Source organism: Gymnogyps californianus, chromosome 10 (assembly GCF_018139145.2).
Source record: "Gymnogyps californianus isolate 813 chromosome 10, ASM1813914v2, whole genome shotgun sequence".
NCBI lineage: Eukaryota > Metazoa > Chordata > Aves > Accipitriformes > Cathartidae > Gymnogyps > Gymnogyps californianus.
In genome coordinates, this window is record NC_059480.1 from 17,701,049 (window position 1) to 17,753,984 (window position 52,936).

The 52,936-nt window shown below is 53.2% G+C and overlaps 4 protein-coding genes across 5 annotated transcripts; 2 read left to right on the forward strand and 2 right to left on the reverse strand.

Moving 5' to 3' along the window:
• Positions 1-8,837: 8,837 nt before the first annotated feature.
• On the reverse strand, positions 8,838-14,210 carry PDCD1 (programmed cell death 1). Its single transcript, XM_050902603.1, has 5 exons — positions 14,102-14,210; positions 11,745-12,077; positions 10,581-10,736; positions 9,890-9,924; positions 8,838-9,053 (listed from the first exon to the last, which is right to left on the reverse strand). Exons 1-5 carry the CDS (start codon positions 14,208-14,210, stop codon positions 8,838-8,840), a joined length of 849 nt encoding a protein of 282 aa, XP_050758560.1.
• A 5,032-nt stretch (positions 14,211-19,242) lies between these two features.
• Positions 19,243-24,615, forward strand: DYNLT2B (dynein light chain Tctex-type 2B). Its single transcript, XM_050902717.1, has 5 exons — positions 19,243-19,310; positions 19,866-19,999; positions 21,626-21,695; positions 23,481-23,544; positions 24,167-24,615. The coding sequence occupies exons 1-5, from the start codon at positions 19,243-19,245 to the stop codon at positions 24,212-24,214; spliced, it is 384 nt and encodes a 127-aa protein (XP_050758674.1). The 3' UTR covers positions 24,215-24,615.
• A 5,367-nt stretch (positions 24,616-29,982) lies between these two features.
• Positions 29,983-47,268, forward strand: PCYT1A (phosphate cytidylyltransferase 1A, choline). 2 transcript variants are annotated; one of them, XR_007767042.1, is made up of 10 exons: positions 29,983-30,052; positions 33,649-33,789; positions 36,621-36,720; positions 38,952-39,068; positions 41,070-41,221; positions 42,039-42,117; positions 42,879-43,021; positions 43,886-44,074; positions 44,661-44,971; positions 45,887-47,268. XR_007767042.1 is itself a non-coding variant. In XM_050902757.1 (9 exons), exons 2-9 carry the CDS (start codon positions 33,673-33,675, stop codon positions 44,865-44,867), a joined length of 1,104 nt encoding a protein of 367 aa, XP_050758714.1. In that variant the 5' UTR covers positions 29,983-30,052; positions 33,649-33,672; the 3' UTR covers positions 44,868-47,268. The 2 variants fall into 2 exon arrangements, 1 of the variants encoding a protein (XP_050758714.1); XM_050902757.1 differs by having other exon boundaries at positions 44,661-47,268.
• A 2,340-nt stretch (positions 47,269-49,608) lies between these two features.
• SLC51A (solute carrier family 51 subunit alpha) lies at positions 49,609-51,994 on the reverse strand. Its single transcript, XM_050902659.1, has 9 exons — positions 51,960-51,994; positions 51,664-51,758; positions 51,115-51,269; positions 50,925-50,998; positions 50,688-50,846; positions 50,443-50,554; positions 50,177-50,323; positions 49,870-49,975; positions 49,609-49,745 (listed from the first exon to the last, which is right to left on the reverse strand). The coding sequence occupies exons 1-9, from the start codon at positions 51,992-51,994 to the stop codon at positions 49,609-49,611; spliced, it is 1,020 nt and encodes a 339-aa protein (XP_050758616.1).
• Between the last annotated feature and the right edge of the window lie 942 nt (positions 51,995-52,936).

Genomic DNA, 52,936 nt, shown 5'->3' on the forward strand with positions numbered 1-52,936 from the left:
AAACATTCAAGGTTAGGTTGGACGGGGCTCTGAGCAACCTGACCTAGTTGAAGATGTCCCTGCTCATTGCAGGGGGTTGGACTAGATGACCTTTAAAGGTCCCTTCCAACCCAAACTATTCTATGATACTATGATTCTATAAAACCATCTCGTCTAGCATGAAGCTCTCAGATGAGACCATCCTGTGCACAGATAGGGCACAAAACTCCTCAGAATGCCTGGCCTTGGAGAAAATGTGCCAAGTGACTGCTGAGGATGAAGCCACCATGAAAAGTTATGGCAGCTCCTTGTGTTGAGTGCCCAGAGCAGCACTCAGGCTCCCAGAAGCAGGGAGGGTTTAATGCAAAGACTGTAGGATATTAAAGCCTGCAGTAGGACAGACCTCTGTTTTAAAAAAGGGCAGAAGGATCTAGGAATCAAGCTTAAAATACTTCACATATTGGCTTCAAACGAAATATGTCCCCATGGCAGCTCTTCTGGCTTGACACCCCAAAAGCCCGGGTGCCCCAAACAGCAGTGACAGTGGCTGGCCCTGCCCTGGAGCTGGCTGGGGGAGTGGGATTGCTGAGGATGTAGGTGACAGCACCTGTGTCCTCACAAGAGTGGCATGGTGGCTGCCAGCAGGTGACATTGGTTGTGAGGTCTTGAGAGGCACCAGCACATCAGACTCATCCTCCAGATCCCAAAAGGGAGGCAGGCAACATAGATAAGTCCCAGTAACCACAGGTTGACAGGGAGCCTCTGATCTTTGCTGCTGGAAGGGAAAAGCCAGCAAGTCATTTGTACCAAGAGCCCTCCAACACCTTCACAACGTGCACTGCCCTGCCTGCGAGAGCAGAGGGAGGTGACGAGGTCCTGGGGCAGAGCCCATCTTCAGCTTCGAGGTTCTTCCCTGCTTTGAGGTCCTTCCACTCTTAATTATGCCTTGATGCTATGATCTGGAGCAGGACTAGAAGGAAGGAAAGGAGGCTTCCTGGAAGCAGAGGAGCCAAGCCAAGGTCTTCAGGATTCTTATGGAGAGCTAGCAAAGCCCTAACCTGTGGATGGGACCTGAGTCACCCCCTTCCCAAAAGCCCTGCCATGGGGACATGGGATCCTGCTTGGGCTGGGGCAGCGACCTACAAGCAGGATGGTGAAGGAGTGGTCGTCCCACCAGTGTTTCCGATGCTTGCAGGTGGGGACCGGGGGACAGGTCCCCTGGTGCGTGGGGAGGAAGAGAAAGAGCAGCAGATCTCCCTGGCCCCGCTCTCACTCCTTTCCCAGAGCACGGGCCCCCCATTTCTATAGGCTTACTATAGAAGACCCCTTTCTACAGCCCACCACAGAGGTGTCTCCAGGGCTGCAAATCTCCCAGTCCGGAAAGCGTGAGCTCAGCGGGAGCAGGGCTGGCCTCGCAGCTGGCACCATGCAGTGCCTGGCAGCACTGTGAGCCAGCGTGGCATGGGGAGCCACCAGCAGCAGGGTGACTGGGATGGGGCCACCCACCCTGCAGCATCACCCGTCCCCTCGGACCCCTCTATGTTAGGGGCTGAGATTTACCCTGGGGAGGTTGAATGCAGGAAAAACCTAAAGGTTTTGACATCTCTTCTTTACTTCTAGGGCAGCCGCGCCTGTATTAAACACCTCAAGCTATTTTGAGGAGGAGGACCCCCCCGGGGAGGCAGCCCTCTCTCCTGGCACTCTCATATTCACCCAAACAAACCCGATCGCTTCATCTGGGGGATCTGTGGTTTCAGCCCAGCTCTTCCTCCCCGAGGCTGCTGCCACAGGGCGGAGGGATGCTCCCCACAGGGCAGGCATCGCTCCGCACGCCGCCTACCCCAGGGGGCAAAACATTGCCCCTCAGGCACACTGCTCAACGGGGGTCTGGTGGCACTCCTGGGGTGGGGACGGGCCCCTGCCTCCAAAACCCGGCTGTGATGGAAACCAGCCCCTCGATACGTCATGGCAACACAACTCAAATCACGACTCACGATGTGCCGAGCCCTCGCAGTCATCTCTGAGAAGGAGCTGGTCCCTCTATTAAAGCCTTTGACTTGCTTTTACTAAAGGGACTTTCCCAGAACCACCCACAGAGCCGAAACTGCTTTGACGTCCTGTTCCACTTCACACACACCTCCCGGCGCTGCCCGAGCACCTTGTTGCTTACCGGCACCTGCCTGGAAACAAAAGCTGCTCCTGCCGGTCTCCCCGCAGCCCGGCCTCGGCAGGGATCAGGGATGAACCCTGTCCTGTGCCAGAGATGAGCCCTGTCCTGGCCCCAGCACGACCCTGCTGGGCTGGCCAGCCCCTGCCGGGCACAGCCCCTGCCAGTCCTCCCCATCCCAGCACGCTGGTCATGGCTCCTCCGCGGGATGCGTGAAGGAGGCAAACAAAAGGTGCAGCCCGGGCAGTAATTTCCCTGCTGCTTTCGCACAGCCTGAAATTATTTTTGACTTCAGTTCTCACCCCCGGCTGAGCCACCCAGGCGAGAGGAGGAAGGTTTCCCAAAGTTCTTTCTCCTCCTCTCCGTCTCTCGCTGTGTGTCAGCCTCCCTGTCCCCCACCCTTCCAGCCCGGGGACAAAGTACCCACACTGCCCACGAGGACCCTGCTTGGCCCACGTGCGTCCCGTCCCTGCTGGGAGATCCATCCCTTCCCTTTGGGGTCACCCCATACCCAGGTGGCTCCATCCTGCCAGCAGTCCCCAGGAGGGGCCTAAAGGGACATTCAACCCCGGTCCCCAGGCAGTACCGCAGAGCGGGACATCCCCTCAGCAGTGGGGATGCTTTGTCTGTGGGCACGGCAAGGCTTGCAAGACAGATGGAGTGCCATTTGAGCAACAGGGCATAACCCTAAACACTTCTCTCTCTTTCACTGCTTGCTTCATAGTGGGGCTTTTTTTCCCACTCTGAAGACTTCCCTCATCTTTTCCTGCACTAAACATGCCCAATTCTTTTCTATCAGTCATTCTTTCAGGGCATTTTTGCTCTTTTTTCCAGGTGCTCAGGGTGAATTTGATTTCTAACCCTCCTCCCAGACAGCCCCTACACCCTTCCTCAATAGCATATTGCCTTCGAGCCATCCTTCCCTGGAAAACCCCTGTTTGATGTGTCTGCCATCGCGAGCTATTGATAACTGCTCATGGGATATAGCTTCTTGAGTAGCCATCCACCCACAGTGCCAGAATTTCCCATTTCCCTAATTTGCTTATGAGAATGTCACATAAGGCAGCACAAAGATAGCATCGCTCCCGCTCTCCCTGCAGTACCTAGCCCGTCACCCTAATGAAGAGAAAATGAGGTTGATTTGACACAACGTGTTCCTGCTAAATCTGTATTCTCAGCCCCAGCACTGCCCTCTCAGTGTTTACCACTTGGTGGCCTTACTAATTTGTTCCAGCAGTTTTCTGGGTACCGAGGCAGGCTGACTCATCTAGAGTTTCCTGGATCCTCTTTTTTCCCCTTCCTTGAAGCAGATGGTGAATTGGTCATCCGTATCCTCCTGGAACACGGCTCCAAGCCAGCTCTCTGTGCCGCTGTCCCCCTCTGACCTTGCTGCTGTTGATGGTGAATGGTTGTCACCCTATCACAGTGAAACCCACCACCTCTAGGGACAAGCAATGGCTGTAGGGTCCCTTCCAGGCTGGTCTGTCTTCATAGTCAAGCCGTTGGAGTAGAGGGGTCCACCTGTCCCAGGGTGGGTTTGAGGCAAGGGGGATCAGGTCCTCTGGAAATGGGGATATGCCCAAGCTGGACTGTAGAGAGGGGACATTGCCCCATCACCCTGGACTTCTGGGATGGAGAGGGATACTGAGCAATGGGGACAGATTTAAGGGAGGAGGTGGATGTGAAGGTGTGGGCAGGTACCATCCCACATGGGTTTGGGCTCCCTCTTCATCTGGTGGACCTTGTGATGGTCCCTCCAGGCGTAAGGAGAAAGCTCAGCCCCCTCCGACAAGGCTCTGCCCTGGTGCCATGGGCAGTGGCTTTGGTCTTGGGGGCAGTGGAGTGGGCAGGCCCAGGGCTCCTGCCTGGCCCTCCAAGCCCCTGCACGCCAGGATCTGGCCTGCCAGCATCCTCCTTGAGCAGCACATCCCGCCAAAGGGAGGAAGAGAGAGAAGGAGAAACCCTGGAGCCGACTCAAAGCAAAACTAGAGAAAGCAAAATGAGGGCAGTGGGAGGAAACGTAGATGTTCTGCAAGCCTACAGCAGGCTCAGCAACAAGCAGGGCGAGGCTCTTGGTGGGATGGGATGGAGGAGATGCTGTGGGCCTGGACCCCTCAGGACACACCAGGGCTGTGCAAGCTGACTGCAGTTAGGGGTCCAGGCAATCTGCTCAGCAGCCCATCCCTCCCACCACCAACCACGGCACCCACCAGCTCACCCCAGCCTGTCTCTTCCAGGACCGACAGCCGCTTTCACAGCAAGTCAAGGCTATGGCAGTGCCCCCACACCATAGTGCCCGACAGACCAGTCCCACCTACAGATCACCCCATTAACCCAGGGGCCAAATAACCCACACCCCCCACTGCAGCACCTCCAGCCCAACCTCTCCCAAACCGAAACGCAGCTCTGAGACTTCCCAGTGACCAGGACAGTGCTCGCTTGTAAGTGATCTCACTGCCACACGACCTGACCGCCCCTTCTCGCCCTGGCATCTGCAATGTCTGATTTTGCAGGAATGGTGTTTTGCTGCTCCATGGCACAGCTCTCCTCAAAGACGCTGCTGCAAGCAGCAGGAGAGGACTTCCTCTCCATCTTCATCTGCCTGCCCAGTTTTCTCAAGGCCCGGTTTTTGGGCTCAGGTTTCTTTAAGGGATGCTTGCTCACATGTTGTTCCCAATCACCTTTAATCAAGGCTGGCGTATATAAGGAGCCAGCCTGGCTCTCAAGCATCTGTATAGGTGTTTTTTCTTGCTTAGGTGTAGCTCAGGCTTGCTGATGTCACACATCCAGCTTCCTGCAGATGTTGACAGGGATCAGTCCCAGCTCTCTGAGGTCTTCCAGCAGGGTCTGGCCATTCCCTATCAGCAAGACCCCAGCGTGGGACTGGGGATGAGCTCTGCACTCCAGAGGTCCCAGCTGATGTGCGGTCCCAGGGAGCCAACAAAGCATTTTGGCATCAGCAGTGGTGGCAGCCACTCCTCAGGGGAGTGCCGAGTGTCCGTGGTTGGAAGTTGTTGCTCTGCCAGACCAGAGTGTGAAGGAAACGCAGCAGCTTTGGTGCCTGCAGCCGCCCCCTCAGCTGCACCCGGGTCCTGGCATGGGAGGAGCTGCAGCACACGGATGGGGTTGCTGGGGCTTGGGGGCTGTGTGTCTGCAGGAGTAGGTATGTATTTGGCACATAGTAGCTGTGCAAATCTGGGGGTGTGCACACAAATTTGCATGGGGAGTTGTGTCCACATTTGTATGTTCATGAGCATTTGCATGTGCTTGCACATGAGTGTGCGTGGCCAGGCTGGGGATGCTTGCTCTGGGGTGATACAGGGAAAAAAAGATTGGCACACACACACCACCCCCCCCAGTTTGGCTGCTGTGCACCTGTGAGCGCAAAGTACGGGGGAAGGGGCTGTCAGGAGCATCCTCCATCACTCACATCACGATGCCAGTAGGAATGAGGTGGGCAGACCCAAACCTACATCCTGTCCCCTCTGGCCTTTCAGGAGTCGTTCCCAGTGATGGCACATCCTCAGAGCACAGAAGAGTCAGGTCCAGGTGCTATTTAATTTTATAGGGCCTTGTTCTTCTCCTGCTTGCACTGCTGTAAGCCTCAGTTTTCCTAAAATGGGATGCTGAGGACCAGCCTGGGGCCCTGCTCTTATTCTGTTGGTGGCCAGTGGCTCTGAGGCACAGGGGTTAGCCCCGGCAGCTGCGATGCTGCAGGGAGCGAGGTCAAAAACTAAAGCCAGGTGGCAGGGTCTGCCTAACCGCCCCACAGCAAACCTCCTCTCCGCAGCCTAAACCAAAGACCACTGAAACTCTGCCACCCACGCCTCTCCAGAGCTAGCAAAGCAGCTGCGGCAGAAACGATGTACCCCAAAACCATACCAAGCCCATTGCAGCCCAGCCTCTTCTTGGTGCAGGCAGGGAAAGCCAAAGGACTTGAGGGTGTCAGCTCAGCCCCCTTAGAAAACCTGACACAAACCTTAGCATCATAGGTGGAAATGAGTTTGCTTGGATCCCTGCTTAATTTGGAATGGAGAAAAGGGGCATAAACCTGCCAGTTGGCGCAAATAGCGGGCAGCCAGCTGGTACGGGTGCAGTGGTGGGCAAAAGCAGCAGGGCTGCGATACAGAGTGAGGGGCAGGGAAAGGAGGGATGTGGGATGGTGGAACTGGGAAAGCCAGAACTGGGGACTTCTCAGGACAGGAGGTAAAACAGCTTCCTCCAGATCCCGCGCAGTGTCTCCAGGAAGACTGAACTACTATCACCGCGCTGGAGGGAGAGTCAAAACCATGGGTGGCTGCTTTCCTGGCTTGCACAGAAAGACAAGAGCAGCTCCTGCACACGAATGTGCTCGGCTCCCCATCCCCAAGCAGGATGCTGGGGCGTGGGGGCTGACACCCATCTCAGGGCACTTCTTGGCTTGGTGATGCTCAGCTGGGGGCTTGAAACCTGCATCCTGCTCAGAGCTCATCCCAGCCCTGTTCCTGCTCTGGCCGGCACAGCCAGTGTCGTGCCCAGCCAGGGGAGCGTAGCTCAGGTCTCTGCCAGTGCTGGGCACCCTGTCCTCCAAACAGAGATGGCAGATGGTGCCTGGCAGCCTGGAGCATCCCCACCACTCACCCCACGCATCCCCAGGCCCCAGCCTTGCTCCCTGCAAGGGGCAGGATTGCAGCCAGGCTGCTTGGGGGCCAGAGGGGCACAGGCACTGCTGCGGGCTGGGTGCTCTCCCATCCCAAATGGCAGCGGGAGATGCTTTTGCTACGCCTCTGACCACACTGGATGGCTTGAGAGCCTCTGGCCGGCTGCAGACCACCATCCACTGAGAGGGGAATGGACCCAGCCCCGACCGCTCCTGGAGGAGCCATGGCTGCAGCCGAGGGGTGCAGGAAGGGCTGAAGACCCGGCACCTCCGCTGCCCGAGAGGCAGGACGGAAAATATGAAGCAGGGCCCACCCTCTCGCCCGTGTTGCGTCTGACAGGAAAGCCAAAAGCAAAACTGCTGACTGAGCTCCCGCTTCTCGCCTGCTGCGGCTGCCTCCTGCCTTGGCTTTCCGGGCAAGGCGGGTCTGGCTGGCCACAGCAGGTCTCTGCCAGAGCCGCCGGGGCAAGGAGCGGGGCTGCTGCTTGCAAAAAGCCCTGACGGGCTGAGCTGTGCATTGGCGTGTGTGAATGTTGTGGGAGTTACGGCACTGCCCATGGTGGCTACTGGGAGCCTTCAGCGGCACTGGGGACTGAGGGGGGCCACCACATGCACTGTCATGCCCTGAGGAAGGGTGAAAGCCATCCCAGATGGATGTTCATCCCGTCTGGTCCCCTCTGGAGGTTTCTCAGGGACTTTCCAGCCCCTGCAGGGGACAAACTGTGGTGCCTGGCATGCCTCACCCCTTCCCCCAGCGCCTGGGCTGGCTCCCACAAGGCTGTGCTGGTTTTACTCTGGGTAAGGGAAAAAGAAACCTGCTCACAGTGCCACCAAAATGTGAGATGCAAGTGACTTTTCTCTGTTTCTGCTGGGTTTCATGGTCTCCCGGCAGGTCTCTGCTGCCTCCAAAGCCACTCCTTACCGAGACTTCTCCCCTCTCAAGCAGTTGTCACTTCTTTCCATTCTGGTTTCCGGCAGGCAGCACGGCCCCGGCATTGCTTTCAAGAGGGAAAATGGAAGTTTTGAGCCAGAAAGCTGCACCAAGCACCATGCTGTGAGCTTTGTCCTGGCTGACAGCAGCCAGGCCCCTAGCACGGCAGGGATGCCCATGCCCAATGGGCTGGGCGAGCGCCCCGAGGCAAGCCTGGTAAGAGGGGGCTTGGTTTGCAGCTGCACCTGGGTGACCAGCTCAGACAGGGGCGAGAGGAAAAAGAGCGGCGGCTTCTCTAAATTATTAAGAGCAGCTTCGTGGAAGAGCAGCTTGCGTATTGCACGGAGAGGCCCAGGAACCACAACAGACACCGCCGCCTCCCGGCTCTCGCCTGCGCGCTGCCAAGAGCCGTTATTTGCCTGCCCACGCGGTTGCCATCACGAGTCAACAAACTCCCCGGACGTGAAACCCTTTATTCAGCCCCCCAGGGCGAGATCCGTCTCCCACCTGTGGAGGGAGGGACACTGGGGTAGATTTCCCCTCTTGCAGAGGAGGAAAGTGCCTGGAGACAGGAGGAAAACCAGCCACCCGCTTCCCAGGGGTTTCCTTAAATAGCAGTACACAAGGCAGTCTCTGCCCCGGGCAAGGAGAAGCCCTCAGCCCCAGGCTCCCATGAGCAGCATCTCCCAGGATCCACTCCAGCTCTGGCCTCCAGCGTTTCCTCCCACAGTTGTGCTTTGCTAGTTGGGTCAGACCTGGGTGAGGGAATCAGCTTGGCCACTCCAGAGAGCCCCGGGTGCAGGTAGAAAACCGAGGCATGATGTAAATCACCTTTGGGACAGACCTGTTGGCATTGCTGCTCTGTCCCAGCCCATCCTCCCTGCCCTGAGCGAAGAGGCAGCACGTGGAGCCCAGCAGGGACCTTCCTTGTCCCGTGGTACCCATCCCACGGCCATGATCCCACCATGGCCACAACTGTCCAATATCAACTCCAGCAGCGGTGCCTCTGTCACTCCGGTCCTGGCACGCTGGATTTTTCCCAACTGCAAACTGCAGTGGGAGTGAGGGGCCAGGGCAGCCTGTCCCTGCCTGCACCCCCCGGCAAGGAGGGACCCTGGCCATCAGCAGGGCTGCGACTGCAGCTGCCGAGTCCTCTCGTCCTGGTGTTTCTTCCCCCGCTCCGGTGTGACGGGTTTCTCCTCTGGGAAGATGATGGTGGCGTATTCGGTCTGGTCGACTGGCCGGGTCTCGGGGGGCACTTGGGTGTGCTGGTAACACTGAAACTCCAGCACGCCGTAGTCCACAGTGGACACAGACACCACGGGGGGCTTCTCTTCCTTCTGCAAGGAAGCCCCGTCAGGGCAATTCATCATCTGGAGGTACCCACCATCCCCAGCACAAGCCTCCTTTTTACAGCAAGTGCCAAAACCAGCTCTGAAGCATCCCAGGAGGGCAAGAGCGATACAAAGCAGTAAGACACCCAGACTTGGGATAGCATTTGCCCAGAGAAACCAGACCGTGAGCCTTGGGGTCACCACCGAAGCCATGTGGGCCTCAGCCGCCTGCGTCTGCAGGCAAGTTGGGCTCCCTGCCTGCCCAGCCATGGAAGGCAGGGTTGTGCTAAGAGCCCTTTTCCCACCTCTCCACTGGGCTCCGAGCTGGCACAGGGTGCACAAGGAGAGCCCAGGGCTGAGTTTTCTCAGCCTGGAGAGGGGAGAGCAAAGGGGGACATACTCGCTGCCTTCAGCTACCTAATGGGGTTGGAGAGAAGACGGAGCCAGACTCCTCCCGGTGGTGGTCAGCAAAAGGAAGAGAGGAAACAGGCCCCAGTTGCAGCAAAAGAAATTTTACCTTAATATATTGAGGGGGGAACATTTCCTCCCATTTTCTGCAGCAACACAATCCACTGTCAAAGATAACCCTGCTTTGAGCAAGGGTTGGACTAGAGAGGTCCCATCCTCTCTCAGGAAGTTTTTTTGATTTTGTGATGGGGCTGTGCTGCAGGTGCAGAAAAGCAGTTGTAGCTGTGCAGAAAAGATCAAGCAGCATCAGAGGAGACAGAAGTGAGAAGCCTGTGAAGGGCTGATAAAGGGAGGCCCTGCACCCTCCGCACCCCAGAAATGCCACGATGCTCCCCTGCAGCATGGCAGGGTGTCAGAGACGGAAAACTCACCGCTGGCGTGTTTTCACTTGGTGGTTTCTGCACATCTGCAAAGTAACACGTTTGGTTAGGTGATGCTTGTGTGCCAAGACAGCGTGAGCATCTGGGGCTGGGGCTGACCCAGCCCCTACATCCTAGGAGAGCGCTGGACACCACAACCATCGCACCACGCTTCCTCCTTCTCCGCTCAGGGTCTAACACTCTGAGCATTACAAGGACAAGTGAGATACCAGCCCACAGTCTAGGGTTTAATTGGGATTAGTGGGGTGCAATTCCTCAGGGTTCCCCTCTGGGAGAGTTGCCCTGGCTGCCCATGGCCTGGCTGAGGCAATGCCCAGTGCTGTGGCAGGGAGACGATGGGGTGCCCCAAAGGTGCCCGGGCAAGGTGTATGGGAGGGACTCATGTGCAGCATTAAGGCACCACACTAACAAGCAGTGCAGAGCCACAGCATGTGGTCTGGCAGCTCTACGAAGGACGAGCAGGGCCCAAAGCATCCTTCTCCCCTAGGCATGGAGATACCTGTCCTATGGGGATGTGCCACAGCTGAGTTTAGCACGTTGAACCAGCCCGTGTACCCCAGGGAGCTGCAGGCATCTGGCTGCCCCCCGGTCCCAACTGGGTTTGCTGGATGAGCATCACCCATCAGGTCCCCTGGCAGACCCCAGCCCCTCGGTGCAGCATGGCCCCCGCAGGGGATCGTACCTCCTCTCCTGTACGTGACGGTGAGGTAGCCAAAGATCAGCAACACAACCGCCCCAGCCAGCAGCAGGATGCCGAGGAGCACGGCCTTGATGTGGTCTGGGGGGTTGCCTTCCTCCATCGCGGGCTCGTCGGTGGCATTCACCTTCTCAGGGGCTGCTGCAATAGCCATCCAAACAAGGGGGAACAAAACAGCAGGTCAGGAATGTAAAATGGCCTCTATAGTCCTTGTGAAAGGCAACAGGAGAAGATGGGGCCTTTCCCCAGAAAGGGCTCAGTCCCAGGCAGGCTGCCACAGCCTCACCATCCCTCCAGGGGCCCTGAATTTGGGCTGACATGGGAGATGTTTTGGCCATGTCCCATTCCTTCCCATTGCAGGTGGTGAGGATGACCCCACACCACTGAGAGCTGCGGTGCAGGGGGCCAGGGCACCCGCAGGCAGTCCTGCAGCATGACCCCACACCCAGCAGAGCCCCATGGAGGACACGGCTTCCCCAAGCCTCCCCGCCGCTTCCACATCCTGGGGCCAGCACAGCATCAGCTCATGTTGAGAAGAGACGTTGTGAAAGACCATGACTTTTGCAGTGTTTTTTCTTCCTATAAAAGGCCACCTTCAGCCCCACAAAGCCTCCATGCTGCCAAGCAAGGGCATGCCAGATCTTGCTGTGAGATCGCAGTCTCCCACGGCATAGGGCTACAAGACCCTCCCAGGGCATGGGTTTGCAACAACAGTATCTACACCAACACTGGCTGTTCGAGGGGTCTGAGCCTTGGTCGTCACCCCAAACACAATCCGTGTCCCCAAAGGAGCTGTTCAGCAGTGAAGGCAGCTCCCTAAGCTGGTCTCCTGCCTCCATCCGTGGGTAAGGACTCGCTCCTCCCCACAGCATCACTGGGGACACAGCCCCAGCAGGACGGAGACCTCCTGCCTCAGGACCAGATCCAGCCGCAGTGTGGATGGGGGAGGACAGCCTGTGTCCCTGGGCCTCAACTCTGCATGCAAAGGAGAAGGGAAAGGGCAGAGCTGTGCTCTCCTGACCCACACCAGGTCCTCCCCCAGCAGGTTACTGCCTGCCTTATGCCGTGGGGCTGCAGTGTGCTTGGGAGCCATAGCACCATGGTACAACACCAACAACCTGTCCCCATCAGCTCAGCCCCCAGGCTGACCTGTGACCACCAGGTGGGACCGGTTGCTCTCCATCACTTTATCGGGTTCAAAGAAGGTGATCAGCCCACAGTAGTAGGAGCCCGAGTCGTTCTGGTGAAGGTTCAGGATCTCAATCTTGAAGGCAGGAGTGTGATTGGTGAGCAGGTACTTCTCCGTCTTCATCTGGGGGTTGTTCCGGCTGACCTCAGCGATTTTTTGGGCTTGGCTGTGGTTGGTCTCTTTGTACAAATTGAGGCTATACTCCGAGCCAGAGTCATTCTCCATGGAGATATTGCAGAAGAAGGTGGCTGAGTCGCCTGCAGGGAGAGTTAACACTGCTGGGAAGAAGGTCACTGTTTGGGAGAGAGGAAACAAGAAACAGACATGGTTACAGCGGCCACAGGTCTCAGAAACAGCCGTAACCCCCATGCAGGAATCAAGGATGCAAGGCCAGTCCCACAGCATCACCCCGGATCACGGGGAGGTACATCAGCCCATGTCTCTCCCCTCCTGAGTGTGTGCCTGCCAGCCGGACGGGCATGCTCACGGGTAGTAACTTTACCATGAAGTGATTTCAGCAGAGCAAATTGTGCTCTGGGCTACCTAAAATTAACCCAGAACACCTGCACCGGCGAAAACAGGCTTTGGGGGTTGTATTCTTTTTAAATCTATCCTGTATTTTAATGTCTGAGTCATCCTTCCTCCAGCTGATGTTGCCTCTGAAAGTGAGCAGAGGGACCAAGTCCTGGGCCAGGGCAGCACCTCGCAGTGCAGCCCATCACATGCCCGGCTGCCTGCTGGGGTGCTCTGGCTCTGCCCGCTGCTCCATGCTGGGAGCACAGAGCGGGCAGGGGCTGCCCAGGGCACGGTATTTGCCATCCCCAGCCTGAGACCGCCTGACAGGGCAGAGTGACCTGGAGCTTACGATGCCATCTCTTTCCAGCTGTCTGTCCCTTCCTCGCGTGTACGTGGGCAGCCAGGCACCAACCCTGGGGGCTCCTGGCCAGGCCTGCCAGGCTGCTCCCAGCACAGAGGGCAGTCGGCCATGGCCGCAGGCCCCCTCGCCCTTAGCACCAGCCCTGCTGCTTTGCCACATTTCCCTGCCTGTGATCCCAGTGGGTTTATCCCCCCTGGGCAGCGGGGATGCTGCGAACACGGGCGAGGCTCACAACATCCCAGCTCAGCCAGCCCCGTGCAGCAGGACGAGGCAGCTGCTGCATTAACTTTTGTTTGGAGAAATAAAAAGGAGGAAGAAGCATTTTTTACACAGGTTATCTGACCAAGCAATTCAAATCGCCAATGCTTTGAAAAGTCCCTGCTGTTAAGAAATGTATCATCTTCCCTTTTCAGAAATCACCGCCGACAGCAGCCCCAGGGCTTGCAGGCAGAGTTAGAAAGTCCCTCCCGTCCCTCCAGCACTGGCCTGAGGCCATAGGACCATGACCTCAGCATCACGAGCCACAAAAGGAACCAGGATGATTCCTTGAATAGATACAGGATTAGATGGAAAACTGGGCTGAGAAATGAGGGACAAGACTGAACAGGAGGAGGGAGGGAGGGAAGTGCCCCGGCTCCCGCGGCAGTGCTCGCTGTAGCAGTGCCCGCACCAAGAGATGTAATTTTTGCAGTGTTCTGGGTTTCTTGTGTTTAACAGGAAATATTTGGCAGGCTCGGGGCTTTGTTTCCTACACAGTGCCACTGCGAGCAATGAATGAAGCGCTCAGAGGACTACTGAAAGCAGAGGCTGGGTTTACATGTTTCCCTGCATCTTCCCAGCACCAGAGGTAACATCTGCTCCAAGGGACGCCCAGCCCTGCGCCCACCCTCGGGGCAGAAAACATCTGAAGCCACCAAAGAAAGAGCTGGGCTGGGAGGAAGGGGGGACACAGCTTCATCAGGGCTCTCGCTTGCTCTGCTTGGACTCACCCCTTCCCCTCCACCTCCCCTTCTCCCCCAAATTTCACCCTGAGCAAAACCGCACACAGGACCCTGGCTCCCTCAGGGTCAAGTCCAAACCAGGAGGTGCAGCCCAAAGCCGTGAGAGCCAAAGCAGAAAACCCCAGACCCCACACGGCACTGGCAAACCCAGAGGCTCAACACCAAACCCTGACCGCTGCAGTGTGCCCACAACGCAGCTCCACCAGCACCAGCCACCGCAGGCTGGGGACCTGTCCCCTTCTCCATCCTTTAACCCCGTTTCTGCCCCAAGCATCCCTATTTCCCTTGCTTCAGCCACGCATACCCAGAAGCTTTGGGTTTTCTGCCTTCTTGATGCCAGAGCTATTTTTAACTACAAAGCTCCCAGCCCTTAGACATTTTCCACTGGCTACGAACGACATGGGCCGTGCCACCAAGCATGCCGCGCTCCGGTACCTACCCCGGCGGCAGCCGGCCAGCATGGGGCTGCAGCAGAGCAGGATGGCACAGAGGCTGGTCAGGGCCACCTCCACGCTGCCCCACGTCGTCTTCGAGGCACCCGGAGCCATGGCGAGCCAGTCGGTCCCCTGCCTGGGCAGGTATGCCGTGCCGTGCCGTGCCGTGCCGTATCGTGCCGCCCCCGGCTCTCTCTGTGCTTCCTTCCCCACAGCAGCGGCTTGTTCTCCGGTGTGCACGGCAGAGGCTGGGGTGGAAATGAAACGTGCCCATCTCTGCCCCAGAGGGAAACCCGGGCTGCCTCCCACCCCCAGCTTCCTCCCCACAGAGGCAGGGATCAGCTGAGCCGGGCCTGGCCCCTTCCCCTCCCCGCGCGCTCCCAGCACACTCCCACGCAGGCACCCAGCTGCCGAGCAGCGGGGACGGGCGCCTCTGAGCCCGCACCCTTTTTGGGGAAAGCTCCCAGGGATGGAGCAGGCAGGGACCACAGGGGACATGTCCTCAGCTCCAAGCCTGGCCCATAAGTAAAAGGGCTGTCTTGGGTTCCCAGGCACCCAGGGGTGCTCCCCCCAGGTGCCCATGGCAGTGGAGTGTTGGGGGACATGTGGCACTGGGCAGCCAGGCAGGGTCTGAGCAGCCGTGGGGCACCTATTGGCAGGCTGCTCCCACCGGGAAGGGGTGGGAGAGGAGGGAGAAGGAGAAGGAGAAGGAGAAGGAGAAGGAGGAGATGGAGGAGAAGGAGATGGAGGAGAAGGAGATGGAGGAGAAGGAGGAGATGGAGAAGGAGAAGTTTTGCCTCCTTAGGTGTGTTTCTCCACAGACAGATTTGCAGAGAGCAGGGGCAGGTGCCCGGGGCCGAGGTGCTGTTATTGGGGTGACCTTTGCAGCAGGCTTCTTTAATTTTTCCACCAGCGATGTTCCCCACTCGTCTCGCTGACTAATATTCACATAGGAAATAACCAGCAGTGAAAGCATGCCGTGGCTGTCTCCTCTGCTTCTCTCGAACACAGCCTCGGCGCCCCACAATTTTGGAAAGCGTCAGGGGAAAATTAATAATCAGGGTGAAGGATACGATTCTCATGATGATTTCATTATTTTCCGGGCTTTCAGAAACAAGCTGCAGGACTGAGTCTTGCTCACCTCTTGCTTTCAAACATGGCCAAGGCAGGCGAGTGGGCTAGGCGAGCCACCCCTAATTCGGGATGGCCAAGGAGGGGGTTCTGAGCTGGGGCAGGCAGGGCTCACCCTGAGTTGGTGGCTCAATTCAGCCTGTCCTGGGTCCTCTTTTCCAGTCTCCTCCTGGCATTGCAGCATCACTCCTTTCTCATGAGCTGCTGGCCCTGCTTGGGCCGCAGAGCAAGCCTGGGGGGCTGTCCCCTCCTTGTCACCTTTCCATGCCGCCGGACCACCTGGCAGGGTGGCAAGGGGAGCGCTGTCCACCATGTGCAATGGTGCTGGTGGGCTCCGAGGCAGACATCGCCTCTTCCTTCACAATTTCCTGCATTCTCATTTAAAAAAAACCCTAACTAAACTAAACTAAACTGAATTCCAGAAAATACGGAAGCTCACAGCAAGGAGGCTTTTCCACCTCAAGGCTTTGTGTCCCCAAATGGTGACACCAGGCATCCGGGCCAGGTGTGGGGAGGCTTGTTTGGCACTTGCAACATGTTTTGGTTTCTAGAGGCGGAAGATGTAATGGGTATCACCGCTGAGATCGCGACTCACCGAGCCAGGGATCGGCAGGAAAATCTGGCTCATCCTCCCCGCCCTGCACGGCAGCAGAGGGCTCTGATTAAAATCGTAGCACGAATTGCTCAAACTTTCCAACGCACGCTCGAAATGGGGTGTAAGTTGGTACCCAGGGCGGGGAGGCTGCCGCATCCACTAGAAACCAGCGGTGGCTAGATGCAGACCGTACAGCAATGTTTTCAGATGCTCACGTTCCTTCGGAAACCTGTGCCCCAGCACTCCCCCCCTGCTCCCCAGCAGGCTGGGGACTAGCACCGACACTGGAGCCTTTCCAGGCTGCTTGGGGTGCAGGATGAGGCCATGTGCAGCCAGGAAGCGCCGGAGAGCTCGCAGAGCCACAGAGCACACAGCAGAAACCGCAGAGGAGGGCGAGCCGGGAGCTCTCCGGCAGCACACTGATGGAAAGCTTGCTTCACCGCAAGAGAGAGAACAGGAGTTTTTTCCCCCTTTTTGCTGAAAAAAAATTAAAAGGGATGAAAAGAATAAAAGAAAAGATCAATCTCGCTGCTAGGAAGCCACTGCAGGGGAAAGCGAGGCAAGCAGCGGTGCCGTGCCCCAGCCCAGCATGTGCCCCGGGTGCCAGCACCGTGGAGGAGCCTGGCCCTGGCCCCGCAGCAGCCTCCGGGCTTCGGGCAGGCTTTGCACCCTGCCTGCACCCTGCCTGCACCCTGCCAGACCAACACAGCTCCCGCTGGCTTCTCCAGCACCAAGGAAAACAGACTGGCTCCAGCCATGCTGCAGCTCCCACTCATGCTGGTAAATCCACTCCAGCCCAAACAGGGTGGATGGCACATCTTGGGGTTAGCTGAGGGGGGCCTGAAAAAGGTCCTTTGATGCTTAAAAAAATAAATTATCTTTCTCTGAGCTGGAATATGGCAAATTGCATGGGGCAGTCCTATTTGGCCACCGAAAGAGCAAAAGAAGGGCTAAAAAGGAATAAGAAAGAGGAATAAGTGAGAAAACAAATTCATTCTTCAAAACTAAGAGACAGGAACTTCAGCAAGCACATGTCACACCACTTCATTGAAGCACAAATGTCCTTTTTTTCCCCAACAAGAAGCTGGCCCACCGTGTTGGTGAGGGTCCCACCAACGCGGCTGGAACCTGGACGAGGCCCCGGTCTTCTGCAGCCGTCACTGTCAGGGCACACAGCTATCACCCTGAGCAGTCACCTCAAAGGATCGAGGGTCAGTCCCAAAATGGCTTAAAAGCATCTGGGGTATTTAAGGAGCACTGAAAATTTGGAAGACGTACAAGAAAGCAATGACCAAACACCTTGGATGTAGCCAGCTGAAGCCCAGAGCTGAATGTCCTCGAAGCCCAGGGAAACCAAAGCTTCCCAAATGAGATGGGGAACACAAGTTACCACGAAAAGATGCTGAGGAAGAGAAACCCACAGGTTCCCAAAGACCCCTCCCCCATTGGTTTAACTGAATTCACATCTGTGGGTTTGACCCAGGCAGGAGGCGAAGCAGCTGGGGCAAGAAGAGGAAATGGTTAATAGTGTTTGCAAATAAATACGGAGAGCGCCTGAGGTCTTTCACATACTTCTCAGAAATTAGGAAGGCCCCTGCAAACGATTTGCATGAGCAACGCCTGACCCTGCTGGGAAAGGCAGCGGCCCCGGGGCGGGGGGGGGGGGGGGGGGGGGCGGGGGGCAGTGAGTAAGCAGCGAGTAAGCAGAGGGATGGAGTGGAGGCACAAAACTGTTCCTTTAGCAAGCAGAAATCTGCAGGGCCTGGGCAGGGCAATGGTAACTGCGACGCGAAGGTGCCACATGGGTATGGCATATGGCATGAGGCCACTGCCACCTCCGGCGTGGCAGCAGGGTGCTGCTCCTGCCGGCGGGCAGAGCTGATGCCCAGCCCGGAGGTACTGAGAGCTCCGATGGATCATCTCTAGTGAGCGGTGCTGCTAAAGCCCATGGAAATCAGGAGCTGCTGCTGCTGCTCAAGGTCTCAGCAACCCGCCCGCACTCAGCGGGTTGGGGCAGGACCTGGCGCCAGTCGGGATGAGTCCGTGCATCCCGGGCAAAACCCCGGCAGAGGTACCTCCTGCCTCCTGGTGCAACCTCACACCCTCCTGCACCCGAGGGGCACCTCCAGGCAGCACCCTGCCCGCAGAGCCCCCATCCCAGGTGCCCCCCAGCCCTGCCGCATGTGATGGCCCCCTCCACCCCCTCATCCCCAGCAGCTGCACGCTCCGCCCCAGCACCGGCTGCGCCTTCGCGCTGTTTCCATTTGAAGCGCCCGGGGACCTTTCTCGGCGATGTCACCCGCTGCATGTAAGAAGCGTGATCGCGGAGATTGCTGCATCAAGATAAACAGCAGAGGAAGCAGGATGTCAGCTTCTCAGGAGGGGGCTATGTCATACGCAAGCCATCGTTCGTCAGCCTTCCTTGGGACAGACGGCAGCTGCGGACAGAGAAAAGAGCACAAGGGTGTGATGGGGGGGAGGGTAGCGGGGAGCAACAATTGTAGGCCTTTCTGGAAGATTTAAGAAGTTTCTGGAGGAAAGGAGCAAAGCTGGGATCTCCATGCTGATGGTCAGGATGTGTGGCCCAGAGGCAGGAAGGGAGCACAGGGTCTGGCAGCAACACACGGGCAGGAATTGGGGGAACGAGCTTCATAATGGCAACGGTTCCAGGCTGCGCTCTCCTCCGCCTGCACCCGCTGCCCCTGCCGCAGCCGGGCGCTCCCAGCAAGGCTCCTGGGGCCAGAGCCGGCGCCGGGGGCTGGGACACCAACACAGCCGCCCTCCAGCTGAGGCCACGGGCTTGCAAAGACGTCTCTGGGCACGGGGACCCCTCTGCCCTGCTAGCACCTGAAGTACGCAGGCACCACGTCTGCAGCCGCTCCAGCCCATCGAGCCCTGGGGGAGGGAGTGGGCAGGGGCTCGGGCTACGGCTGCCAGCCCATTTTGGGTGGGAGGAAGGCCCTGGGGAAGCACCCAGCCATGTGAGGCCATCTTCCCCGCTGCGGAGCCGCTCGCTCTCCCCGTCAGACCTCCTGCCACACTCACCTCCCCAGGCAGCAGGCTCGCCAAACCCTTTATTTACAATTACAATTATTATTGCAATTATTTACCATTTATTTACCAATTATTTTATTGCATGAATTTTTTAATTGTAAAAAACGTCAAAATAAAAAATTTTTGACAAATGTCAAAAACACACCCCCAATCCCGGGCCCGCACCGGCGCTAGGGGTCCGCACCCCCCCGGGCCCCCACCCCGCCTCATGGCCACGTGCAAGCCTCCCGCGCGAGACGCGGGGCGGGGCAGGGCGCGGCATCGTGACGTACCGCGGCGCCCCGTGACGCGGAGGAGGCGGGAGGCGGAAGTGGCGGGGGTTGCCGCGGTAACCAACGCCGGGGCGGCCTGCGGGGGGCTGAGGCCATGGGCGAGCTGGGCCCGGACGATGGGGCCGGGAACACGTACAGCCTGCGGCCCGGCCTCCAGCGCCGGTAAGCTGGGGGCGGGGGGGCTGGGGCAGTGGAGTGGGGTCCGGGGAGGGAGAGGGCATGCTGAGGGTGGAGATGCCCTGGGGGCGGCGGTGCCCTGGGGGCTTTGGTTCGGGGGAGGTGGCCCCGGGGATGTGGGAGCTGCGGTGGGACTGTCGGGGAGGGGGTCCCTGGGCATGGGGGGCTGGCATGGCTGGGTGGTGGTTTTGGGAATGGGGGAGCCCCGGGTGTTTGGGGACTAGGGGGGCACTGGGCTCCCAGATCAACTTTGACACCAGACAGAGGGGGATGTGGGTGAGGAGGGGAGCACAGGTGGGGGATGCCGCTGGAGGGCAACCTCCGATGGGGCTGGTTTCACACCTGTGTTTATGGGTGCTTGGCTTTTGGCAGGGCTGGTTAAGTATCTCCATCTTAGCTGGGCTTTTTTCCCCCGTGGTTTTTCATTTGTCATTTTTCTTTAATATGTGAAAGCTAAATTTTCCTAGGTGGGGTTATGTATGTTTCTACACGTTGTGCGAACTTTCTGGGCCTTCTGTTGCTGTTTTTTTGCCCTGATAGATTTAAGTCGTCCACAGTAAAAGAATGCATCCATGCGATACTGAAGGAGAAGCTGGCCAACGTACGGTACATCCCAGAAGAAATGCCTCAGCTTACAAAGTCTTTATCAGAGACAATAAAAGACAGACTGAAAGGTAAGGAGGTTTGCTGGGGAAGTAATTTCTTTTCTTACTGTGTCCTCTCCCTTTGACAAAATCCCTCTTTCCTCCTTTATACTTGAAATCTATTTCTTCCCCGTTGAGTGACTCAAGTCTACCGTTATGAAACGTTCTGGCCTATATACATACATACCTCGCCTGCAGAACTAGAAACCTAATTCAAGCAGACAAGTTTTGTTTTCGTATAGACTGGCTGGTGTGGGATGTCAGCCTTGGAGGGGCTGCAGGGGGAAAGAAGGTGCATTAAAGAGAAGAAAGAAGTGATGCTTCATTGCTTCTTGCTTCAATAAACAGAACCATTCCTGCTTTTTGTCTGCTGCAAGTTAGATCAGAGTTGGGTCAGAGTGGAATAGCAGGGAGATCAGAACAAGGCCCAGTGGGAGCAGCAAAGCGGGAGAAAGTTAGGAGCACAGTCAGCCGAGGAGGGATGTGACTACAGCCTTACAGCACTGGAAAAAGGTCGTGGTGGTGCTGCGCAGGATGCCCTCCAACACTTTTGAGTTCAAGAACTAAACTTCAGGCTCCAGCAAGCGTTTTCTGTGTTCAGTGCTGGAACAAGTACATAGATGTGTGTTGGCACGCTCACTTTTTTTTTTTTTGCCTTCTTTCTGGGGACAGGCTGCTGCTCCATCTGCTGGGCTGGCCTGACACGGTGACACAGACATACCGTCACCCTCGGCAGGAACCATGGATTTATGCTTCTCCCAGAGTTATGCATCTGCTTTAAAGCCAGCAGCAGCTGTAGTCCCAGCACGTGTTGATGCCGAGCTAATATGCACAGGGCTTGGCTTCAGTAATCTGTAAACACACTCGCAGTAGCCTGAAGCGAGACTGGCCCGGTGTGGCGGTTGTATCAGCTGGCATCTCTGGTAAGCATTGACATGGTGGATGTTACCAGACCCAGCGTGTTGTGTTCAATCCTCCAGTGGAAACAGTGCGCCAGAGTCTTCCTGGGACACTGCTTTGTGGAAGACAGGCATTAGGATCTGTATTTTATTTGAAACATGCTTGTTCTGATTTGGCTTCTGGAACATTGCCATGGCCTAATTGGATCTGGCCTGTGCCCCAAATGTATTTCTTTACTATTGTAAAACAACTGCATATCTTTGCAGACACATAACGTAGACCCGCATATGCTTTTATGTGGCCTTTTATCCCAGCCCAGAAGCAAAGGAAACACCTATGTGGCAGAAGAATCTCTACAATACCTTTGCATCACAACAGTTTTAAAATAAGCCAATTTTTTTCAAATTGGATTTTGTCCACCAGCAGCCTTATTTACATTCTTTCATGCGTTCAGTTCTTGAAAGTTGTCAAAGTAGAATGCTGACATATAGTGTGGCTGTTTAGGGGTGTCTTCTACCTTAGATGCATCTTCTGACGGATACCAAATACCCTGTTCACCCTTTAACTCCAGTAAGACCATGGTACTCTGTACCTAGGAAAATGAAGCCGCAAGGCAGTCTGTCCACTTTGCCAGTTGCACAGACTTGTACAGACACTTGCTTTGTAACCAGAAATCTTCAGCTTTCTGGGTCCTGTTTTGGGCTCATATTTTAAGCAAGTTGTTGCTCTCACTATTTTTTTTTTCTCTCTTTCCAGAGGAGGGATTTGACAGGTACAAAATGGTGGTGCAAGTGGTGATTGGAGAGCAGAGAGGAGAAGGAGTGAAGTAAGTTTTGCATCTTCTAATTCTATTTCTATAATTTTTGTTGGATTTGGGTGGGTTTTTTTCCCTCTGGAAGCTGCTTCCAACTTTCCTAGGTACAAAGATCTTTCTGTAGATGATAAAGTGTAAGGCACTTTCTTTTCTCTTTAAGTGGCAAGTGAGGGCTTGGATTGTGGCTGATTGAATTACCCGGTGATAATTGGCTGTATGGCGATTCTTAGCAAGCTGAAATGCTGAAAAGCGCTTGTGAGGAGTGTTGCAGAAAGTCATTTTACATTGTATTCATGATGAACTAGAGCACACACCCAGTCCATTCTCAAGGCCCTGCTGGAGCACAAGCAATGGTAACTCACTTCTGTCTAAAGCCAGATTGCCATAAGTACTTCATTTGCATTTAATCCCCCCAGGTAGGCATTTTTCAGAAGTTTAAATTTCTATAATCCCCATGCAATACTGTCATGGGAATCAAGCTTAGACTGTGGGTGCTGAGCACTTGCAATCTAGCTCCAGATGCCTGCAATCAGACAAAAGAATTCCTCTTGGCTGCAGTAGTGGGCTGTAGCTTTCCATTACCAGTGAGTAGGGAGAAGACAAAAGAGAACAGCCCACAAGGTTTATGTGCTTTATCTGCTGGGCTTATCTTTATTATTGTGCCTAGTACTCCAGCAAAGGATAAGTGCAGCAGAGCTATAATCAGATCTGCTGCCTCAATGTTCTGGAGGTCAGGCAGGAATATCTGTACCTGCTGCTCAGGCTTTTGTCGGGAATGTCTGTCTGCAGGCAGACGGCTCCAGAAGCAGCGTACCAGGGTGAACGGTTCATTGAGGTGTTCTGATTTGAAACATGAAGCCCAGCAACACAGACTGACAGAGCAGTTGGGGAAATTATCTGGTTTGCAATAGACAGGAGGCAAGACTGAAGCATGATCACTAACATCCCTAATGCAAAATACTGGGTAACCAGGGTATTCCCGAGACAGAGTGGAATATTGGACTGAAAAAAAAGCAGAATGACCCTGAGGGCTAAGGTAATGGAAAAAAAGGACAAAATTCAACAGTCTTAGGACAGTAAGTCATACGTGTGGGGACTAGGAACAATATGCTGTGCCACAAACAGGGGTCCCGTCAGCTGCGACTGACTGGGGCAGGCAGGGAGCTGGGCATTTGCTGCAGAGAAAGGGGAGTGTCAATGACGTTAGACAAGGCAGCAGCGAGGTCTCGTCTGTAATATCCTGTTATGGTCTGGTTGCTTGTCTTCAGGGTAAGGCTTGGACTGAAGCACGTGTAGAAAAAGGCCAGCAGGATGGTCAGGGAACAGAGAGTATAGATATGAAAGGACTAGAAGAGCTTAGCTCGTGGCCTAGTAACACAACGTCCACCAAGGAATACGATAGCTCCCTATAAATAAATTGGGAGTACATACCACGAGTGTGCAGGAGATGAATGACAAGAACAAATAAGCTAATTTAGCCACCAATATGCATAGGCCAGAAGTCAAATGTTCTTAAGCACCATAGCAATGAGGTTTGAAGCCCTGCTGCACAGTGGAGCTGGCAGGGTTGGTAGCTGATGAGTTTGAAGATGGAGCTTGATTAACATGCAGAGAGGGTTACAGCATGTGGTGGAATTCAGCAGTGGGGATCTAGGCTCAGGATTCAGGAGAACGCTCCCTGTTTCCTTTATCTTTAAAGGAAGCTCAGTTTGCTTTTCGAGGAAAGTATCTGTGATCACTTAGGTCCTTACACGTGAACTCTGTGGGTAATGGCTCTGCTCCGTCTCCTTTGTCTAGTATGGCTGCGCGATGTTTCTGGGATGCTGACACTGACAGCTATGCTCACGATGTGTTCATGAATGTAAGTATCGGCTGTTTTACCATGGGGAAAGTGTAAAGCTACTTGCTTTGTATGAGAGTGACCTTAAATGTGGAGCAGAAAAAAAACAACCACTAGAAGGAAGGAACCAAGACTCTATTGAAACAATATGATTTATGTCCTTATTCACAAAACGTACTTAGATATAATACCCAACATAGTAAAACTTATTTCCTGAGTAGGTCATACAGTACTGTACAAAAGTCGTTACAGTCACACCATTTTACAGGTGGGGAGAGGAAACACAAGAGATAAAGTCTTTTCTTACATGCTTTGCTGAACTGCTGCCATGGAGCATGGCTGGCATCCAGGACTGAGCAAAAGTTAAGGTTTTATTTCATTTTTTTTTTTTTTTTAAACTGACACCTAGACACCTGCAGGTGTGTGGATGGAGTAAATTGAGGCATTTCTGGCATTCAGACACACTGAGCTTGGTTGCACCACAAGTGAGGTGAAAAAGAAACTAACTAAAAGACAGAAAATTGCAATATATTGCAATATAAAGTTATGCTCTGGTCTAAATGTTCCCTTAGGTTAGCCTTTTCAGTTAGGCTAGCAAAGAGCTTGCCTTTACTAACACGGAGCATTTCTCTCTTTTCCCCAGGACAGCCTGTTTTGTGTGGTAGCTGCGTTTGGCTGCTTCTACTATTGAAGATGGTAAACACTGCACAGAAGGACAGAGGTGGGGGAGAACGCTTCAGGGTATTTTCTGTTAATGTGCACAAAAGCATCGTGTTCTTCCTTTAGTACCTACAAAATAACAGCTCTAGAAAGCATGTCCTACACTTGTTCTATACACTACAACATTCCTTTTTCCTTGTGGATATCGATATAGCTTTAAGCACAATATTATTATGTCCTTTATTTAAATCGCCCCTTGTTTTTATATAGTGTGTTGGTTTTGTCCTAAAAGTATATTGCCAATAGCCGTTGTTTCTAAGGCAAACTCAACTTTTGTCTTGAAAGGGTTCTGTTGCTTTTATTTTTGTTGATTTTCTGAAATGAATGAAATATTTATAAGAAATGTAACATAATAAATCTATGTATTTAGTATCCTGTGGGTTGACCTTTGCCATTTCCACTGTTTGTCCTTTTCCTCCACTCTACAAGATGCACTAGCCTGGATGGCTTGTCTGCACTGCTCAGATGAGCATTTTCTGAGCATTCTTTGTAAATTAACCCATAAAGCTGACCTCTTATTCTGGTTATCCGGATTTGTTCCTCTGACCTCTGTAACAACTGGGCTGTGAATCCCAGCTGTGTCACACGAGATGATATTAATTGATAGGAAGACAAGGTATTTAGGACATTAGGTCAGGCCAGCAGCCTGCACACCCCAGGACTGCCGAAACTCCTCCCTGCTGTAACTCCTCATTGGTTTGGTGAACTTTGGCACCCGTGGACGCTGTGAGTGATCATTGCTCTTTGCCCGCTCCAGCAGATACTGCAGTGCTTTCTCAGTCTTTGCCTCTCTGTAATTGTTTTGGGATATGAGGGTGCATGTTCGGAGCCCAGATTTGTTAGGACTCCAGCCTCGGAAAGGAGCAGTAGAAAAGGCTGCTGTAGATCACAAAAGGAGTGCTAAAGCCTCTCATCTCCTGAGATGTTAGAGGAGCAGGTTGGTTCCCAAGAGACTGGGTGCCACCAGAGTGCATCCCAGGTGCCCATCAGAAGATGGGATGAGTTGCTCTGTGGTGATGCCTGTTCTCTCTGTGCTGACCGAGGAGCAAGCACAGCTGAACAATTCCAATGGCATGAATGGCTTTTAGAGTGCTGAAGTTGGGTGAGGTGAATCCTGAATCCTGCCTTCACCGACTGCTACAGCAGAACGCACTCTGTCCATGCAGCTCTTGGAAAGCGGGGAAGTAACAAATTACGATGCATCTTCTAGAATCACTCTTTTGGCTACAATCCTGGAGGCAGCACACTCCTGTTTCTCTATTATGTTTGTTTGAAAGTGGCTTCCTCTGATGGGAAATAGAGGGTGACTTCTCCAATTGCTTAGTCGCTATCTGTGGCTGTCACTCGTTAAGGGAGCTGCAGAGACGATGCAATGGTGCCGTTCAGTTTGTGCGTGAGCCTGGGAGTGCAAGTTTTGGGGAGCAGTGAATCCCTCCACATGAAGACACTTGCCAGGAGATCATACATGCCCTTGGACTCTTGTTTTGACATTTTTATCAAGTTGTGGTGATTAAATCATGATTTTTCACCTTGCGCTCGCTCTGGTTTTGGAGGTTTTTAACAGCTGCTTCACAAAGGTGTTGTACAAAGCAGGTTTGAGTCTGTGATCGTTCAGCTCCAGCCACCCTTGACTGTGGCCTGGGGTGGGTAAGGGGTGCTGTGTTTTCCCCGGAGAAAGACCAAGCAGCTGCTGAAGCGATACCGGCCGGTATTCCTGCACCGCCAGCACGGGCAGGACGAGAGCGGCCGGGCAGAGTGTGAAGGGCTGCCGTGAAGCCACCGTGGCCCGGGCCAGCCGGCTCTGCTCTAGGGCTGCTCCGCTCCCTCCTTCCATAACCCCCAGAATTTACATTCGACAGGTGAAGGGCCGCGGGGCAGGGTTGGGGGCGGCGGCAGCAAACCCCCGCTGGGCCATTCCCCCACCGCTGCCCCCCCCGGTCCGAGCGCGGAGCTCCGCGGCACCCGCGACCCTACGAGACTAGTCCCGGGGGGGGCGGACACGTTGCGAGCCGGAACGGAGGTTCCGGGCGCGGTTTCCCGGGGCGCGGCCGGTCCCTTCCTGCCGCCCCGGCCCGACACGCAGCGGCTCCGCCCGCCGCCCCGTTGGCGTTGGCGGGAGCGGGGCGGGGCTGGCGCCGGGAGCGGCTCCGGCAGCGGCGGCGGGGCCGGGCTGGGCTGGGCTGCGGAGCGGCGTGCGGCTGGCGGAGCGCTGGTAGGGGGGCGTCAGTCGGGAGTCTGGGGGTACCGGGATGGCCGTGGGGTCTGTCGCTGTGGGGACGTGGGGGGCCCGGGGATGGCCGTGGGGTCTGTCGGGTGTGGGGACGTGGGGGGCCCTGGGATGGCCGTGGGGTCTGTCGCTGTGGGGACGTGGGGGGCCCGGGGAGGCTGTGGGGTCTGTCGCTGTGGGGACGTGGGTGGCCCTGGGATGGCCGTGGGGTCTGCCACTGGGGTTGCAGGGGACAGGGACCAGAGGGGTGTCCCTCTGTGGGGGGTGTCGCTGTGGGGTCTGTCGCTGTGGGGCCAGAGGGGTGCCCGTCACGAGGCTGGAGGCAGGTGGGTGGGTTTTGGTTGGAGGCACATGAGGGGCACCTCACGCTACCCCTGCGAGGTGAGGCAGGGGTCCCTCCCTGGGACCTCTGTCCCAGCAGGGTGGCCATGGCACAGGCACGGGGGCAGCCCCGCCTGGGTGCGGCAGGCTCCCTATGGGGCAGGGGGGCTCTGGGAGGTTCTGCTTGGTAGGGACATAGGGTGCTTGGCTTCAGGCAAGGAGGCAGTGTCTGCTGGGGAGGGGACATGGTGCGCTGCTTCCCCTTTGTGGGGGCTTGGGGAGAGGCTCGGGCTCGAGCACAATGCTCGGGGGATGGCAGGACCGGCTGCGGTGGGGGCAGACTGAGAGGAGACAGCAGCAGATGCTTTGGGAAACTTTTGGAGTACACCCCCAGGGCTTGGAGCGTGGGGGCTTTGGGGGACATCCCCCCATCTAGGGGACACAGCCAAGGCCTGGGGAGAGAGGAGAAGAACGAGGAGGTGGCCCTGACTGCAGAGAAGGAAGGTGTGACCTAGCTGCCGCACAGGCACACATCCTCTCTAACCCGCTTTTTGTGTCCACCAAAGTCCTGGCTGCGCTGATTAATGGTTGTGTAATTAAAGTCTGCAGGAATTCTGAGGGCTGCGACACTTCTCGGTAGCCCTTGTTCGCTGTGGAGGGAGGTGCAGGATGCTGCAGGTGGCCCTCCCTCCTCTGTCCCCACCCTGTGCCGTTGCAGCACCAGGTCCCCCAGCCTGCGGCTGGCAAAGACCGGCAGGGTCAGAAGCAGGTACTGGTGAGGGTTCCATCCGCAGGACTCCAGGGCCTGAGGACAGCCACCGTATTTGCTTCTGAAATTCAGATGGCAAATATCCGTGCTTTATTTCCTGAAGAAATTTCCTGTATATACAGAATTACTAAAATTCGTGACTTGAAAGTTTCTTGGTCCAAGATCTGGATTGTAATTGTCTTGAAATTACTGTAAGATGAGCCACAAACAATAATTGTTGAAGCAAGGATTTGGTATTGATGTATAAACCTACTAAAGGAGGTTGCCTCCTGAAGTCTCAAAAGGCTCTGTTGTTAAGTCCTAAAAATGAAACACGATGCAACACAACACAGAAGTCAGGACAGAATGACCGCCTATCCTTGTACTTTGTTGTCCCTGGGCAGGCTCCAAATCTTCTCTGATATTCTGCATAAACCCTACTCTTGCTGCTTTGCTAACCGCAGCAGAGACTTTGTCGCATGCCGGGACGCTCAGTGCCTCGGGGTTATGGTGTACCCAGAAGGGCCGTGAATTCATGGAGAAGGTCTTGCCAGCAGTTTCTCTTTTTTTTTGTGTGTATTTCGTAGCAGCGCTGCCTAGGTGATCACGCTGCACTGTTTTCAGTTGTAGTGGTGTTAGAGAGAATTATCTTGAGCCATTTGGGACTTTGTTGGGGAAAAGCAGCATCTTTTCGTCGATTGCAGGACACGGGTACCAGATCTTCAGCATGCTTGAGCTCTCCTTGAGGAAATGTTATCAGCCTGCCTGTAGCAGTAGGGGATGCAAGGCTTGGAGGTTTGTTTTAGCCAGTATAGCAAAAGTCTGGGTCTGGATGCTGTTGGACCAATGTGTGGCACTGGCTGAACTGGAATCCCTTTTATACGTTCATGTGGCTATTAATATGCTGCAGGATAGCTGCTTTTGCTCAACCAGAGTAGCTGAAGCAGCCTATGTTTTTAGTGTAGACAGGACTCTGCCTGCCAGATCCTGCAGTAACCTTTATAATGGACTTGAGGGCTTAGACTGTCTAGATAGAGCGGATGCTGGCTGTGGGGAGAGCAGCCATGCTGGGGAGCATCGCAGTCTTCTCTGGAGGCAAGCAGGCTGGGTCGCAGCCATTAGCATTCAGTTTTTAAGCAGATGCTCTCAGTCTGGAGATTGGGGCAGAGCTGGGCCTGGCAAGCCTGGACTGGGAATGAAGTTGCTTTGGAGATCGGGCAAGATTTTTAAGCACGGATTGAAGAGAGATCCTGATCTCTCCCAGTAATTATGTACAGATTAACTCTCATCTTGTAAACAGGCTTTCATCAGTTTCTCAAGGAGTCTGTGATGAGTCTTCTGTCATTAACCTCTTCTGAGTCTTTCTGTCTACACATCTCTACAGGGATACACACCAGTAAGGTCAATCGTAAACTGGGGGTTGAAGGTGGGGGAGAACAGGGGGAAAAGGATGCTCTTCTCCCTGTGACCAGGGAATGCAGGGTCGTTTGGGTACTTTACAGCCTGGCAGGAGAATTATCTGAAGTGGCAGGACTTCTTCCTTTTCCCTGAGGCTCTCACTTACATGCAGTCCATGTGTCAAGGCAATTCTCTGCAGACAGCTGGCAGAGTGCAAAGTTTAGTAGTATTTGCCTGCAGATGAGTCAGCAGAAGAGAAATAGCTTGCTCCTGTAAAGTGGAATGATCTTGTAGGCAAAGCAGCACATGACAGTCACATCTGACTGTGCCAATGCCTTCCAAGTTCAGAGGGACGACAGGGGAGCCTGGGAGCTGTGGGTGTCCGAGGGGCCTCGCTGGTCCAGTGTGGCAGTCTTGTGCTGACTCGAATCCCTGGTGGGAAATGCAGCAGCTTTGGGCTGGAGCAGTTACTGAGTTGTTGCAGTAAGCTCTTGTTTTGCACAGGCTTCGAGTTTAAGTAGCAGGATTTATTTTGCCTCAGCGGATAAATCTGCAAGTGAGAAGCAGTGGAAGAGGCAGAAGAAATCCTACTACTGCATGTGGATTTGCAGATAATATTCTTCAAGAAATTCCTCAAAATACAAAGAATGCAGATGTGCCAGGTCCTCATACTATCAGTGTGCTTAGGGTGCAGAAATATCTGATCTGCTTCTCCGGTGTAGTGTGAGGCAGGCAGTTCTCTGACACCACCAAGGCTAAACAAAAGATCAGTACTGTCCATGAAGATGCAGACAGTGAGATAAGGCTTTGGCTAAGCAAGAAGATTTGCCGCGCCTATTCTGACCTTCTCTATCTGCCAGAGGTGTTAACTTTGGTGTTGTGGTGAAATTCCAGCTCAGATGATGGTGTAGTTAACTCACAGTAAGGCAGAAGTTTTAAATTCCTTCCCTGCCTATGTATGGTTTTTTGTCTTTGTGGTAATCAATGCTTGTCCTTTTTCCCTCCCAGAAGTGGCTGCGTTTCAGGGGGATTCAGTGATTCCCTGACGGGGAGAGCAACTCTTCTCCCATCCGGCAATTGGCTGCTCCTCACAGAGCCTGTACAACTCTCTCGAGGTGAGCTAGCTGGTAGGCAATGCAAGGAACTTCTTTGATACAGGATATCCACCAAAGAAATAAGTTTCAGAAGCAAAGCCCCAAGCGTTTTGTAAAGTGTCGCCGAGACTGTGATCTGCCCATGGCTTTCCCGAATGGGGCACTTCTTAACTTTGCTGCTAGCAAGCAGTTTCTCATGTTCAGCATGGACTCGGTAATGCAGGAGGGTGACACCTTAAACAATATAGAACGATGTTAATATTTTACAGCAGGGCTCTTTCTTCTGGTTATGCCTGGTTCTTATCTTGGAGTTTCTCAGAATGAGCTTTGAGAGTTATCCTCTCTTTCCCCTTCCCCGTCTGCTGCAAATGTAATTAATTTTAGAACAGTCAGTGTTTTATGCGTTTGGGGAAGCAAAGCTGTGTGCTCACGTGTTAAGCTCAGTTACAGATGCTGGGTCTGATTGTTAGTAAGTAATTGTTTGGGATGCTATTTTAGTAATTTGGGTCAAAATGAAACATTCTAAGATTAGTAGCTTTATCGCAGTAAAGAATGGTTTGTTTTTAAAAACAATGTGTTCCCAGTTTTTAATGAAGACGAGTTTGGTGCTGGGAGGATTTCCCAGAAACACAGGATAGAGGTTTTAAAGCTCTGAAGAGTGGTAAAATTATTGTTTAATTTCTGTATTAATTTGAGTAATTAGCAGAGCTGCGTCACTCATGAGGTGTCCAGCCCAGCTCTCCGGACACTGCAGAGGCTCCTTCAGCAGCATCTAGCCTGTAACATCAGAGCAGATAGAGCATATTTATGCCATCCTCAAAGCTGGTTTCTCCCTTGGTACGTCAGGTAGAGCCGCTCCTGCTGGGCAGCTGGTGCTGTCTGACGGCTGCTGCTTACCTAATGCAAAGCAAATCCATTCACTTAAGCTATTGCTTGCCATCATTTGACTACCTACACCCTGAGAAGTGGAAAAGTGAGTTAGGGAGGAGGAAAGCAGATGGTTGGGTGTGGGAGGGGTTGGAAGAAGCTATTGGAGATTTCCCCTGGACTCGGACAGTGCTGCTGTACATCAGTGTAAAGCACAGTGTTGCCCTGTGCTGTAAGCTGCAGTTCTTTGGCTGGCCCTGAGCTCTGCACTCAGCAGCAACATGCAGAGAGTGTACTTGTGTGCAGAGAAGTCTGCTTGCTCTGATGGGCCAAGCTAACATGGGAAGAGCTTCACATGTTTGTGCGTGGAGGCTGCTATGTCCGTACTTCAGCACCAAAGCTTCTGCCAGTGCTTTTTAATGTTTTGCTGGGCAGTGGTTCAGAATGACTGCGTTCAGCACACTAACAAACCTTTTAATTCTCTCTGAAGGGAAGGAAAGCGAGTGGTCAGAGACCAACAGGTGACTTGAAGCACAGTGAAATTATTTTGACAAAATAACAAGAAAATCTGCTGCTGTTTCCCCCCACTGTTTCCATGAACGCTGGGGTTACTTGAACCAGAGACAGAGGTCTGCTGCTTTTTGTGAACTGGATGGTTTCTGCTAGGACCATGGTGGTGAAGTAAATAACTCATACAGAGTGTGCTTGCAAGATGGCACCTTGCAAAACCTAAGAATGACTTGTGTCATACCCTGTGTTTTCACAGAGGCACTCTGGAAGCTGCTGCATTTATAGCACAGATCTTGCCTGAAAGTTAAATGTTTGCTTAAGTGTTTGAAGACTTGGAGCTCAGGGTTGCAAACTCTTTTTGCCTGAGATTGCTTTTGCACACTCCCGTATGTTTGTCTGTTGTTAGGAAATGGTAAATTAATTACTGGAATGGGGGAAACTTGGCAAACTTGACTCGCAGGCATTATGAAGTGAGCGCTGGATGGCTCATGCGGTTCTGAAATGTCCTTGTGGCTGCTCTTCACTGTCACTTTTGTCTTCTCCCCAATATTTTTTTGCCTCCGCACTCACCCAAGATTCTCTTTTCCTGTTCTTAGTGCATTGTGTTAGGTCTAGCAGAGCAGTCTGGGATACTTATATGCATGCAGCCCAAAACCAGTTCAGCTGTGTTTGGCCCTAACACTGTTCATAAGGTATCATCTTGTTGATGCTAGGTGGGGAGAGCGGTATGTTCGCGTGTTATTAAACTGCGTTTGACTCCTTACTTTGGAACTTTCCTTAACCTGGCGTCATTTGTGCTTGAATAAGTCCAATCACTAAATCTGCTTCTTAACAGCTCTCTTTCACAAAGCCCACCCTTCTTGGTTGCTGAACAGCAGAGCTTTGCCCAGTGGCCATTACTGAGGACAGTCCCAGCTCGTCCCAAGCAGGAACACTCAGCAGAGACCCTCTGCCGAGGAGAGGGGTGGTGTTCAGAGGGACATCTGCCCTTTCTCATACCTCGCACTTGCTCCACCTAACGTGTTCCAGCACACCCACTGCACGTGGGTGGGGAGATGTTTTAAATTCCACATGGCTCTTAGGGTATGGAGGCACGCACGTAAGCATCATTCCTGGGCGGAGGGGTCATGCCTCTCTCAGGAATGGCAGGTCAGGAGTGCCATTTGCTGCACTGGAGAGCTGCACACTTCAAGTGAGCAAGAGAGATAATGCTGCTCTTTAGTTATAAACTTTGCAAATCTAGCACCCGTTTCTGCAGCAGCTGAAAAGGGAATGTTTGCTGCCATGCCTTTCTATAAATCCCTGGCTTTGCTTCAGCTGTGTGAAGTGCTGGGCTTCCTAATGCTCCAGGGCCCTTTTGGGAAGGTACAATGACTTCAGCTCAAAAGCACAGGTAGCTTACTTCCAGATAGCTGTCACAATTTCTGCCACAAACTGGTTGTCTGTCTGTCTATTCATCACAGAAGCAGTTCAGCTGAACCACCACTAATTACAACCTGGTACATAAAGTGCCAGAAGTAAGTGTGCCCTAATGTGGTGTCAGCAGCTGCTTCACCATCGGCTGAGTCACCACTGCGGTGGGGACAGGGGATGAGAGGGGAGCGTGGTGGCAGCCATCCCAAGGTGAGCTGTCCCCACTGGGGAGCTGCAGCTTGGTCTTACACAAACAACAAAGAAAACAGCAAGCCAGCTAGTTATTTAAGTTATGACCATGGGTTGCACCCCTTCCCTCACCCTTATCCTGCTTAAACCTGCTCCTTCCTCTCCTCAGGATTGTACAGGATGCAGCACACTCACCAGCTGTCTTGGGCGGGGGGAACCAACACAGAAGGGTAGAAGAGTGTTTGCATTCATCAGAATGAGAGCTGGGGGAGGGCTGAATGTGGACTGGGCATGCCTTAATCCTTAGGTTGCTTTTCAGATGCTAAAATAGCATAATTAGCCTTGTAGTAATGATTTATAACTTGCATTGCAACTCTTGTGCGAGTTCCTCTCCAGCCAGCTGACTGCTGCATGCTTCTCTCTGCGGAACAGCTCTGAGTTGCATTAAATGATTTAGTATTCCCACCAGGCACTGTTTGTCAAGCCTTGGCAGCTGATGCCAAATACAACTGGCTAAGCCCCTTGTTAGGTGGCTGTGTCTTTGCGCTGACCTTCTGTACACTGTGCCTGCTGTTGACTGATTCTGCTTTGGAAGAGCTGAGAAATATCTCTTCCCCCCCCCCTTCATTTTGTTCCAGTTCTTACTGGACGTGCTTGGCAAGATGGAGCCGCCAACCTCCTCCAGGCTGAATTCCCGAAAGAGAAGAAAAGATGGATCTGGCCCCAATGGGGCAACAGAGCTGGATGGAATCCCTCCAAAAATGTCCCGACGCTCACTCGTAAGTAAGCAGAGAGAGAAGATTTAGGTGCCTGTGAGATTAGGACATTGAGCCGTAACAGCAGAAAGATAAATGTGATGGTTTTTCTGGGGACACAGAAAACAAGGCGGGGGGGGGGGGGGGGGGGGGGAGAAGCAAATGACAGTAGCTATTCTTCTTGCAAAGCCAGTTTAAAATCTTCCTTTGTTCATACTAATAACATACAACGTGGGCTTAAATTAGGTCTGAGGCAAGTGTCACTAAGCTGCTTTTGTGGTGTGTCCGGCTTGTTTGTAGTCACTTAAGCTGAACCCGAACAGGCATGCATATAGATATCCATGGAGAAGTAAGCATTCATTTCTCACAGGTGGGTTTTCTTAAGTGACCCAGTGGGAGGGAGAAATACTCCAAGCAAGCACGTAGCAACTCATGCACCTCGCAGAAAGCAGCCCTGTTCAAGTCAGGGCAACTGCAGGAGGGTCTGAAGTCTGTAAGCACCTGCAGAAGCAATCTATTGAATCTGCACTCTGAAACACTGGGAAGAGGACTGTTCATTTGGTTCTGTTGGTCTGGCAGGAGACTGCATTTATGTTGCTGGTACTTTGGGACTGTTCAGGGGGAAAAAAAAAAAAAACGACAACCGAAAGGATTTCTCCTTCTAGATCAACCTTGGGACGGCTTTAACAAGCTAAAGCCAGTGGGGTCTCTTCTACAGGGGGTCTGTGCTAGTTAATGCTAGTGTAAAGGGCTGACTTTAACTTGCCCGTACCGCAATATTGTGATGGTGGGCTTTTTACAGCTCTTCTCTGTCCTCTTCCTGGAGCTGTCCTGCCTATCATATGTGCTGTAGTTGCTCTTTCCTTATCTCTGTCAAAAGCCAGCTACCATTCCTGCCACGTCATATTGGGGTCATAGTCCTTAGCAAAATATGGTGATGTGTTGCAGCTTTCCTCTTTGATAATGTTTTGCTCTTCAGGAGTACTTCAGTCCTGTCCCAGGGTATTTGACAGATGGTAACGAAGTAAGAGCAGCACCAGCAGTGCGAATTGGGGAGGCAAGCGTTGGGAATGGAGGCTTGAGCTGTTGCATGACTTATCCTACAGACCCTTTATATCCTTGACTGTTGTCAAAACCCACCCTGTCCCTCTTAAAGACCTCGCGTATTTCAGTAAGGAAAGAAGTGTGCAGGTTATTCCATAGGAATCACTTGCTCTTCAAGTTGGTGTCTGTCCTGTGTTAGAAATAAAGCATCTGTCGATGTACACAAGACAACTAATATCTAGCCACTTTCTAAACTTCTTGGCTGTTTTTTAGCCACAGGGCTAACGCTGACCTCTTCATGAAAGATTTCTTTTTTCTTCCTTTTGTGAAAGGTTTATTTATTATAGCAAGAGTAATAGTGTTGCCTAACTATGACATTACCTTGAAGCCTTTACCACTCCCAACTAAACAGCTGGCTGGCAGAGTGTTCCCCTGAAGCAGTGGGGCTCAGCAGCAGATGGTGGTAACAAGCCTGCTGACACATAAGCCTGTTGTATTGTGCACAGGTTGAGTCCTGACCCTCGTAGGCACTGCAGAGGAAGGGCAAGACTCTGGCAGGAGCTTTTGAGGACATTTCTCTGTGATCCTCTGATAATTTTGATAGCGTTTTTTTATGCTTTTATTCCTAGCTTCATATCAGGTATGTGCCAACCAAACTGCAAAGAATCTGGTTTTATTCACAAGTCCCAGCTATAATGGCAGTGATGAAAGGAGAGACCTGCAGGCCTTACCTAACAGTAAGGATCCTGGTAGAGGAGGTGGTGTGTGAAACGCGGGTACTAGAGGCTCAGTAAGTCAAAGGAGATTTTCAGCGGTATCAGTTTGCTTGAATGTAGTGGTCAGTGGTTGCTTTTCTGTGCGCTTCCCTTTGAGCACTCTAATAAGGAATGACATTAGCAATAATAGCAGCGGTCTTTCTGGTTGCAGTGGTGCTGGGCACCGTGGCAGGATGCTGCAACGGGACAGGAAGCCAGAGAGGAAACTGCTGATCAGCTTTTTGCAGCTTGACGGTATTATTGTAATGATCTGCAAGCTTGTTTCCTAGTCTTCTGGCTCAGGAAAGAGACATGCATCGCTGCCCCACACCTTCTGGCTAGAAGGAAATTGACTGTTTGTTCTGTTATGGGAAGGGCAGATGTTTTGTTTCCATTCAGAGGAGACCAGAAACAATACCTGGACTTCAGCTGCTGATTAAACGTACTGCTGTGGTCAAGCTAGCAGATTAAAGGGGTTTTCCTGCAGCAGTTGGAGATATTCTGCCACAGATCGAGGTTAGTCTGTCACTATGTATGGCTCAGAAATGGATGACAATACACACATTCCCTGGGAGTTAGTGCTGCTGTTGGTATTGCTCTTCTGCTCGTTCATATACTCAAATCGAGTTGCTGTTACAATTTGTACATCACAGCAAAAGCACTCAGGCACAGCAAAGTGATGGTCTTGCCCAGGTGGGCGTAGCTGGAGCTGCGACAGTGAGGTTTGATGAAGCTTGGCTTGTGCTGCTGTGAACTGCTGTTTGTCAAAAGTCTGGTTTTCCCAGCTGCAGATCTGAGCCTCCGGTTTTCTTGGGTCCGGTATGGCCACCATCTTCTTAACTCTACTTTTCTTTCTCTCTTCCTCTCTAAACTCAGGCTAATCACCCTGCAGGGCTGTTTTGAGGTTTAACACTAATTAGTCTTTTAGTACATGTGTTTGAATCATGCAGAGACACAGTGAGTCACTCGGTGACTAGGACAATGCAGTGGCAGTGCTGCCGTTACGTACTGCACTCACCTTTGCATTCTCACAGCTAACCTTCTCTGGCTGTTTAGGGACTGAGGGAACCAGCTCCGTTTTCAGATGAAGTGGAAATCGATTACAGCAAGCCATACATCAGAGTAACATATGAAGAAGCGATGAGAGGGACCCCTTGTAAGTAAAAAAACAGACTGGAGGGGGATTGTAGAAATGTTGGGTTTTGGGGGGGGGGGTGTGATTGTGATATCTCTGAGACCGAACCAACCTTGTGTGTCAGACCAGGTTTGCGGCCAATGACTTACTTAATGCTTTGGTGATTGGATAACTGTTCCCATGTGAAATTGGGCCTGCCAGTACAACTGAAATTGGAGCTTGTGTGTGTGAGGAGCCGTAACTTCACCAGTAAGACTATGTGAAGCAAATAGATATTTGTGTTTTAGCTCTTCCTGTGCCACTGACAGCTATAGAGTAGTATCAGAGCTGAACGTTTTTCTGTACTACTTTGTCTGAGGCAGCTTAGAGTTAAGCACTTTAAAAGTCATCTTTTCTGAAACTTGAAATGGGCAAGTAAAACCAACATATAGCTTTGTCCAGAATGTCCCATTCTAGCCTGGATTTGAATTAAAGTCAGCGTCATTAAACACAGTAGGCCAGCCCCACAACAAGAATGTGTCCTTTTATTCTCTAAACCAGGCTGGGAGAAACACTGTTCTCTTTGCAAGTCCAAAGGGGAGGCAGAGGCAGGACTGTCTCCTGAAGGATGGCTGCCCTCTCTTGCCAAACAGAATGTGCAGACAGTGCTGTCTTACATGACCTCTCTGTTATGGCTACAGAGACAATAAAAATGCTGTGCTTCTACCTACCTGACTGCTGCCGAGAGATGAGCCAGCTCAGATTGAGACCTGGCAGTGGTTTCCTGCAGGAGGTTCTGGAAATCCAATGCATTTCACAGTCTGCATTAATTTCCCAGCTGAAAGTCTCCAGAGCCTGCATAAAGGTCTCTGTTTTCAACAGTGATGGCTCTCCTGCCTTCTAAGACTAAAATACACTGCATGCTTCCTTGTTGCTGTTTATGCCTGTGCTCAGGAACTGTAGCTGCTGCAGGTATGGAGGAAAAGGGAAGGATGTCCCAGCCAATTTCCAGAACATGATTGCACTTTAATAAAGGCCTGCCAGGACCAGCCCTCTTCTGGCATGCAGAAAGCTTTTGCAGTCTGAGATCTCCAGATCCTTGGCTCTCCAGAGCCTCCTGGCATCTTCAGACTGAGGTGGATTTGCTGAAAAGTGATTGTAAGAGGCTGTCCTCAAACCGACTCCTCTGCTTAGCTTGAATTTAACAACCCTACCTTTACATCAACTCATCCTCTTGCTGCCCCCCAGGCTCTGTCTCTAGGTACCTTCAGGGCCCTGCCCAGACCCGTGGGGTTTCATCTCTCCTGCTAGGTCTTCTCTCTGCCCTTTTCTCGCTGCAGCTTTGGTGTGCCTCTGCTCACACCACTCCTCTGAGTCTGTCTGCCTGAATTGGGCCAGAGAGCAGCAGGCCGTTCCCAGGTGTGTCAGATACCAAGAACGTGTGGCTTTCTGTTATCAGCAGCAAGAGGACTGCAGTCCTGTGTGGTCTTAGGAGACCAGAAGTCAGGGAGCCTCCTACGATTATGTGGCAGTGCTAGACTATCTCACTGTACCTGTGTACTGACCTCAAAAGAGCTGAGCTACAATTTCCTGTGGCAGAGGTGGCCTGAGGAAAGTTTTGTTCCTCCTTATTTATCTATGGATTTAGCTGATAGTGCCAGCAGTTCAGCAGAATTGTATCTGCTTTTCTTTGAGTAGTCTGGCTGGGTTTTCGGGTAGAGCCATACACTTCATGGGTCTGGGGGAGCCAGTGATGCTGGTGGGGAATCAGAACAATCTGGTCCCTTAGCCAGACTGGTAGCTGTGGCAGCAGGCTGCAGAGGAGGATGCTGAAAAGGTCTTGAGATGCCATCCTGGCTGGCAGGGGGCAATCAGGCACCTCTGAAACATTTGGGCCAGTTCGCCTCTGGTAGCTCACTGCTGTGCGAAAAGTTAATGCTGCATTTGGATTTCTGTAGGAGGGAGATGTTCAGGGTTTGCTTTCCCCTTGGTCTCCCTTCACCTTGTTTCGGTGGATATGTGGTAGGCTTTGAGTCTGTCTTTGAACATGGTTGTATTTCAGCTCTGTGCTCAGCTGCATTTGTTTCCATGTGGGAAGGCAGAGAGCCAGCCGTTTCTCTTCACAAATCTTTCCTGGCTACAGCTCTGCATTCTGCCAGTTTTCTGCAACACCCCCATGAGTTTCAGAAGGTCCCCAAATGCGGGCATGAGCAGCACCTGCTTCTTCTCCAGGAAGGCATCTTCACAAATGTGTCTCTGTCCCTTTGGCACAGCGGATCGCCCCGTCAGAGTTTATGCCGATGGAATATTTGATTTGTTTCACTCTGGACACGCCCGGGCCTTGATGCAAGCAAAGAACCTCTTCCCAAACACATACCTCATTGTGGGAGGTAAGGAGTGACCTTGTTGACTTTGGCTATCGTAGGAGTACGGTTTACCTCCGTCCGTGGTTGTGCATACAGATGGCATAGCAGGGTTTTTGTCTTTATGACTTCAGCGGCTCTCACTGCAGCCAATTGTCCCAAATGTTGTTGGAGTCTTATTGCAATATGCTGAGAGTTGGATATGCCTGCAGAAAGATATCCTGTACCAAATGAGTGCCTAAGGAAAAGATTTTTGATCACGCTGTTCTAATTTGACCCCTCTATGTTGTGATAGATACTGGTGAGTTGCACATCTAAGTATCAAAATATGTTAGGGGCAATTGAGCATCTGCCTCTTGAATGAGACAGTTAAAGAATGAGTAACAGTCCCTCCATGGCTGGTTGAGCTTTGTGTCACCTGTATCGCCCTACAAGTCACTCCCCCGCTCCAGCTCTCTGCTGGGGATTGCTTATGGCTAATCTCAAACAGGTCCCACTAGGAGCATGGAGAGCACGGTGGTTCCTTGGGCATGTGCCTGGCCACGTGGAAGTCAGTGAGGCCCCATTTCTCCAAATAAAAGTTCCCCATTTTGTCTGTTAGGTTCAAAAGTCTTTAGATGATGCCAGGAATATCTGCTGACTGCCTGAGGGGATCTAGCAGAGGTGTTTCAGCCAGACCTCCTTCGAGAATATAATGGGAAAAAAGAAACCCTTTCTTCTGACTGCTGTAATACGCTGGCCTCTGTCCAGGCCGTGCCTCTGTGCCCGTACCTTCACCCACCTTAAAGACATGTCAGGCTGTACGTGTTGTCTATCAGGAGGTGACCTCTGGTCAGGCTGCATAACGATGTTAAAGTATCAGAGCTGAGAAGACCTTTAACTAGTTTTCTCAACTACCGTTAGCTTCCTGAAGCAAAATGAAACTCTGATCCTGCAATAGAGTGGTCATAATGTCTTTGTGTGGTTTGTTTCCTTATCACAGTTTCACTCACTGCTGAGGGCATTTTTATAGTGGTACTTCCTCATTTCTTGTGTGTGCTGCAGCAGTGTCTGGAAGGGGAAGGGAGGAAGAAGAGCTGAAGTAGTTGCTCCAACCTACAAAATGCTCTGAGCTTAGAAATCTTGCAGGCGGAAGGACATCCCCATGTACATCAAACAGCAAAATGACTTCAGGTCAAACTATGAACATGTTGATGTAGCAAGGTGTGTAGCCACGCTCTCTGCCTCTGGGATACTGGTGAGGAGGTGGAGGGCAATGAACTGCTCCCCTTGCACCAAGAACTGAGACAAGAGGCCACAGCCCAAGTGAACATTAGCTCCAAGCTGGGAGCGGTCTCACCCGCTCTTTATCATCTGTTTGTCTAGAACATAAATACATCCAATACCAGTAAGACTGGTAATGCCTTGTTTAATTTTGAGTCTGATAACCAACTAAAACTCCCTCCTTCTCAATGTCTTACATTACAGATTATGAAGAGTTGTTCGTTTACTTTCTCACAGAACATAATAATTAAGCTAACTTGATTTGCTGTGAGCTCACCCTTTGTTTTAATACAACTTTCCAAGAACTAGACTGTGGTATGGCATTTTATGAAATCGGAAGCTTAGGCAGTGGTTTTTTTCATGGGCTTCAGTTTCCAAGCCTGAGACATCCATAGGTTTAAAAGCAGATTTCTGCCCGATAGGCCCCCAGGTGCCGTTTCATACAGGAGAGTTGTCTTCTGTATTGGCTAGTTTTCTTGATAAGCGTTGTAGGCTCTAGAGACCATGATGGCTTGGGGCGTAGGTCCCCAGCTTGGGCAGAAATTCCCAAAACAGCCAGCCTAGAATTGCTCAGGAGTTTAGCACCCTGCACCGCTCCCTGTTCCTGGTGCTTTGTGGCTGGAAGAGATGGATTTGCAAGTGCCAGCACCAGCCTCCGTCAGCAGCTGGCATTGCCTGGTTTAGCAGCGGTGTGTGCAAAGTCCCTTTACTGTAAAGCATTGGGGTAAGTACCTCAGGCTCACTCTTCTCTGCCTGTTTCTTCAGTCTGCAGTGATGAGCTAACCCATAACTTCAAGGGCTTCACGGTAATGAATGAAAATGAGCGGTATGACGCTGTGCAGCACTGTCGCTATGTGGACGAAGTGGTGAGAAATGCACCGTGGACGCTCACCCCGGAGTTCCTGGCAGAGCACAGGGTAATTTGTGACATCTGATCTGTTCTGAATTTTGATTAGCCTCTGTCTGTGCTTGCTGTTTACAGCAAGAATTCGTCCATGGGGGTGACCTCTGCCTGAGCAACCCATTTCTGTTGAAACTCCTTAAATACAGAATGAGCTGGGTTATGGGGAATCCAGTGGGTTTCTTGGGAGACATGTAGCATTTGCTGAGCTGGCAGGTAATGTTAAAATAAGGTAGAGATTGTGACATGGTGAAAAAGCCCGAGAGGGTTCTCGCTGTTCTAGGAGAAGTTGATGCTGGTTACAGGTTGGTGTGAAACGCAGTAGGGAGAGGATAACATGGGTTGGAAGGGATTTCTGGAGGGCGCCTGGTCCGACTCCCTGCTTACAGCAGGAGCAGTTTAGATCTACATCAGCTTCCCTGCAGCAGGAGAACCAGGCAAGCTGTCTTGAGAGTCTTTTATCAGTTGGTAACATAAAGTGAAAGGAATCTCTAACATCTGTTGAACTGCTTTGGGAGTTGAAGGAGTCTCCAGGGGAGTTTGCTTAGTTTACCCTTGTTGCCATTAACAAGCCATTTCTCTGTGGAGCTTAAAACAGCTGTGTCCTTAGTCCCAGCCTTTCCTCTCTGGTGTGTGCTTACAGTTGGTATGCAATTGCCAGTGAGAAGTTGGGGCTGCTCTGTGTTGCTTTTTAACAGAGGAAGATGTCTTGCTGTTCTCTGTCACACTCCTGCGTGGATGTGTTGAGCAAAAAGTTACCATCCGTGACAGAAAGCAGGAGTCCTGCATGTTCAAGATAAAATGTTGACTCGCATTGCTTTCTTAATTTTCAGATTGATTTTGTTGCACACGATGACATCCCCTATTCTTCTGCTGGCAGCGATGATGTTTATAAGCATATAAAAGAAGCAGGTGGGTCTGGGTCAGATTCTCCAGGGCTTCCTGTCAAAGATCTGCTGTAGTTTCTCCTGTGCCCCTGTATGGCAGGATTATGCCTGGGGAAGTGGCTGTGCCCCTCTGGGAACAAGGTCTGCCCAGGAGTTCTCTGAGGGCAGGAAGAAATCCAGCTTTGGGCCCGACTTTATAATGCTAGGACTGATCCATGTCCTAGGCCAAGCATTGCCCAGCATTAATTCCTACTTCCAGTCTAGTTACTGTGATTGAATTAGTAGCCACCTTTTGAAAAAATACTGCGGTTTGGCTTACACATTCTCACAAATGGAGAATCCCATGAACTTAGCAAAGTGGCTCCTCTAGCTGTTTGCTGTAAAACTCAGTGGGGGTGCAGCTTATTTAAAAGTATCCAAACCCAGCCATCAGAGCTTGTTATATTTCCACTCACTAAATTGTAGGACCCCTTGTCCTGTTGTTGTCACCACACTATTCTATATGCAGTGAATTATAGTCAATAGTCTTTAAACCAGCTAAAGTGAAGAGCTTTTCATTAGAAGACATGGTATTTTGACATGGTTTTGACATGCTTTGGTCTTACTTAGGTCTTCCTCATAGTCCCAGAAAGGTAGACCCTGGTATTGTACATTCAAGGACAAAGATGTGGTGGTGTGAGGACAGTTAGGAAATGAGCTCTTGACAGGAGAGATTGTTTCGTAATAGAGGTGGCAGCAGCTTTTTGCCATGTGTCTTGCTACAGCTGTCCTGTTCCCCAACTTTAGGCATGTTTGCGCCAACTCAGAGGACTGAGGGGATCTCAACATCAGATATCATCACCCGGATCGTGCGGGACTATGATGTCTATGCCAGACGGAACCTGCAGCGGGGCTACACAGCTAAAGAGCTCAACGTCAGCTTCATAAACGTGAGTTGAAGTGTGTCTCACCACAAGCTGCATGAAGCAGAATCTTACAGAGTGTGGAGATAGAGAGTCTTGTCTAGCGGTAGCATACTCCTGCCATACACCAGTAAAAGGCCAGTCTGCAGAGCTAAGCAGTTGCACCAAACCAGTGTCCTTGGAGTAGAAATTAGACGACTTCTGCCCTGGAAACTGCCTCTGGGACCCACTGTCCTGGTTTCAGCTGGGATCTTGTTCTCGCTGTACCATTCCCTTCCTGGAGCTGCAGGAGCAGCCGTGCTTGGGTAGGAGAGACGGACATGCTCTGATCCTGTGCTGGGCAGCTCTAGCCCACAAGCAGAGTACATGGCAGAAGGCACTTCTGATGTTGGAAGTAAAGTAGTAAACATTTTTTTTTATCATTCAGATACTATGCCTATTTTTTTAAATACAATCAAATACAAAAATAAAACAGGAGAGATAACAGCTGCTTGGCCTCTCTTTGGCATGTAACTCTGCTTCTGTTTAAAAACACCCAGCAAAAAGACTTGTGCTATCGTGATATGCAAAGAGACCTACAGCAGGTCACTCAAATCTAATCTGTATATTGTATAAATATTTCCCTCTTCCATGCACTCCTATTAGATAGTGCTTATCTCTGGGTTTAGTCTCGCTCTGTGTACTGTGCCAGTGCCTGCCACAAAGCATCTCACAGCCCCACTATGTCTGCCTTTTAGTCTAGGGAAGTAGTGTCACTGAAGTGAAGGAGAAGTGTCACAAGACTAATGGAAATGCTGAGTCTTAAGCAGCAGTTCAGTGTAATAGCTCGGAGCAGAGGTGGTTGCCACTCAGATTGGTGAGCTGTATTCTGATCCACCGCTTACTGTACAGGAGAAGAAGTATCACCTCCAGGAGCGCGTGGATAAGGTGAAAAAGAGGGTGAAGGATGTAGAGGAGAAGTCAAAGGAATTTGTCCAGAAAGTGGAGGAGAAGAGTATTGATCTCATTCAGAAGTGGGAAGAAAAGTCCCGGGAGTTCATCGGCAATTTCCTGGAGATGTTTGGCCCAGAAGGCGCGTTGGTAAGGAGGCACTCTGGGCAAAGGGGATTTTGGAGAGCTCAGCAGTCATTGTAGGGCTTCTGGAGCCCACGGTCTGCAGAGCAAAGGTTTACGGTTTGTTGCAGTGCTCGATGCGCCGCCAGTCTCCAGACAAGTTGTAAACAGGCTGCCCAAGCCTGGGACAGGGAGCCCTCACCCTTGCCAGCTGGATAATGCCAGTTACGGCTGTAGTGTGAAAAGTTCCTGTGTCCCACAAGCTGGCCTGTAAATTCCAGCTTGTGTCCTGCAGGCCAGTGAGCAGCCAGGAGATTGGCGGTCACTTTGTTACTGGCCTGGGATGAGTCTGAAGCTACTTGTTTTTGCCAGGCTGTCCTGTGCTGCTGGGTAAATATCACAGGCACTTCATATTAAAAGTGCTTGAAAATGGGTGATGATTACACTGTATGCAGTTTCCAAAGCCTAGAGCGATGCTTAGGCTTTTTCTGCTCTTATATTGCACGAAGCATTGAAGGGGCACAACAACTCAAAATGCTGCACAAGCTGTAAGTAGTGTCCCTTTCCATCGCTGTTTGAGCCATGCTAACTGTCTTCCTGCTTCCATCGCTAGAAACACATGCTGAAGGAGGGCAAGGGCCGGATGCTGCAGGCCATCAGCCCAAAGCAGAGTCCCAGCAGTAGCCCCACGCACGACCGCTCCCCATCTCCCTCCTTCCGCTGGCCCTTTTCAACCAAGACTCCTCCTTCCTCACCGGCCAGCCGCTCCAGGAACGAGTCTGCAGTCACCTATGACATCAGTGAGGATGAAGAGGATTAAGCTACCAGCCAGGATTTGCTGCGAACTGCTAATCGCCGAATCCTAAGTCCGGACCCACTGGGGAACTCTAAATGAGCAAGAGAGCCATAGGAACAGGGCTGACGGTGAGCACAGGGCCTTGGAGGCACCCGTTGCTCTTAGCAAGGGCTGCTGCCTGGAAGCACATTCAAACCTCTTCTCCCTTCTCCTCCCCAAATCCCCTTTTTATTGTTTACGTTCTAGTGGTTTCCAGGGGGAAGATGGTTTTTATATTTTAAGAAAATACTCTTTTAAAGCGCAAAGAATAGCACTCAAGTGTGGCTTTTGTTTTGGTTTCTTTTCCCTCGTTAAACCTCCAGGCAAGAGGGAGAGTGGGAAGACCCATCTGTCTCTTCTTTCCTTCAGCTCCTCTGTCTTGTTCCCCCCACCCCCAGGCAGTATCCGTGCTGCTGCCAAACGAAAGACCCCCTTGGTTCCTCAACCAGCGTGACCTCGAGAGCACGCAGGAAGCGGTGGTGTAAAGAGGCTTCCAGGAAATAGAGACATCTCTGCTGCGCTGGAGCCGATAGGATTCTATCCAGCAGACCCTGTAGTGCCCGCACGCCTCTTAGCTGAGCTTCCCAGCGTGTCGCAGTGAGGACATGCTGGGTAGGGGGCTACCAGCTTAGCACGCAGGAGTTACACCCTGGAAGAACTCGCAGCACCATAGAGTTGCACACCCCGTAAGCGCGCAGCATTCGCAGCTCCTAATCGTACAGGGGCTGCGGGGGAAAGGCCTTTCCAGCTAATCTTAACAAGAGCACTAAATCTTAAGCTAAAATTCAGCCCTCACTTGCTGTTGGAGAGAAGAGAATGAATCTTTGCTTCGGGGCACTTGCTGTCTGTGCGTTTCCTTGGGTGTGTGAGAGCCCAGGTAGGAAATGAGTGTGTGTACTCCTTTGCAAAGTTCCTTGTCCCAGTCTCTGGTGTGTAATAAGTTGTACTGTCTGTCCAAATGGCCCCTCAACACTGTGCTCTGTGCGTGTTTGTCTGTGTTTCAGTTGCTGTGCTCTAAGGGCTGGAGCAGTCCTTTACACTGGTGCCATGAAGTCGCTGCTATAAGGACAAAACGTGAATTCGTACAGCGAGTTTGCTGTCCGTGTTGGTGTGTGCAGCTGGACAGATGAAGGGCACGTTTTACCCCAGTGAAGGGTCCCGGTCCCGTGTGACAGTTACCTGGCTTGCGCAATAAATGCACAAATCAGTGCCCGCTTACTCCGCTCCTTGAGGCAGGCCAGAAAGAGCATCAGAGAGCGCTGCAGCTTTTTAAGATTTTAAACAAGTATTCTGCTCGTTTGAAACCATGGTCCAAGTCGTGCCTGCTGTCGTGTCTGTAATAAACACTGAGCTTTGCGGCCTGTGGCTCCCTGCGGGCAGTTGCCCTCCCCATGCTGCACGCCTGTGCACAGAGCAGGTCGGTGCACTGTGTTCCGGCAGCCAGCGCTGGAGGGAATGGACTTGCTGTCGCATAGCTGTGAAGCTCCCGCTTGCTTTTTGGTTCGGGTTTGCCTGTGATATCCATTGTCTCTGGGTGGAGCTGCTGGGCTGAGTTGCCTGTATCCTGCAATGCTGGGAGCAGAGGACGGCTCAGAGCCCGGTCAGCAATACTGCAGGGAGGTCTTCAGAGTGGGATGCGAGGCTCAGGGAGCAGCGGGTGCAAGGAGGCAAGTTGTGAAGTGCTGCCACAGGCTCTGCACGGTGCGATGCTTCCAGGGGATGCAGGGGCCCTGTGGTAGGAGCAGGCTGCCGCTTCTTTCCAGCTTTTATCTTACTGATCCTTTGTCACACTGCCCAAAGGGCTTGACAGAGACTCTGTGCTTCTGTTGAGGCCAGAGCCGGTATGGGAAAGGGTATTTTGGGGATTCCTCATCTGCCACTTGGACCTCTCTCAGCAGGGGTGTGCACGGCTCTGGGAGCGTGGCTGGCTGCTATGGATTTTAAGCTGTAAGGAGCAAATAATGGTCACTTGGTACAAGCCAGTTGTTAATCCCTTGGTTTATGAGTAGTAGAGCACTTACTTTATATCGCCCACATTCTCTCTTCCCTCATCTTCCCCACCTTCCCTTCCTCACCCTTCCCTCAGTATGGGTGTTGCATTGCTTTCCCGAGCCGGATCACGAAGGCCAGGCTGCTTTAGAGCCTTACTACTGTTTTAAACACAAGTTATGCAACAGTGTTCTGTAAATTTGGGTAACAATGGTGTTTTGGATGGTGGTTTGTTCTGCAGAGACCTTAATGTATTTCTTGGTCTCTCTGCAAAAGCTGGGGTGCTTGCTAAGAAGCCAGCCATGGTTTTACATGTAGCTTGGAATAACAAAGCTGTTTCTTGTAACCAATAATCCCTGCTTCCTCCTTGCACTTAAATTAAATTGGACACTCGAATCCCAGACTAGTTGTCTTTTTGTTTTCCTTTGTTTTTTTGTTTCCTCCTGGATTGCTGGACCAGCCTCATCTCCAGCACTGCCCTGTCCTATCAGGAATAGGACAGAGCTTGATCTTTGGGCAAAACATGTGAGCCAAGTTCTCCAGGAACATCTTGTTACCTGCAGATATACGCAGTGCTGCTGCTTCAGGGCTGTCCTGCACACCCCTAACCCATCCCACACTTTCAAAAGAAGCATCTGGAAGAGACATGCTTGAATTAAGCATGAAGTAAGAGGTACAGTGGAAAAACAAAACTTTACTAGCATGCATTGAAGAACGTGTGGAGTTTCGTGCTGCTAAATCCAGAGCCCTTGACTCCTGCAAGACAGCCCTACCTCAGTTCCCCTATAGATCTGGGGTGTGAGGCTGCTGGTACCAGCAGCCAGCCCCTGGGAGAGGATTTTCTGATGGCAAAGAACAGCAGCAGCAGGGCAAAGCTGAAAGGTGCCAAGGATGCTTATAGAAGCAAGACATGAAGAGCGTGGCACTTTGACAGCATATTGCTTAGAGCTGTAGGAGAAGGTCTTTAAACTCTTGAGAAAATTACAGCACACACCTGCACTGACATGATTTTGTGGATTTTATAGAGGGTTGGGACTTTATTGTGCGGTCCGGTTCTTGTAACAAGAGGCAGGTGCTGTAGCAGCGAATACACTTGGCAGTAGCGGTGACTTTGGTGGGACTGACCCTGCGTCTTGCCCCCTGCCCTCAGGGTGGGCTTCTCGCTGCCAAGGGCTCCCTGGTGTAAAGGTGTGGGTTTCCTACCTGCCGCAGGTGAGGAGCTGGGTCTGGTTGTCTGATGGGGGTGGGAACGAGTCCCATATTTTGCTGCTTGCCTGGGTGTTGCTTCTTGGCAAAACCATGAGATTGCTGGGTCCCAGCGCTTCTGCTGGTGCCTAGAAAGCTGTATTGGTAACAGCTGTGTACTGTTGCCAGCAGTCTGTCAAATTTGGCAGTCTCATAACGAATCACCAGCGCATCTTCCGGCTGAGCAGTTTCGCTTTGAACGCAGTCACCTGCAAAAAGCTCTGAGTGACTTTTCCACCCCTCCTCATGGGACAGAAAACTTGCTTTTTCCCCAAAATGAATCAATTAAATAAATAAAAGTTGGGAGCTTTGGCTTTCTGACTCTTTCCTTCCCCAACGTGTCACACTGGCCAGAGGTATTATGGTGGGAGGGTGCCAGGGTGCAGGTCAGGGGAAGCTTCGGTGGTGCCCAGCAGCAGGCTCTGGTCTTAATGCTGATGATCTGGTATCTGCTGCCCATCTCCGGCTACGCTGCATCACCCAGTCCTGCCGTCGCCTCCAGCCCCGCAGCAGCAGCTGCTTCGAGCTGGCTCTTCCCGGTCAGTGTTTGCTGTGCTGGTGTCTCTGTATGGGTCTGTGTGCGCACTGTGTATCTTACAGGCTTGTTCTGGAGTTTTGGTTTGGCTTTTATGTTTAGCCAAATAAATGCACAGTCATTTTACTCAGTGTGTGCCAGATCCCTTCTGCCGTCCTAGCACAGCCAGCTCCCGTCGTCGTTTCCTCACCTGCCATCTTAGTGGTTTGAGTGAGAAGATGCTTCAGTGGGGGTCAAAAGATTACCCAGTGGTTTCTGCAAGTCATCATCGCTCCTGATGTCCATCCTCACCTCTGTTGTAGGTGTAGAGTGGATACTGCTACTGGAGCAGATCCCGGGCAAGGCTGGTTAAGGCAGCATTAACTAATTGCCTGTGTTATGAAGGTGCTTCAAGGCTCCTTTGCCTGGCCCCAGGCTGGCAGGTGTGGATGCTCCTGCTGTGTTCTTGGGATCAGCCACTGCTGTGGAGGACATGCCCCAGGGACGGGCCAGGCCCATCCAGAGGTCTCGGGAGAAAATGCCGCTGCCCTGGCATTGCCTTGGCTGTCAGACCCCAGCCAGCAGCACCCAGAGGTCAGTGTCATGGCTGGGTGCTGGGCACCCCATGGCAGCCCCATGGGCTGGGCTCCATCCTCCTCCCTCTGTCTGGAGTCATCTCCCACCCAGCCTGGGCAGGAGACGATCTGAGCCCAGTCACCCACGCAAGACTTGGGTACAAATTTATCTTTATTCAGTGCCAGACAAGAGCCCCCTCAGTTGGAGGCAGCTTCACGGATCCCTTTGGCTTGCGGCTTTCAGGTTTCAGACCCTCTCACCCCACACCGAGATGTACTTTCACCCTCTGCCTCCTCTGCTGCCGGCAGCTCCCCAGGGCTGGAGGAGGAGGAGATGGTTGTACAGGGCAGACCAGCCCCTCACCTCGCTCTGCCCCTTGGCAACCCAGCTGCTCCCTCCTGCTCACGGCTTGACGTCGGTGTCTGCGGGTGCGAAGCTGATGGGCTGGTAGCCCGGCTTGTCATCCTTCTTGCGGTAATACATCCGCGTCACCACTGCCAAGATGAAGGTTTGCGGGATCAACAGCTGCAGGTTCATCTCTGGAAGAGGAGAAGGGTCATTTGAAGCCACCTTCATCCACCATGCCCATTCCCCACGCCCCGCTGTGCAATGGAGGGGCTCAGCTGGGAGCACGCAACGCTGCTCCCCCGTCTCCCGACTTACGCTGTGACCTGGCCTTGGAAGAGAAGGGCGGCGAGCAGGCGATGTTGCCATTGTTGGCCAGGATGCTGAAGATGGCAGGCTGCAGTGCCGTCAGGAGGAGGAGGACCTGCAACCACCAACACCCGAGGTGGTGGGGGCCGTGCCGCTGTCAGGCTCCTGCCCTTCGCCTTCCCTGCTCTCCCTCAGCCAGACCTGGCTGTCGCCCACCAGCGGCTCCTGCCCCGCCATCTCCCCCCATACTGCCTCATCCCGTTCGTGCCGGAGGAGCCCCTCACCTAGGGGGGAGCCGGGCAGGATGGCGGCTCACCTGGAAGCAGGAGAACTTGGCCTTGATGTTCTGCTCAGTCAGGTGCAGCCGGGCCTGCCGGAAGAGGATGCCCAGGGCCCACAGTCCAAAGAGGGTGGAGGCACCGAGCACGGTGTTGATCCAGAGGGCCACGCTCTCCGCCGAGATCTGGGGGGGAACACACAGAAAATGTGCCTGGGCTGACAAAGCTGCTGGGCAAGACGAGGGCTGGTGGAGGCTCCCCATCCAGGACGTCACCCTGCCCATCCCCATGCCCTGGCACTCACGTCAGCAGGGTTGTAGTTCCCGTCAGTGGCCAGGACCAGTCCCAGGAAGACGGCGACCACCCTGCAGAAGGCGTACTGGAAAGTCCCCAGCATCAGCAGTTGAAGCTTTCTCCTGGGACAGTGAGAGAGACAGGTAGCACCCTGAGGTCCCTGAGGCCCTGCCCAGGGACTTCTCTTCCACCCCAGCAGAAGCAGGGGGTGAAAGCCCTCCCCAGGGGCAGGGGGTTACCCCGGCTCTCCCTTACTTGCTCATGGTGATTCGGGGCAGGCAGGGGCAGCAGCAGCAGCAGGGCCCAGTGCTGACCACCATGGGCACGTCCTTCAGGGTGCTGAGCACCGCCTCCTTCCCCCCAAAGCCCTCCACCATGACCAGCATCAGGAGGTAGAAGCAGATGGCAAAGTACCTGGGGAGGAGGAGGAGGAAGGCAGGTCAGGCCCCGTGGACTCCCCGGTGCCCCTGCCCCGGGTTTGGCAATACTCACGTTGTCGTAGCCATCTCCACCACCATCATGGAGCGCGGGATCCACAGCCCGAAGCAGCTGACCACAGACACAACCTGGGAGAGACACGAGCTTGGCACACTGATGCTCCCCCCTCCTGTAGGCTAGCACCCCTTGGGTGGCCCTGGCCCCCCGGGGTGATGCTCCCCACCACCACCACACCCCAGCTCACCGTAGGGGCCGAGCTGCTCCAGCGGAGGGTCTTCATCTTGATGGGGCAGCGGATCTTGCGGGTGAGGTAGAAAGCCTCTTCCACGAAGATCGCGACCGACAGCAGCGTCATGATGGTGGCGAGGCCCATGATGGTGAGTTGGGCTATGTCCAGCTCTGGCGGGGAGGGGTGAGAAGCCAGCTCCATCCCATCCTGTCCCCCCTGGGGCCACCACAGCAGGGAGCTGCCACCTGACCCACCACTCCACGGGTTTGGGAAGCCCCTTGCCACATCCTCAGCATGTCTGGCCGTGCCAGAGCTGGTGCTCCTGCCCCACTGCTCCTGTGTCCCATGTCACCTGCCCCGATGCTGGCCCTCCCTGGGCTGCCCCCATCCGGGCAGGCAGGGCTATGGGGTGGGAGGCTGATACCCTGGCAGCACCCCGCTGCCTCCCCTTCCTCGGGGCTGCTCCCTGACTGCACCCGCCGCAGCCTCCCTACCTCCTTCATCCCTGTCCTGCTCCTGCCAGTGGCAAGAGGAGGGTCCCCCCCACCCAGTCCCCCCACCTACGCTGCAGCAGCTGCCTGGAGGTGGGCGGCAGGGAGAAGCAGGCTGCTGGCACACTGAAGTTCCTGATCAGCATCTCCACCAACGGGCGGGGGAACCTACGGAGAAGAAGAGGAGTGCTGCACGGGGCCAGCAGGGACACGGGGGCACCCAGCCCCGCAGGGTCCCCGGGGTCCCCTGGCTGGCTTGCCTCATCCCCAAGCGCCTCCCTTCCTTTACAGAGGGAATAACCCAAAATCCTGCTCCAAAAAGTTGGATTTGCCCAGCTGCAAGGTGGCATGGGGGTCCCCAGCACCCACCTGGGATCCTCTGCCAGCTCCATGGTGGGGTCCATCCTGCTCTGCTCCTCCCCAGCTCCGTCCCAGCAGCTGCTTGGCTGCTCAGCACCGCCTGCCTTGGCTTCCCTCGCTGGCCCGTGGGGTCAGAGTCCCCAGGGCAGGGACCGCAGGGAGGCTGCCGCACCTCGTTCCAGTTTAACCAGCAGCCTCCGGCACTCCCCTCCTTCTCCCACTGCTGCAGGCGCCCATTGGCGTGCCCCGACACTGTCCCGGCCCCACCGACTGCCTCGGCCGGACGGTTATTGACCCGGGGTGCCGGGGGAGGCGGTTATCACCCATGCTGGTGCGCCTGTGCATCCCCAAAGCTTGGGGAGCAGGGTACCTGTGCTGGGGTGATGCTGCCTACACACCCCCTCAGGCAGCCCGGAGACGGGCTTGTGGTGCCGGGGGTCCCCACGGTGCCATGCAGGGTCCAGGACCCAGCATCCTTGTGTCCCCTCAGCAGCAGTGGCTGGGTGGGAGGCGATGCGGCAGGGCGTGGGAAGCCTGCCAGACCCTGCACGGCTCTGCAGGCCATGTGAGGAGTTTGCAGTGGCTCAGCTCCCAGCAGCCCGGGGCTGAGCCCTGCTGAGAGCAGCTCCCACAACACTAGAGGGCAGGGCTGGCCCAACGCTCAGCACCCAAGCTCAGTGCCCCGGCCTCTTGGGACAGAAGCAGAGCCCAGGCCCGGGGAGGGGGACGGTGGAATGGAGGGGGCACACTGATTGGGGAGCTGAAGCATTAGGCATGGGGAGCCGTGTATCCTTGTCCTAGATGGATCCCAGCATCCTCATGGGTCCCAGGGGTGCCCACAGCTCCTGGTGTCCTCCCAGCACCCCAAGGAAAACGAGCGCTGGTTTGTACTGGGTCCCCAGGGACCTTTGAGCCCTGACCCTTTGCCCCTCTGGCAGTGGGCTCCTGCTGAAGCCAGAGTGGCACCAGCACCCCAAATGGGTCCC

What these genes read in the sequence shown, in the direction of transcription:
- PDCD1 (XM_050902603.1), bottom strand. Translation starts at nt 14,210, where the DNA reads ATGGCTCCGGGTGCCTCGAAGACGACGTGGGGCAGCGTGGAGGTGGCC. An exon ending in GCTGGCCGGCTGCCGCCGGG is followed by an intron (nt 12,078 to 14,101) that starts GTAGGTACCGGA and finishes TCTCCCAAACAG; the next exon opens with TGACCTTCTTCCCAGCAGTG. An exon ending in CGTCACGTACAGGAGAGGAG is followed by an intron (nt 9,925 to 10,580) that starts GTACGATCCCCT and finishes GTTACTTTGCAG; the next exon opens with ATGTGCAGAAACCACCAAGT.
- DYNLT2B (XM_050902717.1), top strand. Translation starts at nt 19,243, where the DNA reads ATGGGCGAGCTGGGCCCGGACGATGGGGCCGGGAACACGTACAGCCTG. An exon ending in CAGAGAGGAGAAGGAGTGAA is followed by an intron (nt 21,696 to 23,480) that starts GTAAGTTTTGCA and finishes TCCTTTGTCTAG; the next exon opens with TATGGCTGCGCGATGTTTCT. An exon ending in CTCACGATGTGTTCATGAAT is followed by an intron (nt 23,545 to 24,166) that starts GTAAGTATCGGC and finishes TCTTTTCCCCAG; the next exon opens with GACAGCCTGTTTTGTGTGGT.
- PCYT1A (XM_050902757.1), top strand. Translation starts at nt 33,673, where the DNA reads ATGGAGCCGCCAACCTCCTCCAGGCTGAATTCCCGAAAGAGAAGAAAA. An exon ending in AGTTCCTGGCAGAGCACAGG is followed by an intron (nt 41,222 to 42,038) that starts GTAATTTGTGAC and finishes CTTAATTTTCAG; the next exon opens with ATTGATTTTGTTGCACACGA. An exon ending in TAAGCATATAAAAGAAGCAG is followed by an intron (nt 42,118 to 42,878) that starts GTGGGTCTGGGT and finishes CCCCAACTTTAG; the next exon opens with GCATGTTTGCGCCAACTCAG.
- SLC51A (XM_050902659.1), bottom strand. Translation starts at nt 51,994, where the DNA reads ATGGACCCCACCATGGAGCTGGCAGAGGATCCCAG. An exon ending in CTCCAGGCAGCTGCTGCAGC is followed by an intron (nt 51,270 to 51,663) that starts GTAGGTGGGGGG and finishes CCTCCCCGCCAG; the next exon opens with AGCTGGACATAGCCCAACTC. An exon ending in GTGGAGATGGCTACGACAAC is followed by an intron (nt 50,847 to 50,924) that starts GTGAGTATTGCC and finishes CCTCCTCCCCAG; the next exon opens with GTACTTTGCCATCTGCTTCT.